We start from the raw sequence: 71746 nt of genomic DNA on the forward strand, positions 1-71746 counted from the left end.
TTGGCTCGGCACCACCGTCAGATGATTGCCCGAGCAGAAGATGCAGAGAAGCTCAACCGTAAGCTCCATGTGGATCTCACCTCAGCTCAAGCCCGTGTAGCTGCCTTGGAAAGTCGTGAAGTCATTGCTGTTGAAGCCCTGAAGCAAGCAAAGGATAAGCATGTCCAAAAGTTGATGGAGGCCTACTTGGTAACCCATAACCAATGTAGAGCCCTGCGGATCCAAGAGCCCGCTCCATCCAACCCAGTTCAACCAAGGAGAGCTGAAGACCCCCAAATTCTTGAAGGTCACCCGGTCTCTATCAGAGGAGAGAAGAAGGCTTGGGAACTACCGAAAGGAGCCATAGTCTTGGAAGGAATTCCAGTCTTCCCTCAGGCTATGAATAAGCAAGAGCACCCCGAGTCCTCCCAAGATCCCCCGCCGGAGTTGTTTGAGCCCCTTACCATGAAGAAGATTCCAGCACCATCCCTTGAAGTCAAGGAAGAAGCTGCAAGCACCCCGCCACCACCGCCGCCCTCTGAGGAACTACAAGAGCCAGTCCAGCTTGAAGAAGAGTTCGACCCCGTGCTACCATCTCAGTCTCCGCCAGAAGAAGTCATCAACATCAGCTCCCTCTTGACCCATCCAGGAGATGTCTCAGATTGAAGTTGTGTGCCAGCCTCGCCAGAAGAGAAGCTGCCTGGTCTGAAGTTAGTTATGCCCAGTCCTCTACATGCATTGGGTAGTGGAGTTTTTCTTCACTTTGGCTAGAACCCTGCATGTATGAAAGGTAATCGTGTAGACTCGTGTTTTGCAAAACTCTATTTGTGTGGCCCCTAGGGCATTTCAAAATGAATTTCGCTTGATGTTTTCCTCCCTTTTGATTGCATACGTGATGCTTTAACGTTAGTGATCATAAGTCGCATTTAGCATAGTTCTTAGTTCAGGAGCCGAGCAATAGTAGTTATGCTTAGCCCCCGAATTTGAGTAGTCCGTGCTTTGAAAAACTCTATTCTTCCCTTATTCAAAACATTTGATTTGTTTGTGCTTATCATTGCTGAGCTTGTGTGTTTTCTTCCCTTTTAAGAAAGATTTTCTCTAAAAACATAGATCACAAATTAGATCTAATCCTCACCTTATGCTTCCATTCTCATCTTAACCCATCTTAAGAGAAAGCACCTTACCCAAGAAGATACCGGGAAGCTTACCCTTGAAGCCTGGAATAAGCTACAGAAGCAACCAGTCCAGCCGCTCAGTCAAAAGGACCCACCGTGAGAATCAAAGCACTGCCCCTGAGTCAAAGTAAACAGAAAAAGAGGACAGAAGGAGTTATTACCATACAGAGAGGCAAAGATTCTTGGAACCAGAGACCACAAACATCAGGGTCATCGACCCCACCACTCACCCGTGCCCCCGCACGCATGCCCGCCTCCATGCGCACTACCACACCCCCTTTGCAGCGCACTACCGCCACCCCACGCCCCCCTTTTGCAGCGCACCCACCACCATTTCCGCCAGCAACACCATCCCCCACTCCATCGCACTTGTTGCCTTGTGGCACCTGCTCGATCACCATCACTCCACACCCCCCGAGCACCACCATCAGTGTTGCTCGCCTATAAACCCCCCCCCCCCCAGCTCCCTCAACTCCCATCTTGCTCAAAGCAAAGCACACTCCAGATAAATCCCCTCTGTCATAATCGCAAGCAACCCCATTTCCCACTCCCTCGCCCCTAAGATCACAATGCTTGGTGATTCTTGGGTTGAAGACTGTTGTACATGGTTCATAGTCTTTGGCTTCCTCCTCTGTATGATGGTAATACTCATCGAGAGAATCCTCCAGTGGGAAGAGCAAAGAGAAAGAAAGAGTCAGTGAAAAGAAGATAGTGAAGAGAAGATAAGAAGAAGGTTCTCCCAGAATCAACCCTGTGACAGTCATCTCTCTGCAGCCTGGTCAAGCAGCAACAGCAGAAGAAGGCCCCGTAACACCCTTGTTATGAGGTACTTCAAGGAGTTCAAATCCCCAAGATTCAAGAGTTCTACCCTCATTCCTTTTTAAGTGGGGTAGTGTTCTAGTAAGGTTTCAACTATAGAGAAAAAGAAGAAGGCCTATAGCAAGCTTGTGGAGGACCCGATCATCCAAGCATATAAGTTTCTGGATGAGAAGTGGTCACCCAAGTTCCGTTGATGAAGCACCAGAAGACCAATCAAGGAAGGAATCCATGTGGGAGTTCACAAGAAGAAGGTTTGCGTGTTGGCATCGATGCTTCCTCAATAAGCTAGCTGCCAAGCAAAACCTAGAAGCCTGAAGATGATCTTGGAGTAGCCAGAATCAGTGTTTGCAATCAGCAACCAGATGCCCCTCAAAGGCCAGATTTTGTTGAAGTTCCATCTCCTCGAAGAGTCTGCAAAGTGAAGATATGTAGCTGAAGTAAAGCTATACCCATAACCCTTCTAAGTCGAATCTCGAGGACGAGATTCCTTTTAAGTGGGGTAGATTTGTAGCATCCTAAAAATTCAAATCCTGAAATTTTATCAAACTCGCTCTAAATTCAAAATGAATTTCAAATTTCATTTCAAAATGTTCGTTTGCGAGTTGATATCAACAAATAAAGTATAGTGGTCTATATTCTCTCCAAAAATACTCCTCAAAATATCCTACAAATATTTCCCCAGTGATCACCCTCAAACTCTTTCAGAAATACTACCCAAATATTCCACCGATATATCTCCAAGTATTTTCTTCCTAAGAAATACCTTCAGAATCATTTTTCAAGTCCCTACAAATATTTTCTTCATAACTTTCCTCATGCCCATACGTATACGTATGCCTCCGGTGTCATACGGTGAGCTCTACAAGCTAATTACACTCATATAAGACAAATCCATGCTAATCTCTCACTAATCCTCTCATCCTCCCACTAATCCTCTCATCCCTCCCCCTAATCCCCCCACCATGGCTATAAATAGAGGGGCAAGGGCCTCCTCTCATCCCACCCCAAGCCATTTCATGGCAACTCTCTCCCCCCCACACACACCCACTCCATGTTCCACACAAGCACACACTAGCACAAGGATCGTTCGGTCATTCTTCGATCGTTCGTCCCCCTGTTCTTAGTTTGTTCGTTCGTTCGTCCGATCGTTCGATCGTTCGTCCGATCGTTCATGGTTCGTTCGTCCGTTCGTCCGATCGTTCGATCGTTCGTCCGTTCGTTCGTCCAAATAATCTTTTTTCTGTCGTTATGCTGCCGAAATTTCGATCGTTCGTTCGTTCGATCGTTTGATCGTTCGTCCGATCGTTCATGGTTCGTTCGTCCGATCGTTCGATCGTTCGTCCGTTCGTTCGTCCGTTCGTTCGTCCAAATAATCTTTTTCCTGCCGTTATGCTGCCGAAATTTCGATCGTTCGATCATTCGATCGTTCATCGTTCGTTCATATTTCCTATCCATCGTTCATCGTTCGTTCATACGAACTATTCACCATCACTATTTACTGTTACTATTTACCGTTACTTTTACCGTTACTATTTACCGTTACTATTTACCGATACTTTTTACCGTTACTTTTTACCGTTACTTTTTACCGTTACTATTTACCGTTACTTTTTACCGTTACTTTTTACTGTTACTATTTACCGTTACTTTTTACCGTTACTTTTTACCGTTACTTTTTACCGTTACTATTTACCGTTACTATTTACTGTTACTATTTACCGTTACTTTTTACTGTTACTATTTACCGTTACTATTCATCGATCATCCGATCACCCCAAATTTCAACTACTCATCCATCATGCTGTCCAGTCCACCTAAGACCAGCCAGACCCATATCCCAGTTATACAAACTCCGGTGACTGTGATTTTCCTTCCAGTGGGAACTTCCCATCTGGTCACCCATCCTAGGTTTCTCCAAGTTGAGCACGCTTAACTTGAGATTCCTTCGAACCAGGCTTCCAAACTCAGATTCCAATAATTCTCGTTTCTAAATTCTTATCAAACTATTCCCTATCCAACCATGTCATCCCTTAAGCATGGTTCATATTACAGAAAACTCTCAAAATACTCTCGTCCCATATTGTGCCTATAACTCTCATGTTCATACTAAGTCAGACAATTCATTCGTCACTATTCTCACCAACAGTGAACTTCACTGTGCTACACCACATACACCTAGCTATAAATACACCCAGCTACCCTCTCCCTCTCCACACACACTCAACACCCTCAGCCAAGGAAAACACCCCACCCACTTAGTTACTCCGCTCTGCCGGCTACACGCATAGCGTCGCTTCGCCTCCAGTCCACCCTCCTGTTATCGGAGCGTTCGTGTCGTCTCGTGGAGGCCAGATCTGCAAGTCTACGCCAGGCGGTGGAGCCAGAAGCCAGTTCCGCGAGCTCTGCTTCCCCCTTCGCCGGATAAGCACGGCAAGCTCACTGGATCCCTTTGATGCATAAATTACCTATGCTTTTACAACCACAACCCTCAGCCTGTTATTTTATGCATGATATGATTTTGAGACAAGTTATTATGGCCACCCAAGCCGCTTGCCGCAATCAATACTTGATATACTTGTTACAAATGATTTGAGAAAAGGTGTGAGTTTTCAAAAGAAAATGCTTTTCAAAATGTGTATGATGAAGGGTTTTCACCCTTATCACCTTGTGAGTGGGATAATCAGGGACTCCCTGGTTTAGGGGAGGGCCTAAGGTGAAGGCTCAGCTGGTTTAGGCGTGAGCAGAAGGATTGTCCCCTCATATAAGGACCGGTTTGTCATCTTTCACTACATGTACTCATGATAAGTACAACCACTCGAGACTGTGTGGGCAGTCAGTCAATCTGAACTCGTACGGTCCAACCCCAGGGTTATGAAGGCTGGGGAGCACCGGGAGGATAAGGAGGGGGAATGTTTTGTCCGGTTTGGACATGGTGGTGGCCTGACTCCTTCCGGTATAACCGTTAAGGTTAGGACGTGCGAGGAAAGAAAGAGATTCGGCATTCGGGTCTCACGACGGTGAGATCGCAGAAACCGGACTAGTGGGTAAAGTGTACACCTCTACGCAGAGTTTGAAAACCTATTCGAATAGTCCATGTCCACAGGAATGGACGAGTCTGGTATGGTATGACAATTAATGTTTGGTTTTCAAAAAGGGTGCGTTTGAGAAAAATGGTTTTTAAACGGTCCGACGGTTGAGCCGTGAGCTATGGTGGACGGGAAGTCCAGTAGCTGTTTTTGAAAAGGAAAACCAGTGGAAAACTGCTGAGATACCTGGATGGTTTAGTCCAGGGGATTTTATTATAATACTGAAAAACTTCCTGCTCCTTTTGGAGAGGATGCGCTTTGCAAAATACAAAATATTTTTCAAAACAACCCTGCATAAAATATTGTTGTTTCTACAAAATATCCAGAGTTCCACATATTCCATGCATTATATCTGATTTCCCCATTCCGCGGGTGAAGGTGGGCTGCTGAGTACGTTTGTACTCACCCTTGCTTATTTATTTTTTCAGAAAAAGGAGATCGGGTAAGAGTTACGACTGTTCCCAACCTTGCCTGTGGCTGTTGGACCGCTGATTTGCTTCACTGCGTATATCGGGCTGCTTCAGCCCCACTCTGATGATATGTCCCGAGTTGTGGACCAACTCTTAAAGTTGTTCGCCACCTTTATAGGTTTGTCATTTAAGCAGATCTGTAATCATCTGATGTATAAATGTGTTTACTAGCCTCCTAGGACTTGTAATTGTATCACATTTGAGTCCCAGAGGATTGGGGACGCTTCAGTGAGGTATCCGTATCTCGGAGGAGTAGGAATCCCTCGGCTCGACCGGCCTTACCGTTCAAGGTCTCTCTCGCTCGTCTTTAGGATTCCGTTATCGATGAAAGTCGTTTTGGTGGAAAACTTTTCTGAGGAAAATTTTGATGCAGAGGGGGTTCCCCCCTTCTAGCCCCCGAGGGAGGGTCAGTCTTTGTCGAGGCAAGGCTGATCCTTCCTTGATGGTTAGACTTTATTTATGCATGTAAAGAAAGCGAGATACACGAACGACTTGAAACATTTTAAGGGTAAAAGCGACGTAGCTGTTGGATGTTCCAAGCGTTGCTGTAGACCTCGCCTTGATCGTTGGCCAGCTTGTATGTCCCAGGCTTCAAAATCTTGGCGATGATGAACGGCCCTTCCCAGGGGGAGTAAGTTTGTGGTGCCCTCGGGCGTCTTGTCGCAGCCGAAGTACCAAGTCTCCCACTTGCAAGCCTCGGGGCCGAACCCTTCGGGCATGGTAGCGTCACAGAGACTGCTGATACCGCGCCGAGTGTAGTAAGGCTACGTCCCGAGCCTCTTCCAGCTGGTCCAACGAATCTTCTCAGCTGGTCTGGTTGCTTTGGTCGTCGTAAGCCTTTGTCCTCGGGGAATCGTATTCTTAGTCCGTGGGTAGGACGACCTCGGCCCCATAGACTAGAACGGCGAGAAACCCGTGGCCCGACTCGGCGTCGTCCTCAGACTCCAAACCACGGAGGGTAGTTCTTTTATCCACCGCTTGCCAAACTTGTTGAGGTCGTTGTAGATCCTTGGCTTTAGTCCTTGCAAAATCATGCTGTTGGCGCGCTCCACCTGCCCATTTTTCATCGGGTGAGCAACGGCCGCCCAGTCCACACGGATGTGGTGGTCTTCGCAGAAGTCCAGGAACTTTTTCCTAGTGAACTGCGTGCCATTGTCGGTGATGATGGAGTTTGGGACCCCCAAAGCGATGGATGATATTTGTAAAGAACGCTACTGCCTGCTCGGACCCGATGCTGGTTAAGGGTCGGACCTCGATCCACTTGGAGAATTTGTCGATGGCGACCAGCAGGTGCTTGAAGCCCCCGGGTTCCTTCTGCAAGGGACCAACGAGGTCCAAACCCCATACGGCAAACGACCAAGTGATATGTATTGTTTGCAGGGTCTAAGCGGGCAGGTGCGTCTGTCTCGCGTAGAACTGACACCCTCGGCAGGAGCGTACAATCCTAGTGGCGTTGGCCACCGCGATCGGCCAGTAGAAGCCTTGTCGGAAAGTGTTTCCCACGAGGGTCCGAGGTGCTGCATGGTGACCGCAAGCCCCCGAGTGTATTTCTTGTAACAGCTCTTGTCCTTAGGCGACGGATATGCATCGTTGGAGAATGCCTGAGGGGCTGCGGTGGTACAACTCTTTTTCATCACCCAGTAAAACGAACGACTTGGCGCGCCGAGCCAGTCGCCGAGCTTCGGCCTTGTCGAGGGGCAGCTCTCCTCGGAGGAGATATTCCAGGTACGGGGTCTGCCAGTTTTGGTTTGGCGTAACCCCATTCTGTTCTCCCTCGACGCGCAGGGCCTCACCCTCGGCGGCCGAGGGTACCTCGGGCTGGGCCGAGGTCCCCTCGGGTTCGGGCGTGTCGTCGATTTTGATGGATGGTTGATATATGTCCCTGGAGAAGACGTTCGGGGGAATCGTCGTTCGCCCCGAGGCTATTTTAGCCAGCTTATCCGTAGTCTCCTTGTACCGCCGGACAACATGGTTGAGTTCCAGCCCGTAGAACTTATCTTCCAAGTGCCGGACTTCGTCGCAATAGGCATCCATTTTTCGATCGCGGCAGTGGGAGTTCCTCATGACTTGGTCAATGACGAGTTGCGAGTCGCCCCGAGCGTCGAGGCGCCGAACCCCTAGCTCGACGGCGATGCGCAACCCATTAACCAAAGCCTCGTACTCGGCCACGTTGTTTGATGCTAGAAAATGGAGGCGAATCACATAGCACACATGTTTTCCGAGGGGTGAGATGAAGAGCAAGCCAGCACCTGCTCCGGTTTTCATCAACGACCCATCGAAGTACATGGTCCAAAGTTCGGCTTGGATTGGAGCTGTTGGTAATTGGGTGTCGACCCATTCAGCTAGGAAGTCTGCCAAGACTTGAGATTTTATGGCCTTCCGAGGAGCGAATGAAAGTGTTTCGCCCATGAGTTCCACTGCCCATTTCGCTATCCTACCCGAGGCCTCTCGGCACTGGATGATCTCTCCTAGGGTGAAGGATGACACCACAGTCACCAGATGAGACTCGAAATAGTGTCGCAACTTTCGCCGTGTCAGAATTACTGCGTACAGTAGCTTCTAGATTTGTGGGTAGCGGATCTTGGTCTCGGATAGCACCTCGCTGATGAAGTAGACCGGCCTCTGGATGAGCAGTGCATGTCCCTCTTCTCGTCTCTCGACTACGATCACGGCGCTGACCACCTGAGTGGTTGTGGCTACGTAAATCAAGAGGGCTTCTCCCGCAGCGGGAGGCACCAAGATGGGCGCATTAGTAAGGAGTGCCTTTAAGTTTCCGAGGGCTTCCTCGGCCTCGGGGGTCCAAGTGAAGCGCTCGGCCTTCCTTAAGAGGCGATACAAGGGTAATCCTTTCTCGCCAAGGCGCGAGATGAAGCGGCTTAGAGCCGCAAGGCATCCCATGACCCTTTGTACTCCTTTTAAATCTTTGATGGGTCCCATGTTGGTGATGGCTGCAATTTTCTCTAGGTTGGCCTCGATGCCTCGTTCGGACACGATGAACCCCAGGAGCATGCCTCGGGGGACTCCGAAGACACACTTCTCGGGATTGAGTTTTACGCCCTTTGCACGCAGGCACCCGAAAGTTACTTCGAGGAGAGGAGGTCGGAGGCTTTCCTTGTTTTGACGACGATGTCATCGACGTAAGCCTCGACCGTTCTGCCGATGTGTTCTCCGAACACGTGGTTCATGCACCTTTGGTAGGTTGCACCTGCATTCCTCAAGCCAAATGGCATGGTAGTATAACAATACATGCCAAAAGGTGTGATAAAAGAAGTCGCAAGCTGGTCGGACTCTTTCATCTTGATTTGGTGATAGCCTGAATAGGCGTCGAGGAAAGATAGGGTTTCGCACCCAGCAGTGGAGTCCACAATTTGATCGATGTGAGGCAGAGGGTAGGGAACCTTGGGACATGCTTTGTTTAAACCAGTGTAGTCTACGCACATCCTCCATTTCCCACCTTTTTTCTTTACAAGCATAGGGTTAGCTAGCCATTCTTGATGGAATACCTCTTTGATGAACCCTGCAACCATCAGCTTGTGGACCTCCTCGCCTATGGCCCTGCGCTTTTCTTCATCAAAATGGCGCAGGTGCTGCTTCACGGGTCGGGCACCGGCTCGGATGTCCAGCGAGTGCTCGGCGACATCCCTCGGTATGCCTGACATGTCCGAGGGACTTCACGCAAAAATTTGGCGTTTGCGCGGAGAAAGTCGATGAGCACTGCTTCCTATTTGGGGTCGAGCTCGGAGCCGATCCTGACTTTCTTGCCGGCGTCGTTGCTGGGATCGAGAGAGACGGATTTAACCGCCTCGGCTGGTTCGAAGTTGCCGGCGTGGCGCTTCGCATCAGGTGCCTCCTTGGAGAGGCAATCCAGGTCGGCGATGAGGGCCTCGGACTCGGTGATGGCCTCAGCGTACTCCACGCATTCCACGTCGCACTCGTAAGTGTGGCGGTACGTGGATCCGACGGTGATGATTCCGCTGGGGCCTGACATCTTGAGCTTGAGGTACGTGTAGTTGGGGACGACGATGAACTTGGCGTAGCACAGTCTTCCCAGCACCGCGTGATAGGCCCCTCGGAACCCGACCACCTCAAAAGTGAGGGTTTCCTTTTGGAAGTTGGAGGGAGTTCTGAAGCAGACGAGCAAATCAAGTTGCCCAAGGGACAGGAGGCGCTTACCGGGGACAATCCCGTGAAAAGGTGCTGCATCGGCCCGGATCATGGACAGATCTATCCCCAAGAGCCCTAGGGTCTCGGCGTAGATGATGTTGAGGCTGCTGCCTCCATCCATGAGGACCTTGGTGAGCCTAGCGTTGCCGATAATAGGATCGACAACGAGCGGGTACCTTCTCGGGCTCGGTACGCAGTCGGGGTGGTCGCCTTGGTCCAAGGTGATGGGCTTGTCAGACCAGTCTAGGTAGACCGGCACCGCTACCTTCACCGAGCAGACCTCCCGGTGCTCCTGCTTGCGGTGTCGAGCCGAAGCATTCGCCACTTGCCCACCGTAGATCATGAAGCAGTTGTGGACCTCCGGGAACTCCTCTTCCTTTTCGCCCCCTTCTTGTTGTTGCCTTGGTCCTTGCCACCTTCCGCCGAGGGTCCAGCCTTGTTGAAGTAACGCCGGAGCATGTCGCACTCCTCAAGGGTGTGCTTGACGGGACCCCTGTGATAGGGGCACGATTCCTTGAGCATCTTGTCGAACATGTTGGCCCCTCCGGGAGGTTTCCGAGGGTTCCTGTGCTCGGCAGCAGCGACGAGATCCGCGTCAAGGGCGTTGCGTTTCGCTTGTGTCTTCTTCCTGGCCTTCTTCTTCGTGCCACGCTGGACGGACGCCTCGGGGGCGTCTTCCTTCTGTCTTCCCTGAGGCTGCTTGTCCTTCCGGAAGATGGCTTCGACCGCCTCCTGACCAGAGGCGAACTTGGTGGCGATATCCATCAATTCGCTCGCCTTGGTGGGAGTCTTGCGCCCCAGTTTGCTCACCAGGTCTCGGCAAGTGGTGCCAGTGAGGAATGCCCCGATGACGTCCGAGTCGGTGATGTTAGGTAACTCGATGCGCTGCTTGGAAAACCGCCGGATGTACTCTCGCAGGGATTCCCCTAGCTGCTGGCGGCAGCTTCGGAGATCCCATGAGTTCCCAGGGCGCACGTACGTACCTTGGAAATTTCCAGCGAAAGCCTTGACCAAGTCGTCTCAGTCGGAGATCTGCGTAGGAGGCAGATGCTCCAACCATGCCCAGGCAGCGTCGGAGAGGAAGAGGGGGAGGTTGTGGATGATGAGGTTGTCGTCGTCAGTCCCTCCCAACTGGCATGCCAGCCGGTAATCCGCGAGCCACAACTCCGGCCTTGTCTCCCCTGAGTACTTGGTGATGGTGGTCGGGGCTCGGAACCGGGCCGGGAACGGCGCCCGTCGTATGGCTCGACTGAAGACTCACGGACCTGGCGGTTCGGGCGAGGGGCTCCGATCCTCTTCACTGTCGTAGCGTCCTCCGTGTCTGGGGTGGTAGCCTCGACGCACCCTTTCCTCGAGGCGGGCTCGACGGTCGCGGCGGTGTTGCTCGCTGCCGAGGCGGTCCCGGGCTGCAGGCGTCCCGTCCCGTGTGCGCTCGGTGTGGGCCGAGGCCTCCCGCATGCGTCGGGGGGGCATTGCACGATGCTCCGAGGGGCACCGTTGCCTTCGGGAGGCAGAGCTCTCGGCTCGTTGGACTATGGCATCTTCCAGGAGATCCTTGAGTTCGCCCTGGATACGCCGCCCCTCAGTGGTGGACGGCTCCGGCATCGTTCGAAGTAGCATCGCTGCTGCAGCAAGATTCTGGCCGACCCCGCTGAAGCCGGGGGGTAGCCCCGCCCTGGCATCGTCGACGATACGACGCTGGACGTCCCGGGCCCGATGATGCGCTCCTCCGGCGAGCGCCCGACCTGCCCATTCCTGCTCGATGTTTTGTTGGAGCTGCACAAGCCGCCCTGCTTCTTCATCGAGCTTGGCCTGCATCTCGCGGAGTTGCTCAAGCTGTGTGTCCTGACCCCCCGCAGGGACTAGGACCACAGCTAGCTCCCGCGGGATCTCAACGCGAGACGCAGGCACATGGGCGTTGTCATCCTCCGGCATGCCGAGGTGGTTGTCTTTGTTGTGATCCCCCTGATCGACGTGGAACACTCGTGGCTTGGGTCGTAACCCTCGTCGCCAAGGCTGTGGTCATCGTCAGAGCAGCCAGGGATGCAGTAGTCACATGCGGACATGAAGTCTCGCATGGCACTGGGATCACGAAGTCCGGAGAAATCCCAACCGAAGTCGGGGACATCTTCTTCCTCGGAACCCGCGGGTCCGGAGGTTGAGACGGTCGTCAGTCGGTCCCAAGATGACCACATATGGTACCCTGAAAGGTCAGGATATGCCCTCGCGAAAGCGCTCACCGAAGCGGGGTCGCTTGGTGGATCGAAGCTGAATCTAAAGGGAACAGGGTGGAAAACGGATGGTACCTTTTGGTTGATGGATGGTGGTGAAGTCGCGTCAGAGACGGACTGCACCGTTATCACAGGTACGAGGCTAACGCCCAGCAAGTCCTTTGCGAGGGTGCTGGCGTCATCAGTCCGCTTGGGGTTGGCATGTTGCGGGGAAGCGACACCCGTCGTTGTCTCAAGTGCGAGGACAACACCCGACATGTCCCCCGCAGGGGTGCCGGCGTCGTCGACTCGCTCTGGTCCGACAGCCGACGAGGTGCCGCCTTCTGCCTGGCCACGGTTGCCCCGTCTCCTCCTCCGGCGAGGAGGGTGGCGGGGCAAACCCGGGTGTTCCTCTTCTGCCACGAGGGGAAGTCATCGTCGAGTTTGCCGCCGCCGGGAAAGCCGACGACCGTCGTTGTTGTCGTGCTGCGAGGGGAGGAGTACCATGTCATAGCTGCCGTCGCGGGACATGAACTCGAGACTCCCGAAGCGGAGCACCGTCCCGGGCTGGAGAGGCTGCTGGAAGCTACCCATCTGGAACTCAACGGGAAAGTATTCGTTAACACGCAGCAGGCCCCTACCTGGCGCGCCAACTGTTGGTGTTTCGGACCCGCGAGGACCATCAACCGACCAGTGAATTTGTCGCTGTGTGTCCCTACCCAAATGGGTTGATTCAAGATGGAACACAAGAGGGAAAATGAGGCTTATGTTATCTTGCACCGGGGTGCTCGTAGTAGGGGTTACAAGCGTTGCGAGAGAGCAAGAGCGAGGGCGAGAGAGAGAGAGAGAGAGAGAGAGAGGATTTGGCCTTGAGGTGAGCTGTCTGAGCTAGTCTCTTCCGCGTCTCTCCTACTCTGCGTGCCTCTCTTCGCTCGCCCCGTCCCTGCGTGTGTTCGTCTGCCTCTCTTCGCGTGCCTTAGGAAGGCCCTGGACATCCCCTTTTATAGATACAAGGAGATGGCCCAGCTGTACAATGGAGGTGTAGCTATATGCTAACGTGGCTGGCGGAGAAGTGCCTTGAGCCCTGTACATGCGCTAACGTGGCCGTCGGAGAAGTGCCTTGAGCCCTGTAGAAGCGCAGCTGGCGGTGCGGCATGGACCCTGCTGACGTTTCCTTGCTTCCGTAAGGAGCTGAGAGCCATCGACGTCATGGTCGCACGCGGGGAACCATCATTACCTGCTATCAGAGTAGTTTGATGTGACTCCGGTCTTGTTCCTTCGTGGCGAAGGGTGGCTAGCTAGCGGTAGGGCAATGATGTATCCCCTGTAGCATAGTCGGTCCGAGGCCGGGGTCGGGCGAGGCGGAGACTTCCCCTGAGGCCGAGGTTGAGGTCGGGCGAGGAGCTGACTCCTCCCGAGGCCGAGGCCCGAGGCCGGGCGAGACGAGGACCTTCCCCCGAGGGCGAGGCCTAGGGTCATGCGAGACGGAGCTCCCTGTCGCGCCCGAGGCTGAACTCGGGAGAGGTCACAACTTACTGTTGTTAGTCTTGCCCTAGTGGTTGGCACAGTAGCCGGAGTGGGGTGAATAGCGCTGTTTTCCTGTCAGAACGGTCAGTGAAAGGGTGAAGTGACTGCAGTCACTTCGACCTTGCCGACTGAGACGCGCGTGTCAGGATAAGGTGTCAGGCGATCCCCACATTGAATGCGCATGCGATACGGTCGGTTGGTAAGGCGATTTGGCCAAGGTCGCTGCACGACAAAGTTCGCCCGAGCTTAGCCTCGGGTGAGACGGGGGTGCATCTGCCGCCTGAGGGGACCCTCGGGCGAGGCGTGAATCCATCCAGGACTACCGTCCTTGCCCGAGGCTGGGCTCGGATGAGGTCGCGTCCCTTGGTAGACGAGGCCTTGACTTAAACCGCGCTTTATCAGATGTTTATGGTTTGTTCTGAAGATGTTTTCCAGCCGTGTTTAGGAGCATTGGGGGTACCCTTAATTACGGTACCCAACAGTAATGGTGTCACGATTAATGATTTTTGGTGCCGCCGCGAAACTGAGAGCCCCTTGTGAATGTACACACAAGGTTATGCTGCTTGGCGCATGCTGGTATCGAGGTCTCTAGTTATGATCCATTATGGAACTACATTAATATATTATCTTTCGTGGACTTTTCCCTTGAAATGATTTTTGTGTTGTTTGCTGAAACAATCAAACAACATATGCCATCCCTGTTGGATCAAAAGAGTATATAACTCTGATGTATTCCTTAAGTAAAATTCTTACCAGTTCTGAAGTCTTCAAAAAAATCGAAACCTATCTGTATCTAACCGTGTGATAAAAAAATCACCCCTTTCTTGTGTGATCTCTTTTCTCTTGACTTTAGTGGTGAGTACACACATACAAGTTCCCTTTGCCTCCTTTGTGTAAAGGTGAAGTCTTGGAGCTTTTTAGTGTTGAGAGACACATGATTAGTTCTCAAATCGAGATTTCTTTCCTATGTTGCTAAGATGCAGGAGTTTGTTCATTCGCTCCTTTGTTGACCCATGCATTTTCAACCCTGTTGGTTTGTCATAAAGGAGATAAATGAACAACATGGTGGAATGGATCTCTATTCAAGTATTTGACCTCCTGCTAGCAAATGTGAACCCTCAACCCTTGACTTGCCGATGGGTACTAAGAGGACCTACTCAATGTCAAAAGTAGTTCAACAAGTTGGTTTTACTAACTTGAAGCTACATTGTGAACAAAGATTGAGTTTAGAGATCGTTTTATCGAGTTGTCTAAACTCACTTTAATTCAGCCTATCCTGAAGAAACCTTTATGAAGACCAAGTGAAGGTTATGAACATATGCGCAGATCTTGTGCCATATTGGATTAGATTATGAGCATATTCATCTTACCTCTACATTGTTGGACGAGGTACTTTGCCATCCTCAGCTAACTGGTAACAGCCTGACCATAGTTCTAGTCATGTCTCGATCGGCTCACATGTGATTTTCCAACATGTGTGATCAAGCCGAGTCATGCTAGTGCTTACTGAAGCTGGTCCATTGTGAAGTCGACATTTGTTGATCACCTTCACTAATGTATTCTTTAAATCTCTATCATATTTATTGATCTCGGAATCCCTGGATAACCACGGGTAACCTTGATGTTGTTTGACATCCACACTTATCCCGTGTGCCATGGATTTCCAATGCCGGTTTATCAACAAACCTCTTTCTGGGTGTTTTACCCAAGAGGTTGTAACTAATTCTCTTTGGGTAAAGTCACATATCTATCGCTCGCCCAACAGACTCAGATAGTACAGTGTCATCAGAAAAAGCAAACTGCACACATGGAACCTTATGTGTTCTTCTAGCAGATACTGTCTCTGATGGTTGACCTCTCTGCTTAGATGGAAAGTGATACATGCTATACCCACTAGAGAAACAACATCATGAGACACTCGCCTTTGCTTAGAACTACCTTATGCTATCGCTGATATGGACAGGAGTTACATGCTTCTCTACTCTTAAAAGTCTTTCGCTTCGAATCTCGGAACGAGATTCTTTTAGGGGGGGGGGGGGGTTGTAACACCCCAGGTGTTTATCGTCTGCTCGACCACGAGTGCGGACTTTAACACGTGATAACAGTAAATATAAAGGTCACTAAGTCCTAATTATTTTTGTCTATCACGATTTTGATATCGTATCTGTCTCCATAAATCTATACTACCAATAAAAAATCGTGAAATTCAGACTTTAGTTAATCTTCTGAATTATTGAGTCGTGTGTCAAATTAAAATTAATCGATTGAGCGAAGGCAGATTTAGAAGCCTAACTCGTCTTGTGGTTTTGGCCAAATAAATTTATTAGAATTCATCAGTTAAGCGAATACGAATTTGGAAATTTAGTTCAGTCTTCCGATTTAATCCCAAACAGATTGAATAGAACTCGACGACTAAAGTTTTTAGTGCCAAATAATTCAGTTCTCGCTCTTTCACAGAGAAATCACATTTAAGGATTTTAAATTGGATTGTTTCTTCAGCACGCTATTTTAACGACGAAATCGAGTGTCCATTAGTAGATAAGGTTTCGGCTAACTTCAGTCAAATCACGCAGAGTAAATCATCGAAGCCGAAATCAGTTTAATTCGGTCTGTTGGTTCTCGCTCAGATCTATAACTTCATATATAAATAACTTATTAAAATTCATCTGACTCCAGAATATTCACCAAAATTAAAACATTTTGTGAAGACTACCCGAAATTGTTTTGGTGCAGGTTCGTTTATATCTCATTAAGGCAAATTTAGGAACCAGATATATATGCATTCTCATGTTAAAAATAAAGAGACAAGAATGGAAAATATTAATCTTTCCTATCTCCACGCCACCTCTTTCTCTTTCTCTGGAAGCCGCTCAACTCCAGTTCCTTCCATCACCGTTCTCTTTTCCTTTATCTCCCAGCCACCGCTCCCACCTGGTTCTCATTGCCCAGCACCAGGAACGCATAGCCTCCTCTCCTCTTCAGCCATGGCAGTCGGCCTCCATGGGGCTGAGCTCCTCTCTTGCTCCTCCACGGCGCTGAGCTCCATCAGCCGCTGCTCCTGAACGTCGGCGCCAGCCCCATCTCTGCTCCTCTCTCCCGCATCTCTACAGCTCGCCCAGCCGAGCTCCCTCTCCCATGGCGCTCTCGCCTCCACGGCGTTGCCGTGGAGCTCGCGCGGTTTCGACCTTCGCGTAGCCCTTGACCCCCACTCGCCCATTCCTGTTCCGACGCCCGAGCTCTCCTCCGCTCTGTTGTGCCCCTGCGTTCGGCCTCCTACCTCCATCAGCGAACTTGCTCGGTCTCGCTCACCTCGCCAAGGCCCCGGCCACGACGTCATCCCCGGTGAGTCCCTTGCTGTGCACTCGCCGAGCTCGCCTCTCTCCGCTCGTCTTCAACCATTAGTGACCGAGCTGCTCCCCACACCGTGTGGTTCCCTTGCTCCCTGTTGTTTGATGCTGGTTGTCACTCTGTGCTATTGGATGTGGAGAGAAAATCCCCAGAATGTGTGGAGAAGTAAACGAATCCGGTGTGATGCTCTTCTTGTGTCCGGTGAAATGCCTCAATCGAAAATCATCGTGTCTCAGTGCTTGCCCCACGCCGGACGTCGAGATCCATGCCAGTGGCTCGATCTTCCTCAACGCTGGCTGCCTCTCCGATCTTGCTGTGGACCTGCTGCTCGCCGCCGCGTGTGCACTTTTTCCTCCGAGCAGCAGCCTCGAATCTGCGCAGCCCCGGCCTTATTGTCAACCTCAGTGAGCACCTGCTGCGCTTGCTGTTTTTGCGCTCCATGTGGTTGACAAAATAAAAGTCATGTGAATTAATTGTGTGCTTGATTATGAAGTATACTAGTTTATATATGTGATTAAGTAGGTGGTTTTAGCTATAATCAATGATACTGTGTTAAAGTTTTATAAGTATCAAGAACATGATAATGGGAGAAGCTAAATAGGAACTGAATTAGGCTTCTTGCTATTGGGACTGCATGTCCAATTTTATTACGTGGCTAGTTAAGTAAAGTAAACCGTGTTTTCTGTAAAAGTGTTATATATAAAACTTGTAAACAATCTTTTTATCTTGCTTGTGTAAAAATTTCATGACCATAGGTTCAGTAGTTTATGAGTTATGATTTTTCCAAGTCCAGTTTCAGAATCTGTCCAGATTCTGTACTGATTTCAAAAATGACCTTGTTTGTCCAAGTTAAACTGAGAATCAACTGTTAGTAATTATAGGAGAATTGTAGTACTTTTCTTAAGCTTTCCAACAAATTTTGGAGCACCCTTTTTGGTGGTCTAGAGACCAAGTTACAGCTGCTTGAACTATAGAGTTTGAATCTGTCAAAATCTGGACAGCAATGTTTGTTTGTATTAACTGACTTCGATACACATTGAATCACCCTGAGATGTTTATAAATAAATTGTAGACAATTCTACTAGCTTTCTAAAAAGTCTAGAATCACCTGATTCGGATGACTGAAACTCCAGTTATGGATTTTTAAAGTGAGTAGTCAAATTCTGTCCAAATCTGGATAGAATTTATGTTTAGTTCTGTTTGACCTTTCTACAGGTCGAATCATGTTGTGATGATAATACGAAAGTTATAGAGGACTTTATAAGCTTTCTAGAAAGTCTTAGGTCAATATTTTTGGATTAAGATCTTTTGAGTTATGAGCAAAACAATTGACTGCTGAGTGCTGTCCAAAAAAAAATCTGTAATTAGTTAGTTTTCGATTCTTGATTGATGTTGGTAAGATGAATTGTTATTTCCTACTATTGACTTGGCGAGTAAATTAAATAGATAAATTAGTGGTAGTGATTCTTTGTCCTTAGTAAATATGCTCTGGGATAACCTCTAGTCCATTGAGTTATACAGGGAAGGATTCTTTCCTCTCTTTTCATTGTAGATATTGTGGTGGTATTAAGTATTTATGGTGCTTATATTAGATGATCTTTGAACTGCCTCGCCATAAAGTGTTTGTTTAGTGGTCCCATTATTTATAATAATATGACAAACATTAGGTTCGAGGTGCAGAGTAGACTAAGAGTGTATTAATATTTTATAGGTCATGTGATTGTGTTGAGGAATACGTAAGATAGGTGTAGTGTTATTGTAAATAGATTAGTGAGTTGATTCTATCAGTATGCTTCTATTGTTTTTAATTGTATGCTGAATTTGATGCTTTCCTTTAGTACGTAGTGCTATTTTAGTGGTTGATTTTAGGATTAGTCAGTTATCGTCATGTGAAGGTTAGGTTTTGTCGGCGTTTCGAGACCGGGGGTCCCTAAGCCGACGAGTGAGTGTGCCGCGTGCCCCAGCCCAGATGGGTCGAGCGCGTGGGCGAGCGCGAAGGGGGGAAGGCGAGGTGGCCGGAGACGGGCGTGAGAGAGGTGGAAATCCCGCGGCCTTCGTGTTCGTCCCGCGCCCAGGTCGGGTGCGCTTGCAGTAGGGGGTTACAAGCGTCCACGCGGGTGAGGGAAGCGAGCGGCCCCAAGAGAGCGCCTGTCCCGTCCTCGCTCCCGCGCGGCCAACCTTCTCTAAGAAGGCCCTGGTCCTTCCTTTTATAGTCGTAAGGAGAGGATCCAGGTGTACATTGGGGGTGTAGCAGAGTGCTACGTGTCTAGCGGAGGGAGAGCTAGCGCCCTAAGTACATGCCAATGTGGCAGCCGGAGAGATCTTGGCACCCTGCTGGCGTGATGTCGTGGCTGTCGGAGGAGCAACGGAGCTTGGCGGAGGGACAGCTGTCGGAGCGGTCGAGTCTTTGCTGACGTCCCCCTGCTTCCGTAAGGGAGCTGAGAGCCGCCGTCGTCACAGGGCACGCGGGGCGCCATCATTGCCTATCTGGCGGAGCTAGCCAGATGGGACACCGGTCTTGTTCTCTGCGGCCCGAGTCGGCTCGGGGTAGAGTGATGATGGCGCTCCCTGTTGATGTGGCGGGCCTGTGCCCTAGGTCGGGCGACGTGGGGGCTCCTCCGAAGCTGGGGTCGAGTCTGTCTTCCATTGCCGAGGCCGAGCCCGAGCCCCTGGGTCGGGCGAGGCGGAGGTCGTTCGGCAGAGGCCAGGGCGGAGTCCGAGCCCTGGGGTCGGGCGAAGCGGAGTTCGTCGTCTTCCAGGTCTTAGCCCGAGTTCGAGCCCTGGGTCGGGCGGAGCGGAGTTCGCCGCCTTCCGGGTCTTAGCCCGAGTCCGAGCCCTGGGGTCGGGCGGAGCGGAGTTCGCCGTCTTCCGGGTCTTAGCCCGAGTCCGAGCCCTGGGGTCGGGCGGAGCGGAGTTCGCCGTCTTCCGGGTCTTAGCCCGAGTCCGAGCCCTGGGTCGGGCGGAGCGGAGTTCGTCGTCTTCCGGGTCTTAGCCCGAGTCCGAGCCTTGGGGTCGGGCTGAGCGGAGTTCGCCGTCTTCCGGGTCTTAGCCCGAGTCCGAGCCCTGGGGTCGGGCGGAGCGGAGTTCGCCGTCTTCCGGGTCTTAGCCCGAGTCCGAGCCCTGGGGTCGGGCGGAGCGGAGTTCGCCGTCTTCCGGGTCTTAGCCCGAGTCCGAGCCCTGGGTCGGGCGGAGCGGAGTTTCCTATGGCGCCTTTGGCAGGGCCTGACTGCCTGTCAGTCTCACTCTGTCAAGTGGCACTGCAGTCGGAGTGGCGCAGGCGGCGCTGTCCTTCTGTCAGACCGGTCAGTGGTGCGGCGAAGTGACGGCGGTCACTTCGGCTCTGCCGGGGGGGCGCGTGTCAGGATAAAGGTGTCAGGCCACCTTTGCGTTAAATGCTCCTGCGACTCGGTCGGTCGGTGCGGCGATTTAGTCAGGGTTGCTTCTTAGCGAAGGCAAGGCCTCGGGCGAGCCGGTGATGTGTCCGCCGTTAAAGGGGGGCCTCGGGCGAGACGGAAATCCCTCGGGGTCGGCTGCCCTTGTCCGAGGCTAGGCTCGGACGAGGCGTGATCGAGTCGCTCGTATGGACTGATCCCTGACTTAATCGCACCCATCAGGCCTCTGCAGCTTTATGCTGATGGGGGTTACCAGCTGAGAATTAGGCGTCTTGAGGGTACCCCTAATTATGGTCCCCGACAGTAGCCCCCGAGCCTCGAAGGGAGTGTTAGCACTCGCTTGGAGGCTTTCGTCGCACTTTTTTGCAAGGGGACCAGCCTTTCTCGGTTGCATTTTGTTCCGGTGGGTGCGCGCGAGCGCACCCGCCGGGTGTAGCCCCCGAGGACTCGGAGGAGTGGTTTCACTCCTTCGAGGTCTTAATGCCTTGCGTAATGCTTCGGTTGGTCTGGTTGTTCCCTCATGCGAACTGGCCGTAGCCCGGGTGCACGGTCGGGGCCCAAGCTCTCGGGCTGGTATGTTGACGTTGTCAACGGTTCGGCCGGAGCCGGGTTTGCGAGAGCAGCCCCCGAGCCTCCGCACAGGGCGAGAGGGCGATCAGGGACAGACTCGGCTTTTTTACATACGCCCCTACGTCGCCTTTCCGCAAGGAGGAGGGGGGAGTGCGCCATGTTACCCTCGATGGGCACCGAACATGGTGTCTCCGGTGAGCTGCAAGCGGGTAATTCGAGTGGACGTCCGTGCCCCGTTCGTTGGGGGTCGGCTAGGGGCCCAGAGGCACGCCCAAAAGTACCTGCGGGTGATCTGCCGGACCCGGTCCCCTGGCGACGGGGTCCGAGGGCTCGATGCCTCCCTCCGATGGGATTCCGTTACAAGATCGCTCCCGCTGGTCTCGGAAATGTCCTAGGGTACCTCGGGACCGCAGCCCGAGCCTTGGTTATGTATCGAACGTACCCCTAGTCATCCCTCGCTCGGCGTCTGGGGCGACTGTGAACCCTTCGGGGGCCAGCCTTCGAACCCCTGATCAGTAATGGGCGCGGAGCCCGAGTAGCCTGAGGCGGCCGTGAAGCCCTTCGGGGGGCCGGCCTTCGAACCTCTGACCAGTAGCGGGTGTAGGGCCCACGCGATCTGAGGCGGCTGTTGAACCCCTCGGAGGGCCAGCCTTCGAACCTCTGATCAGTAGGGGGGGCTCGGAGCCTGGTTCCTTCACAGGGAAGGATCCTTTTCGGGGTATCCCCTTTCCCGGTCTCTGTTGCAAGAGATAGAGAAAGAGGAAAAAAGGAAAAGGATATGAAATCGAACGACGTGGCGTACCTTTTTTGGCGCGGTTATTACGGCGAAGGCGAAGCGCCGCCCGCTTCTCCTGCCAGGAGCGCCGCCTGTCCCGCCGCGGAGTTAATGCGACGGGGCGAGTGGTTGGCGGGGCGGCCGTTGCGCGTGCGCGAGCCGTTCGAGGGACGGATCACGGGTGCGCCGTCTTCACGCCGTGAGAGGAGGCTCTCTTGCTGCCCCGGGATGGGACGTGAGCCTGGCTGACGACGTGACCGCTGCTCCCGCCCGCCTGCCACCGTCATTACTGCCGGCCCACTTTCGGCCGCGTTGACCGTCGCGCCAGGCTGGCGCCGCTGGGTCGCCTCGAGTCGCGTCATTGGTTCCGCAACCGAAGAGGCGCGATGGTGGCGCGAGTGGCGGTGCAGTTGCCTGCATGCAGCATCCGGCGCGCCGGTTGCGCGACGCGTGGGCCTGGGCCTCCATGCTGGCGTGTTGGGAGTCGGAGGAGCGTGTCCACTTGGCGCGGTTGCATGCCGCCTGCATGGCTGCCCACTCCTTCCGCCCGTTGGTCTGGGCAAAAGTGGGGGGTCGCTTGTAACCGCTGGGCGGTTGTGTGCACCACGCGCGGCGCTTTGGCTTCTTCTGCTCTGAGCCGGTTTGCATGACATGCGGGACCCAGCCCCCACGCCTCAGGGGAGGGCCTTGGAGCGTGTTGGAGAAGACTCAGCCCGTGGCGTTTGGGGGCGCACGTAGGGAAAGTTGCCTTTAAAAGGAGGGCGACCCCTTTCGGAAGGCAACCATGTCTTCTTCATCCCTTATGCGTCGCGTCTTTCCACCTTCCAAGCCCCCGGATGGGGGGCATCCGCCGTCTTTTCGCCTCATCGTTGGAGGAACGCAACTCCGCGGGAGTTGGTACCTTTCAGCCATCGTTCGGCTTCAAGGATTTTCATCATGCAGCCCGGCTGCACCCCTACACCGGCGGTCACCCAAGATGGTGACCTCCAGCTTGATGGTGGGGGAAAGCGAGCCGGGCTGCGGCCTCTGCCCCTCCGTCAGCCTCAAGGATTTTCATCACCAGGGCTGGGGAGGGGAGTGCGCCGAGTTGAGGTTGGCCCCCGCGTGGGCGGCGGCCCGCTCCTTCACTCAGTGATCGGAGGGAAGGGCGGTCGTCGTCCGTGGCGCTGGCAGCTGCACCGTGCCTGGCTCTCGGGCGCGAGTGGCTTCGGAGCCGCTCGCGGCACCGACGTCCGCCACGGCAGCTTGAAGAGGTTCTTCTGCCGGCGAGATTGCCAAGGCCGGCCACGGACCGACCTTCAACTCTACGGCCTTCTGCTCGTCCTTGCCTCACGAGTTTTGGCATGGGCGGGGGCCTCCTGGCAGCAGCATCCACCCTGAGGTCAGCGTTGCCGCTGTTCGGCCCCCCGGAGCAGAAGTCGTCGTCGTCGCCGCTGCTGGAGCAGGTGACGGCGCGCCGTTCGTCGGTCTTCCGTTGCTCCGCAGGCCTTCCCCCATGGAGTGGGGTTGTTCGTACCTGCGGAGGGGGAACCGGAGTCCCGTTTGTGATGGCACCTTGAATGCCAGTGTGTTTGTTCACTGTGGCTGTCGAGGCTTGAACATGTATGTAATTTCGGCACGGAGCCGCGTTTTTCCTCATTTTCGAGCACTAAGTCTTGCCTGTTGATTATCTGAACCGCTTCACCAAGCATGAGTCGCCCCGTGTCAAGGTGACGAGTGAGGTATCCGTATCCCGGAGGCGTAGGAGTCCCTCGGCTCGATCAGCCTTGTTGTCTGAGGCTCCTCTAGCTTAGTTAAAGAGACCCTTTGGCCGCTCTTCGATGAGCCGAGGCCAGGGGTAGCGATATCAGCACGAACAGAGGCGGAGTTGGCTCGAAAATGGGAGCCTAGTTGGCCGGAGCCTAGCCGGGTTGTCCGTCAGCGGGACCGACGCCGGAGTTGACCAGCCGAGGCCTCGGGTCGGGCTGGCGCCCTTGGAAGATGGTTGGCCGAGGCCCCTGAGGCTAGGGATGTAATATGGTTCAGAAAATATCCGTCCGGATCCGGATTCGAAGATGATGGACACTGGCTCTGATGGAATTTTCGGATATCCGGACTTTTTTTCGGATAACGGATACGAATACGGATATTTTGTTCGGATATCGAATTCGAATACAATATGTCTGATATCCGTCGGATATCGAATATCCGGATATTTTCTCGGATAAATCTTCTCGGATATCCGGATATCTTATCCGGATAGCTGTGTGCATTTTGTTGATTTTTTGTAGAAAAAAATTAATAATACACAAATAGCCTTAGAAATTCATGAAAATTTATGGAGGTATACCACATGTTCATATATAATCCTCCAAAATATTTGGACCATAAAATCCACAATATGATAGTGTTTCTTTCATTTCACTTTCACTTGTTGTGTGAATTACACGTGAAATCACTCTAAGTATCCAAGTTCACTTTATCATTTTTATGTGGAGACTTGAGGTTATATTCTTATAGAATGTTTATTAGTTTTGGTAACTTATTTGCATTTTGATGATTTTATGCAAAATAAATTAATAACACGCACATATGCTAAAAATTCATGAATTTTACAAAAAGCGTGACATATGTACACATATAATACAAAAAAATGCTTAGACTCAAGGAGTTGATACATGATTACAACCATGATATGTGTGGAATGATGTGTTACACGATATCCGACAAAAAATTCGTTACCGACAATATCCGTGTCCGACTAGTTCCGTATTCGACACATAGCTATTCGTATTTGTATCCGAGAACATCCGTATTCGTATTCGTATCCGAAGCTATCCGTATTCGAATTCGAATCCGAATAAAAATATGAAAACAAATATGGTTTCAGTGATATCCGTCCATATTCGATCCGATTACATCCCTACCTGAGGCAACCGGCCGAGCCGCCTGCTCGGGCCGGATTCCCGAAGAAGTCCCTGGACCGCGTCGCCGTCCGAGGCTGGGTCGGACCTCACTGAAGGTGTCGTCGATGCCGAGGGTGCTACAGCCCCCCTCCAGCGTGAAGACCCGAGCCTGCAGGATCAGATCGCCTTGTAGCGTGTGCCTTCTGCGGCCGCTGAGGCCAGAAAACACACCCTCGCTGCGTTGTAAAGCTGCGTCTCCTTTCCTCTTTTTTCGAGCATCTGGACTTTTTGTCGGTAACAGGGATGTTTGTGCGAGCGAGAGTTGCTTTTCGCGGAAGGTGATGAGTGAGGTATCCGTATCCCGGAGGCGTGGGAGTCCCTCTGCTCGGTCGGCCTTGCCGCTTACGCGTACTTTCACCCGTCCATGAGGCCCTGTCTCCGACTCAGTCGAGAAGGCTCGAAGGATCCGCTTCGGCAGAAGAGCTTCCGAACGTGAAGACTTGCCCGGTCCGCAGAATCACTTTATCCGAACGCGAGTTACTTATCGCAGAAGGTGATGAGTGAGGTATCCGTATCCCGGAGGCGTAGGAGTCCCTCGGCTCGGTCAGCCTTGGCTGCTTACGTGTACTCCGTCGTTTCCAGGATCCGCTTTTCGAAGTAGTCAAAAAGCACGAAAGAAATTCTGCTAAAAAGAGATCTTTTTTCGAGGAAAATTTCGACGCAGAGGGGGTCTCCCCCCTTTTAGCCCCCGAGGGAGGGTCGGGCTTTGCCGAGGCGAGGCCGACCCTTCCTTGATGACTAAACTTTTGCGTGGGTGCGAGGTATATGAACAACTTGAAAACATCTTAAGGGTAGAAGCGACGTAGCTGTTTGATGTCCCAAGCGTTGCCGTAGATCTCGCCTTGATTGTTGGCCAGCTTGTATGTTCCGGGCTTCAGAACTTTGGCGATGACGAATGGCCCCTCCCAGGGGGCGTGAGCTTGTGCCTCCCTCGGGCGTCTTGCCGCAGCCGAAGCACCAGGTCGCCCACCTGGAGGTCTCGGGACCGGACCCCTCGGGCGTGGTAGCGTCGCAGGGACTGCTGGTATCGCGCCGAGTGTAGTAAGGCCTTGTCCCGAGCCTCTTCCAGCTGGTCCAGTGAGTCTTCTCGGCTAGCTTGGTTGCTTTGATTGTTGTAGGCCCTCGTCCTCGGGGAGCCGTATTCCAGGTAAGTGGGCAAGATGGCCTCGGCCTCGTAGACCAGGAAGAACGGCGTGAAACCCGTGGCTCGGCTTGGCGTTGTCCTCAGGCTCCAGATCACCGAGGGGAGTTCCTTCATCCATCGCTTGCCGAACTTGTTGAGGTCGTTGTAAATCCGGGGCTTGAGCCCTTGTAGAATCATGCCGTTGGCACGCTCTACTTGCCCATTCGACATGGGATGAGCCACGGCGGCCCAGTCCACCCGGATGTGGCGATCCTCGCAAAAATCCAAGAATTTTTTGCCGGTGAACTGGGTACCGTTGTCAGTGATGATGGAGTTTGGGACCCCGAAGCGATGGATGATGTTGGTGAAGAACGCCACTGCCTGCTCGGACCTGATGCTGTTCAGGGGTCGGACCTCGATCCACTTGGAGAATTTGTCGATGGCGACCAGCAGGTGCGTGTAGCCCCCGGGCGCCTTCTGCAAGGGACCGACGAGGTCCAGACCCCATACAGCAAAGGGCCAGGTGATGGGTATCGTCTGCAGAGCCTGAGCGGGCAGGTGGGTCCGCTTCGCATAGAATTGGCACCCTTCGCAGGTGCGGACAATTCTAGTGGCGTCAGCCACCGCCGTTGGCCAGTAGAAGCCTTGCCGGAAAGCGTTCCCGACAAGGGCTCGAGGCGCTGCATGATGGCCGCAAGCCCCCGAGTGTATTTCTTGCAGGAGTTCCTGACCTTCGGCGATGGAGATGCATCGTTGGAGGATGCCCGAGGGGCTGCGGTGGTAGAGCTCCTCCTCATCGCCTAGCAAGACGAACGACTTGGCGCGTCGCCCTACCCGCCGAGCCTCGGCTTGGTCGAGGGGTAGCTCTCCTTGGCGGAGATATTGCAGGTACGGGGTTTGCCAATTTCGATCAGGCGTGGCCCCGCTCTGCTCCTCCTCGACGTCCAGTGCCTCGCCCTCGGGGGTCGAGGGTACCTCGGGCTGAACCGAGGACGCCTCGGGCTGAGCCGAGGGTGCCTCGGGCTGTGCCGAGGGTGCCTCGGGCTCGGGCGTGTCGTCGATCTTGACGGAGGGTTGATGCAGATCCCGGGAGAAGACGTCCGGGGGAACCGTTGTTTGCCCCGAGGCTATTTTAGCCAGCTCGTCCGCAGTCTCGTTGTAGCGCCGAGCGATGTGGTTAAGCTCGAGCCCGTAGAACTTGTCTTCCAGGCACCGAACCTCATCGCAGTAGGCCTCCATCTTCGGGTCGCGGCAGTGGGAGTTCTTCATGACTTGGTCGATGACGAGCTGCGAGTCACCGCGGGCGTCGAGGCGTCTGACCCCTAGCTCGATGGCGATCCGCAACCCGTTGACCAGAGCCTCGTACTCAGCCACATTGTTGGACGCCGGGAAATGGAGGCGTAGCACGTAGCGTAGGTGCTTCCCGAGGGGCGAGATGAAGAGCAGGCCCGCGCCGGCCCCCGTCTTCATCAGCGACCCGTCGAAAAACATGGTCCATAGCTCCGGTTGGATCGGAGCCGTCGGCAGCTGGGTGTCGACCCATTCGGCTACGAAGTCCGCCAACACCTGGGACTTGATGGCCTTCCGAGGGGCGAACGAGATCGTTTCGCCCATGATTTCCACCGCCCACTTTGCGATTCTGCCCGAGGCCTCTCGGCACTGGATGATCTCCCCCAGGGGGAAGGATGACACCACAGTTACCGGATGAGACTCGAAGTAATGTCGCAACTTTCGCCTCGTCAGGATCACTGCATACAACAGCTTCTGAACTTGTGGGTAGCGGATCTTGGTCTCGGACAGTACCTCGCTGACGAAGTAGACTGACCTCTGAACGGGCAATGCATGCCCTTCTTCTTGCCTCTCGACCACAATCGCGGCGCTAACCACCTGAGTGGTCGCGGCGACGTAGACCAAGAGGGCTTCTCCATCAGCTGGGGGCACCAAGATAGGCGCCTTTGTAAGGAGCGCCTTCAGGTTCCCGAGAGCTTCCTCGGCCTCAGGGGTCCAAGCGAAACACTCGGTCTTCCTTAAGAGGCGGTACAGAGGCAGACCTCTTTCGCCGAGGCGTGAGATGAAGCGGCTCAGGGCCGCGAGACATCCCATGACCCTCTGTACGCCTTTCAAGTCCTTGATGGGCCCCATGCTGGTGATGGCTGCGATCTTCTCCGGGTTGGCTTCGATGCCTCGCTCGGAGACGATGAACCCCAGGAGCATGCCCCGGGGCACCCCGAAGACACACTTCTCGGGATTGAGCTTGACTCCTTTCGCCTTGAGACATCGGAATATCACTTCAAGGTCGGAGAGGAGGTCGGAAGCCTTCCTTGTCTTGACTACGATGTCATCGACGTAGGCCTCGACTGTGCGACCGATGTGTTCGCCGAACACATGGTTCATGCACCGCTAGTACGTCGCGCCCGCATTCCTCAAACCGAACGGCATGGTGACGTAGCAGTACATGCCGAAGGGCGTGATAAAAGAAGCCGCGAGCTGGTCAGACTCTTTCATCCGGATTTGGTGATACCCTGAGTAGGCATCGAGGAAGGACAGGGTTTCGCACCCAGCAGTGGAATCCACAATTTGATCGATGCGAGGTAGAGGGTAGGGAACCTTCGGACATGCTTTGTTGAGACCAGTGTAGTCTACGCACATCCGCCATTTCCCCCCTTTCTTCCTCACAAGCACAGGGTTGGCAAGCCATTCAGGATGGAATACCTCTTTGATGAACCCTGCTGCCATTAGCTTGTGGATCTCCTCGCCTATCACTCTGCGCTTCTCCTCGTCGAATCGGCGCAGAGGCTGCCTGACGGGTCGGGCTCCGGCCCGAATATCCAGCGAGTGCTCGGCGACATCCCTCGGTATGCCGGGCATGTCCGAGGGACTCCACGCAAAGACGTCGGCGTTTGCGCGGAGAAAGTCGACGAGCACTGCTTCCTATTTGGGGTCGAGCCCGGATCCGATCCGGGTCTGCTTGGAGGTGTCGCCACTGGGGTCGAGAGGGACGGACTTAACCGTCTCCGCTGGCTCGAAGTTTCCGGCATGACGCTTCACGTCTGGCACCTCTTTGGAGAGGTTCTCCAGGTCGGCGATGAGGGCCTCGGACTCGGCGAGGGCCTCGGCGTACTCCACGCACTCCACGTCGCATTCGAACGCGTGTTTGTACGTGGGGCCGACGGTGATGACCCCGTTGGGGCCCAGCATCTTGAGCTTCAGGTAGGTGTAGTTGGGGACGGCCATGAACTTCGCGTAGCATGGCCTCCCCAGTACCTCGTGGTAGGTTCCTCAGAACCCGACCACCTCGAACGTCAAAGTCTCCCTTCAGAAGTTGGAGGGCGTTCCGAAGCAGACGGGAAGGTCGAGTCGTCCGAGGGGCTGGACGCGCTTCCCAGGGATGATCCCGTGGAAGGGCGCAGCGCCTGCTCGGACGGAGGACAGATCGACGCGCAGGAGCCTGAGGGTCTCGGCGTAGATGATGTTGAGGCAGCTGCCCCCGTCCATCAGGACCTTGGTGAGCCTGACGTTGCAGATGATGGGGTCGACGACGAGCGGGTATTTCCCCGGGCTCGGCACGTGGTCGGGGTGGTCAGCTCGGTCAAAGGTGATGGGCTTGTCGGACCAGTCTAGGTAGACTGGCGCCGCCACCTTTGCCAAGCAGACCTCCCGGCGCTCTTGCTTGCGATGCCGAGCCGAGGTATTCGCCGCATGCCCACCGTAGATCATGAAGCAGTCGCGGACCTCGGGGTACTCTCCTGCTTGGTGATCTTCCTTCTTGTCGTCGTCGCGGGCCCCGCCACCCTCTACGGGCGGCCCGGCCCTGTGGAAGTGGCGCCGAAGCATGACGCACTCCTCGAGGGTGTGCTTGACGGGCCCCTGATGGTAGGGGCACGGCTCCTTGAGCATCTTGTCGAAGAGGTTAGCACCTCCGGGGGGCTTTCGAGGGTTCTTATACTCGGCGGCGGCGACAAGGTCCGCGTCGGCGGCGTCGCGTTTCGATTGCGACTTCTTCTTGCCTTTCTTCTTGGCGCCGCGCGGGGTAGACGCCTCGGGAGCCTCTTCCGATGGGCGGCCCTAGGGCTGCTTGTCCTTTCGGAAGATAGCCTCGACCGCCTCCTGGCCAGAGGCGAACTTGGTGGCGATGTCCATCAGCTCGCTCGCCCTGGTGGGGGTCTTGCGACCCAACTTACTCACCAGGTCACGGCAGGTGGTGCCGGCAAGGAACGCGCCGATGACATCCGAGTCGGTGATGTTGGGCAGCTCGGTGCGCTGCTTCGAGAATCGCCGGATGTAGTCCCGGAGCGACTCTCCCGGCTGCTGCCGGCAACTTCGGAGGTCCCAGGAATTCCCGGGGCGCACGTACGTGCCCTGGAAATTGCCGGCGAAGGCTTGGACCAAATCATCCCAGTTGGAGATCTGCCCCGGAGGCAGGTGCTCCAACCAGGCGCGAGCGGTGTCGGAGAGGAACAGGGGGAGGTTACGGATGATGAGGTTGTCGTCGTCCGTTCCACCCAGCTGGCAGGCTAGGCGGTAGTCCACGAGCCACAGTTCCGGTCTCGTTTCCCCCGAGTACTTTGTGATAGTAGTCGGGAGTCGGAACCGGGTCGGGAACGGCGCTCGTCGGATGGCCCGACTGAAGGCCTGCGGACCGGGTGGTTCGGGCGAGGGACTTCGATCCTCCCCGCTGTCATAGCGTCCCCCACGCCTGGGGTGGTAGCCTCGGCGCACCCTTTCGTCGAGGTGGGCCCGACGGTCGCGGCGATGGTGCTCGTTGCTGAAGTGGCCCGGGGCCGCAGGCGCGGTGTTGCGCGTGCGCTCGGTGTAGACCGAGGCTTCCCGCATGAATCGGGAAGTCGCGGCGTGAGGTTCCGAGGGGTATCCCTGCCTTCGGGAGGCAGAGCTCTCGGCCCGTCGGGCCGCAGCGCCTTCGAGGAGATTCTTGAGCTCTCCCTGGATTCGCCGACCCTCGGTGGTTGATGGCTCCGGCATCGCGCGAAGGAGCATCGCTGCGGCCGCCAGGTTCTGACCGACCCCGCTGGATGCGGGCGGTGGCCTGACCCTGACGTCGTTGGCGACGCGGTGCTGGAAACCTTGGGGCAGGTGACGTATTTCTCCGGCCGGGGGTTGGCCCGCCCATACCTGCCCGACGTCCCGACGGATCGGCTCAAGCGCTCCTGCTCCCTCGTCGAGTCTGGCCTGCGCCCCGCGGACTTGCTTGAGCTGTGGGTCGTGACCCCCCGCCGGAACGGGGACCACAGCTAGCTCCCGCGGGATGTCAGCGCGAGGCACCGGCCTAGGAAGATCACCGTCCTCCGGCATGCCGAGATGGTTGCCTTCAGAGGGATCCCCTAGCTCGACGTGGAAACATTCGCGGCTTGGGCCGCAGTCCTCGTCGTCAAGGCTGCGGCTACCGTCGGAACAGTCGGAGAGGTAGTAGTCACATGCGGTCATAAAGTCCCGCATGGCACTGGGATTGCCAAATCCGGAGAAATCCCAACAGATGCTGGGATCGTCATCTTCCTCGGACCCAGAGGGCCCGTAGGTCGAGATGTCCGTCAATCGGTCCCAAGGCGACCGCATACGAAACCCCAGAGGGGTTGCACTTGCCTCAACGAGAGCGCCCGCCAAAGCAAGGTCGCTAGGCGGGTTGAGGCCGAGTCGAAATGACGTAAGATGGGAATCAGTCAGTACCTTTTGGTCGACGAGGAGCGACATAGTCACGTCGGGGATTGGTTGCACTGTCGTCTCAGGTTCGAGGGCGACGTCCTGCAAGCTTTCCGCGAGCGCGCTGGCGTCGTCTTCTTGCTTGGGATCGGTGTGTCGCGGGGGGACGGCGCTTGCCTTCGTCTCGAACGCGAGGTCGACGCCCGGCGTGCCTTCCGTTGGGGCGTCGGGGACGTCGATTCGCTCGACGGCCGACGAAGCGCGGCCTCCCGCTTGGCCTTTGTTGCCCCGCATCCTCCTCCGTTGGCGGGGGAGAGGACGGTGCGAGCTCGAATGTTGTTCTTCCACCACGCGGGGAAGATGTCGTCGGTTCCGCCGCCGGCGGGCGGGTTGTCGGCCGCCATTGTCGTTGTCGCGCGGCGGTGGAAGGAGTATCATGTCGTAGCTGCCGTCGAAGGACATGAACTCAAGACTCCCGAAACGGAGCACTGTCCCGGGCCGGAGAGGTTGCTGGAGACTGCCCATCTGGAGCTTGACGGGAAGCTGTTCGTCAGCACGCAGCAGGCCCCTACCTGGCGCGCCAACTGTCGGCGTTTCGAGACCGGGGGGTCCCTAAGCCGACGAGTGAGTGTGCCGTGTGCCCCAGCCCAGATGGGTCGAGCGCGTGGGCGAGCGCGAAGGGGGGAAGGCGAGGTGGCCGGAGACGGGCGTGAGAGAGGTGGAAATCCCGCGGCCTTCGTGTTCGTCCCGCGCCCAGGTCGGGTGCGCTTGCAGTAGGGGGTTACAAGCGTCCACGCGGGTGAGGGAAGCGAGCGGCCCCAAGAGAGCGCCTGTCCCGTCCTCGCTCCCGCGCGGCCAACCTTCTCTAAGAAGGCCCTGGTCCTTCCTTTTATAGTCATAAGGAGAGGATCCAGGTGTACATTGGGGGTGTAGCAGAGTGCTACGTGTCTAGCGGAGGGAGAGCTAGCGCCCTAAGTACATGCCAATGTGGCAGCCGGAGAGATCTTGGCACCCTGCTGGCGTGATGTCGTGGCTGTCGGAGGAGCAACGGAGCTTGGCGGAGGGACAGCTGTCGGAGCGGTCGAGTCTTTGCTGACGTCCCCCTGCTTCCGTAAGGGAGCTGAGAGCCGCCGTCGTCACAGGGCACGCGGGGCGCCATCATTGCCTATCTGGCAGAGCTAGCCAGATGGGACACCGGTCTTGTTCTCTGCGGCCCGAGTCGGCTCGGGGTAGAGTGATGATGGCGCTCCCTGTTGACGTGGCGGGCCTGTGCCCTAGGTCGGGCGACGTGGGGGCTCCTCCGAAGCTGGGGTCGAGTCTGTCTTCCATTGCCGAGGCCGAGCCCGAGCCCGAGCCCCTGGGTCGGGCGAGGCGGAGGTCGTTCGGCAGAGGCCAGGGCGGAGTCCGAGCCCTGGGGTCGGGCGAAGCGGAGTTCGTCGTCTTCCGGGTCTTAGCCCGAGTCCGAGCCCTGGGTCGGGCGGAGCAGAGTTCGCCATCTTCCGGGTCTTAGCCCGAGTCCGAGCCCTGGGGTCGGGCGGAGCGGAGTTCGCCGTCTTCCGGGTCTTAGCCCGAGTCCGAGCCCTGGGGTCGGGCGGAGCGGAGTTCGCCGTCTTCCTGGTCTTAGCCCGAGTCCGAGCCCTGGGTCGGGCGGAGCGGAGTTCGTCGTCTTCCGGGTCTTAGCCCGAGTCCGAGCCCTGGGGTCGGGCGGAGCGGAGTTCGCCGTCTTCCGGGTCTTAGCCCGAGTCCGAGCCCTGGGGTCGGGCGGAGCGGAGTTCGCCGTCTTCCGGGTCTTAGCCCGAGTCCGAGCCCTGGGTCGGGCGGAGCGGAGTTTCCTATGGCGCCTTTGGCAGGGCCTGACTGCCTGTCAGTCTCACTCTGTCAAGTGGCACTACAGTCGGAGTGGCGCAGGCGGCGCTGTCCTTCTGTCAGACCGGTCAGTGGTGCGGCGAAGTGACGGCGGTCACTTCGGCTCTGCCGGGGGGCGCGTGTCCGGATAAAGGTGTCAGACCACCTTTGCGTTAAATGCTCCTGCGACTCGGTCGGTCGGTGCGGCGATTTAGTCAGGGTTGCTTCTTAGCGAAGGCAAGGCCTCGGGCGAGCCGGTGATGTGTCCGCCGTTAAAGGGGGGCCTCGGGCGAGACGGAAATCCCTCGGGGTCGGCTGCCCTTGTCCGAGGCTAGGCTCGGACGAGGCGTGATCGAGTCGCTCGTATGGACTGATCCCTGACTTAATCGCACCCATCAGGCCTCTGCAGCTTTATGCTGATGGGGGTTACCAGCTGAGAATTAGGCGTCTTGAGGGTACCCCTAATTATGGTCCCCGACAGGTTTAGATGTTTATTATGCGATGAAAATATGGGTAAACCTAGGTGAAGTATAGTTGAGTTAGATCCGTTTAAGCTGGAAAAGTGTGCTTGTTGTACTTGGTGATATATCGATATCTAATATTTGCTTATGTGTGTTGTAATGCGCCTCACCGTTAAATAAGCAATTCTCTATTACGTAGCATTATCATAGTTTGTGTTATTTTCTATATGATTCATGCATGCACATTATGCATCTCATTAAGTATGCTAGCTGATCATGTGAGGCGGAGTTCAAGAGCCGAGTTGATCTCAAGATGATGAAATGATGAACAACACCGACAAACGATGTTGACGAATCGACCTAATGAGAGATGGACCTATCAAGTGCCGAGATGAATATGGTCACCAAGTGGTCGTCAATTAACAACACTAACGTAGTGTTTATCCCAGGCAAGCCCCGGTGCATTTGCCACCTCCTTATTGTTTTAAAACTTTTATCACTTATATGTTGCATTAGGTGATAGGAGTTGAGTGATGAAACAATTGATGCATTACCATTCCTTGGAATTTGATTATCCTCCTTGCTACCTGTTTTATAAATACCTGTTTTATAAAGAGAACTAATGAGGCTTAGCCCTGCCTAGAGAATTAAAACTTGTTTCTGTTTAAAAGAATGTTGTGTAACACTGGGTATGTGTTTGTTTTATGAAAAAAGACTTGTAATGGTGAGAGCATCATCTGCAGTGATGAATTCATCATTCAAGTATGGTACCTCTGTCAGGTACATGGTTTTGGGAAGGAAAATAATAAGATGAGACCAGATGTTGAGCAGGAAAGGTCGCCCGTCTGTGTCGATTAAGGACCGTTCCGATTGTTGGCCTGCTGATCTAGGACCCTTTAACTGGCCACATGCCTCATCATGGGTAAGCTTAGCCTCGGCCGGACCAATACCAGAACAGCTCGCATGCACTGGGAGTGGAGAGATGGCGAGAGTAACGTGTGCCCACCTGGCAAGTGGCTGGATGGTGGGGTGTTGTGCTCTCGGGTCGCGTGAACCCGTTCTGGTCTTGAGAAACCCGGTGGCGAGTTGACATATGCAAGGGTTAAGTGCTACATATGTCGTGTGGTTGGAGATCCCCAGCTGGGTATTAATCGATTCGGATCGCCGGACTTCTCGGATATGAAGACTGGATCTTCGACCCTCATCGTAGATAACAAGTGAAATTAAAGTTGATAAAATGAAGCTAGTCTAGGACAAGTGAATGCTCTAGACTAGGCAAATCTAGATTAAGGAAAAGTACTTAACTTGTGAAGTAAAATTTTGGCATAAGGATCCACTACTAGTAAGCTTTTCTGCAAAAACGAGTCTTTGAAATTTGATGAGCTTTACCTTGATTCCCAATAAACCAGCATACCCTTGAGAGTCTTTTCTTTAGTCGGGTAAGTCTTGCTGAGTAATTGTGTACTCAGGGTTTTATTCCCTGTTGTTTTTCAGGTTATAAGTTTGTTCTGTTGTGGATGGTGCTAAGTGCTGGTGGGCTCGGCCTTCTTGTATAAGTATATCCCTTCTATAGTTTCCTTATTGAGGATTGTCACTTAAGCTAGCATGTATTTTATAACTTATAAATGTTTTATACATTCAAATTGTAATCTTTTTTTTAATCAATTTCTTTTGTAATCAACTCCGATGATATATATTGTAATCCTGTCATATATTTTAAATGTTGTAACTTGTAACCATTTTGTAATAAAGAATTTCCGCTGCAAATGTTTGTATGTGGGTTGTGTTTGCTTAATCCTGCGATCTTGGCGGTAAGTCGTTTATCCGGGGTCCTTAGGGCACTCGGACAGATCCTGTTAAGTTGTTTGGTGCACATGCATAACCGTCTGAGGTCCTTGGGACGAGGACAGGTGCATGTGGGCCCGATAACTTGGGAGGTTCTGCGATAGATATCTCCCTTTTGCTGGTGGTCCCTCAGAAAGTGATGTCGGATGTCTATGTGCTTAGTGCGGCTGTGCTCAACAGGATTATCCGCCATGCAGATTGCACTCTCATTGTCACATAGGAGTGGGACTTTGCTCAGATTGTAGCCAAAGTTCCGGAGGGTTTGCCTCATCCAAAGTAGTTGCGTGCAACACTATCCTGCGGCAACATACTCGGCCTCAGCGGTGGATAGGGCATCAAATGTTTGTTTCTTAGAACTCCAGTACACTAGGGACCTTCCTAGAAATTGGCACGTCCCCGATGTGCTCTTCCTATCAACCTTGCACCCGACATAATCAGAGTCTGAGTATCCAATCAAGTCAAAGGTAGACCCCTTTAGATACCAGATCTCGAAGCAAGGCGTAGAAACTAAATATCTAAGAATTCGCTTAACGGCCACAAGGTGGCATTCCTTGGGATCGGATTGATATCTAGCACACATGCATACACTTAGCATAATGTCCGGTCTACTAGCACATAAATAAAGCAATGACCCTATCATAGACCGGTATGCCTTTTGATCAATGGACTTACCTCCTTTGTTGAGGTCGACATGCCCGTCGGTTCCCATCGGTGTCTTTGCGGGCTTGGCGTCCTTCATCCCAAACCTCTTGAGAAGATCTTGAGTGTACTTTGTTTGGGAGAGGAAGGTGTCGTCCTTGAGTTGCTTCACTTGAAACCCAAGGAAGTAGTTCAACTCACCCATCATCGACATCTCAAACTTTTGAGTCATCACCCTGCTAAACTCCTCACAAGACTTTTGGTTAGTAAAACCAAATATTATGTCATCGACATAAATTTGGCACACAAAAAGATCACCATCACAAGTCTTAGTAAAAAGAGTGGGATCGACTTTCCCAACCATGAAAGCATTAGCAATTAAGAAATCTCTAAGGCATTCATACCATGCTCTTGGGGCTTGCTTAAGTCTATAGAGCGCCTTAGAGAGCTTGAACACATGGTCGGGGTACCTGTCATCCTCAAAGCCAGGGGGTTGTTCCACGTATACCTCCTCCTTGATTGGTCCATTGAGGAAAGCTCTCTTTACGTCCATTTGAAACAACCTGAAAGAGTGGTGAGCGGCATAGGCTAATAAAACTTGAATAGACTCTAGCCTAGCCACAGGAGCAAAAGTCTCCTCGAAATCCAAACTTGCGACTTAGGCATAACCTTTTGCCACAAGTCGAGCCTTGTTTCTTGTCACCACCTCGTGCTCGTCTTGCTTGTTGCGGAACACCCACTTGGTTCCCACAACATTTTGCTTTGGACGTGGCACCAGGCTCCAAACTTCATTCCTCTTGAAGTTGTTGAGCTCTTCCTGCATGGCCAACACCCAGTCCGGATCCTGCAAGGCCTCTTCTACCCTGAAAGGCTCAATAGAAGAGACAAACGAGTAATGCTCACAAAAATTAGCTAAACGTGAGCGAGTTGTTACTCCCTTGCTTATGTCACCCAGAATCTGATCGATGGGGTGATTTCTTGGGATCGTCGCTCGGACTTGAGTTGGAGGGACCCGTGGTGCTTCTTCCTCCATAACTTGTACTTCTTGTGCTCCCCCTTGATCACGCTCCTCTTCTTGAGGTACCTGTTTGTCGGCGTTTCGACCCCGGGGGTCCCTAGACCGACGATTAAATTTGTCGCTGCGTGTCCCAGCCCAGATGGGTTGGCGCGAGATGGAACACAAGGGGGAAAACGCGGCTCGTGTTATCCTGCGCCAGGAGGATGCGCACGTAGTAGGGGTTACAAGCGTTCGCGAGAAAGAGAGAGTGAGCCTGTTTGTCAGCTCGTTCTCCCCCGTGACCCTCCCTCCTCCCCGCATGAAGGCCCTGGACCTCCCTTTTATAGATGCAAGGAGAGGGTCCAGGTGTACAATGAGGGGTGTAGCTATGCGCTAACGTGTCTGGCAGAGAGGTGCCTGAGCCCTGTGTACATGCCAACGTGGCTGTCGGAGAGGTGCTAGAGCCCTGTGTATGCGGTAACGTGGCCGTCGGAGAAGTGCCTGAGCCCTGTAGAAGCACAGCTGTCGGTGCTGCTAGGATCCTGCTGACGTCTGCTTGCTTCCGTAGGGGGCTGAGAACCACCATCGTCATGGGCGCACACGAGGAGCCATCATTACTTGTTACCGGGGCGAGCCAGATGGGACGTCGGTCTTGTTCCCACGTAGCCTGAGCTAGCTAGGGGTAGGGTAATTATGTATCCCCTGTGGCACGGCCGGTCCGAGCCCAAGGTCGGGCGAGGCGAAGACTTCTCCTGAGGCCGAGGCCGGGGTCGGGTGAGGACGCGATTCCTCCTGAGACCGAGGTTGAGGCTGTCGGTGTTTTGGGTCCGACCGCACACCCGGGGTTGCCCCTCAAGGTGTTTTTAGGAGTAGGACGGTGTCGACAACTGTAGCAAAATGGTTCGTGCCAGATGCACGAGGGACAGTGGACAATGTTTACAGGTTCGGGCCGCTTAGAGATGCGTAACACCCTACGCCCTGGTGAGTATGTTGGGTGAATAAGGTTACAAGAGAGCTCTCTGAGTTGAGAATGCAGAGAGTTGAAATGGGTGGCTAAGTAATAGGGTCGATCGATCTGAAGGGGTGCCCCCTAGGCCTTATATACTCGACCGTGGGGCAATACACGTGGATATGATAACAATGTGTAGCTAAAAGATAGTGAACTGTTTGAGTTTATCTCACTATAGTTCTGCTGACTTATCCTCGCATGGCTCCGTTGCATGGGGGCTCCAGCGCGGGAAAGTCGGATCTCTGTTGTGATCACTCGCTCGACGTTGTGGGCCGTCCGGGTTTGCATCAATCCGGCCCCATGTCGATCCGCTTTGCTGGTTGTTCCTCCCCAGGCCCACGAAAGAATGACCTTACGATTTATTGGGCCCTTGGGCCTTTCGTGAGGTCTTTTACTCTTTTAGTGGACCCGGGGGATATCTGTCCCCCACAAGCCCCCGATCTTTAGGTTAATTTAGAGGTAATCGGCCCAAAGATCCCAGGTCCATCTTGCAAGCGATTTGAAGAGAACGACTTTTTAATGTCTCTTCCTGCTTTGATCACTCGTAAACCAAAGCTTTGTTTGGTTCTTGAGCCTTAGAGGTCGGCATTTCGTTTGGTAGGACCCTGAACTTCATTGGGTGCACCGGAGGTGCACCTAATGGGTGTAGCCCCCGAGCTTCGAGTAGATTTTAGAAGATAATCTACTCGAAGGTCTTCACCAGAAATTATTTCCATTTTTACTCCTGCGTTTTGGTCGAAGGCCAGCCTTGTCTTTAATCTTGTCCCATGCCTTAGAAGTCGGCACTATCTTGGCTTGGAATGATGATCCATGGGGTGCACCGAAGGTGCACCCAATGGGTGTAGCCCCGACCTTCAAGTGGATTTTTGAGGACAATCCATTCGAAGGTCTTCCTTTTGTGTCTTTTTGCTGAAGATTATCCTTTCTGCTTGTAAAAATCGGCATGATGCCATCTGCATTATGCTTTGGAGGTCAGCATTATGTCACCAATATTATGCTTCAGAGGTCAGCATGTATTTTGTCTTTTGTAGCCGAGTTCGCAATCCATCCATATCTTGCTAGGTAGTGTAATTTATTTGCTCTGCGACTGATTGGACATTTGATGGACGTTCTCTGTCTAGTCTTCACGTCGCTTCTGTCGGCCATATTTTGTACTTCACTGGCTATATTTGGCTTTCCTCTGATCCTTATTGATATCTCATTTTTGTCTTGAGGTATTCACTGCGTGCCCTGCACAGATGTGACCGTTTTGAAAAATATACTGATAATTACTGGGCGTCCCCCCCAATGGGTGTGGGCAAGGGACGGCTTGGTACGCTGAGTGTTTTAGCCGGCTGCTTCTGAGTAGTAATGTGATGTGACAACGGGTGTAATCATATCCTCCGCGCTGTTGACTGGAGTCCCAATGGGTGTTGTGTTGCGTGAAACGGCGTCAGCCGCCTGACGTGTCTTCAGACGGGTTGAAGTGCTTATTGAATGCTTTGCGACTGTTCAGTGACCGCGGTTGGAGGTGAGCGGTTGCCTTCTCCTTCTATAAATAACGCCGTTGTTTCTCTGGCTTTTTCACATCTCTTGCTGTTCTCTGTTGCTTGCCTTTCTTCTCTCCCTTTCGCTTCCACCATGGGCAAGAACAACAAGCACAAGCGTGAGTCAACTCCTCCATCAGAGGATTTTGGTGACTCGGAGTACTCAGAGGAGGAGTTCTCCTCTGAGTCTGAGGGGTCTCTGGCTCCCATCCCCCTGCGTGAGTCGTCTGACGACTCAGACGACTCCCAGGGGCTCGCGGCGGAGGTCTGGACGTATATCCGGGCCGTCGAGCGCTCCGGGCTCGAGGGCTCGGATGAGTCGGAGTACTCCTCGGATGAGGAGGACTCGGACGGCGGCGGCGAGGACGAGGGCGGCGACGACGACGACGACGAAGGCGGTGGCGACGGTGACGGTGACGGCAGCGGCAGGGGCGGCGGCGGCAGCAAGGACGGTGACGGCGGCGGCAGCAGGGACGGTGACAGCGGCGGCAGCAGAGGCGGCAGCGGCGGCAGCGGCGGTGGCGGCAGCAGCAGGGGCAGCAACAGGGGCGGCAGCGGCGGCGGCAGCAACAGGGCCAGTGGCTAGATGCCACTGGTCCTTTAGATGTTAGTATAGTATAGTTAGAATAATGTAGTAGTATTTAGTAGTGTAGAGTAGTATAGTGTAGTGTAGTAGTAGTAGTAATGTAATGTAATGTAGCAGTAGTAATAGGGAAGTATCAACTTATAATGAGTTGATTTGTAAGTATGTTATCTTCCCTTTAATGAAGAAATAATGTTGGTATCTCTGTGATGATTGATCGTTGATATCATAACTCAGAGTTCTTGAATCATTCCTCTTCCCGCCTTTTTCGCGAAGTTAATTCCTTTGAAATAGTAAGTGAATAACTCGGGCGTCATACTGATGCTTTTAGAAGTAGCTGCCGAGCGACTTGTAGATGACGTCAGAGTTTTAGAGATAACTGCCGAGTAATTTGAAGACGACATCGGCGTCTTAAAGGTAACTGTCGAGCGACTGAACTCGATGTCGGAGTTTTAGAGCTAACTGCCGAGCGATTTGAAGACAACGTCGGCGTTTTAGAGGTAACGCCGAGCGACTGAACACGATGTTGGATTTTTAGAGTTAACTGCCGAGCGACTATGAGGGCGACGTCAGCATTTTAGAGGTAATGCCGAGCGACTTGAGGGCGACGTCAGCATTTTAGAGGTAATGCCGAGCGATAGCGGGCTGCGTGGGCCACTTTGAGGATGATAGCCGAGTGATGATGTGGCGCACCGGTGTTCTGGAATCAACTGTCGGGTGATCACGTGGCACGCTGGTGTTTTGGAAATAACCGCCGGGTGCTGACTGGGCACTTTTTGAAACGGTATCTGGCTCGGGAATATCCCATAAGTGCTGCGCTTTTAGCCGCCTCTGCTTTCCGTGCCCTAGTTCTTGCTTTCTCGCTTCCGAATCCTCTCTGCAATTCGCCTCCCACTCTGCTCGCCGGTAGAATCGAGATGGCGCCCAAGAGGAAAACCTCGAGTTCGTCTGCCGTGGTGATTCCTCCAATCGACCCCAACAGCCAGTTGCCTTTCGCAGGTAACCACATGTCCGTCATCTCTGAGCCCGAACTTCTCCACCTCGTGTCCATCGGGGTTCTTCCTCTGCGGGAACTCTGTTCTTGGCGGATTTGCCATGGGGTTACTGTCCCAACTGAGGATACCCATGTGTAACACCCTGAATTTGGGGGTATAAAATTTCTTTGCTCATATTCACAAATTCAGGTGTTACTTCCTTTTCTCATCCTTCCTAATTCTTTTCTCTCTCATTTCTATAGGAGCTAAGTACTTATTTTACTTGTAATTATAGTCTATTATGTTAAACCCTAGTGGAGTATGAATTGTTGCATCATGTTGAACCCTAGATTTCACTTTTGTTTGGTGCATAATTCTCAAAAGGTCTAATTTGAATTTGGGGCTCATTTGAGTTTGAATCAAATAGAATAAATAAAAAAAAGGGAGAAACAATTCAGAATAAAAGAAAAAGGTAAAGCAGCCCAACCCAGCCGCCCCCTCGGCCTTTCGGCCCAGCCGGCCCATCTCTCGCGCGCGCGCCTCCCTCCCCTCCTCTCTCTGCGCAGCGGGCCCCACCTGTCGGCGCTCCCGCCTTCCGCGCACCCGCCCCCTTCTCTCTCTGCTCGCCCGGTCCCACCTGTCGGCGCCCGCTTTCCTCGTGCGCGCTCGCTCCCTCGCTCTCTCTCTGCTCGCGGGCCCGGGGTGTCAGCCCCGTCTTCCTCGCGTAACCGCCGCCCGAGCTGCTCGCGCCCGCCTTCCCCGCGCCCACGTCGCGCGTGGAACTCGCCCCACCTCGCCCCTGGCCACTTGAGCCCCGAACCCCACTCGTCCTCACCCCTCTCCCCCATTTGCGCCCAGTAGACTCTCTCTCCCCCTCGCTGCGCGCACGCAGAGCGCCGCCGCCACTAACCATCGCCGCCCGAGCCGTTTCCTCGTCGCCGGTGGAGCTCCGCCGCGCCCTTAGCCCCGGTGAGCTCCGCTCTGGCGTCCGCAACCCGGAACGCGCCCCAATTCCCTCTCCCCCTCCCTATTTCTCTCTGCCCGCGCTCACCCGTCGTTCGCCGTGCAGCCGCCACCGTCGACCCGAGTCTCCGTCGCGTCCCCGTCGCCGCCGAGGAGTCCCCGGAGCCCGCCTTGAGGTAACGGACCTCTCCCGCCCCTATCGCCCCTTGTTTTGCCCTCTGTTGCGCTTGATTGCTCGCCGGAGTAGAATAACCCCGCCGCCGAGCCGCCCCGCCGTGAACCGCCCCCCCTCCGGTGCCTCTGCCCCGACCCAAACCCTACCGGAGAACTCCCCGCGCCCTCCCCGACCTCCCCGACCACTCGGATGGCCCCAGAGCCCCGCCAGTCGCCCGTGCCCCTCGTCTCCGGCGAGCCCTCCGCCGCGGGGACGAGCGCCGCCGCCCCAGCTAGCCGTAGGGGAAGCCCAGGCCGGCCACCCGATCCCCACCGTCCATCCCAGATCGGGCGGCCTCGTTTTAATTTGGCCAAGCCCAATCCTGGCCGTCCGCCGGAGATCCAGCGGCCCAGGCCCGCTTCCCCCTCACCCCGTCTCTCTGCCGTTTGGGCCCAGCCTGTCAGCCCGCCCGCGCGCTCGCTCTGTCCGCCCGGCCCCGCTTGTCAGTCGCCCGCGCGCCCGCGCTGTCTGCCCGGCCCCGCCTGTCAGCCGCTCCCGCCGCCACGCGCTCGCGCGCCCGCCCGCAGGATCTAATCCTGGCCGTTCGCTTTAGATCTGACGGCCGTAGGAACCCGATACCCCTTCGCCCGCGCGTTTTCTTAAAGAGCCCCCCTGTTTTCTGGAAATTGCGCCCGCCGTCCCTGGTTTCTCGCAGTTAAGTCACTGGCCCTTTTATTTAATTAAAAATAAGTCCTTAGGGCATAATTTTAACCCCTAAACTTGTAAAATTCATAACTTTGTCATATGAACTCCAAATTAGGTGCTTCAAATTGCAAAATGTTCATAATATTATTATCTATCTGTTTATGCAATGTTTCCCTGCTGTTTCCATGTATTAATTAATAGCTAATCACTAGGATAGGATTAAGACTATTGAAACCTTATTTAAGATAATTGGAAATGAGTAGTCTTTAATAATAGTTGGATTACTTATGTTTGTGGACTTAAACACTTAAGTTTAGAAACTCAAACCAGTTAATTATTTAATCCCACCACCAACTTAGGCCTGATTAGTGGTTAGTGAATCACTTTGTGTAACCCTCTACCCCCAGACCTAGGGAACTTTAGAGTGCCTATCCCTTTTCTGTTATGAACTTGTGACCCCTCTCTGCTGCATACGTTTGGTATATTGTTTTTGTTTGTTATTTTCCCAAGTGCATAGTGTGAATGATTGCTTTGCGTAGACACCGAGCAGTCTGTGTTTCCCGAGGCAGTTGCAGAGGAAGTCCCTGATCAGCAGTTTGGTGAAGGCAAGTGTCCTCTGTCCCATTATGTCCTATTCATTTATAACTTACTACCCCGCATTACTTACTTGAAACCTAAGGATTGACTAGCTTTGCACTTTACTTTATCCTTGATGACCTTATGGGCTATTATGGTTAGCACTTTGCTATTGCTTTAACATAATCAATGAACATGATGTGGCTATTTATGATACTGTTATCCTGTTGATGTTGATGATCTTGTGATACTCTAGGGGGCTCAGGCTGTTTCCTGAGTACCTCTCCGTAAGGACTGGTTCGTTGAGAGACCACCCGGGATAACAGTGCAACCATGAGGGTGAAATGGGATGCCCTTAGCTGATTAATTAGATGAACTAGAGGTGTAGTTGCTTAGCCGTCGTGCCGTCAATGGGGTCCAGGCACAGTGCTTGCTCTGCCGAGGCTGAGTGCCGAGGTTCTTTCGTTTTGCTCTTTGTTAGTCACTCTCCTGCGGGGAGGGGTACTGTGTTTATCAAACTGGAGAAACCTAACGGGCAGCTATGATCTCTAGGGAATCTTTGTAAAAGCTACGTAGTGATGCCCTGCCGGACCACCTAGGTAGTGGTCAATGGGGATTAGCTCTCCCCGGGTAGAAAGGGAATCATGACTCATGGGTAAAGTGTGCAACCTCTGCAGAGGGTAGTGAAACTGGTATATCAGCCGTGCTCACGGTTAAGAGCAGCCTTGGGATCCTCTTTGATTAGAGATACAGATGGTTCGAGATACAATGGTTATGATATAGTTTTGATTCGACTATGATGATGATGTTCCTCGATGAGGAAATGGCTTACGGATTGGTTAATGCTAAAATCTGGCTTCTACTAATGATAAATACTTGACCAACTAAAAGCAACTGCTGGAGCCTAACCCCACCTAAAGCTAGTCCACTTCAGCCAAACGGGACATTTGCTGAGTACGTTGATGTGTACTCATCCTTGCTTTACCACAAAACACCAGGTTGTCCGCATTGTAACCACTGCTCAGGAGAAGGCGAAGCCGTGGAAGGAGACTTCCAGGAGTTCCAAGACTACGATGAATTCTAGGTGTGGGTTGGCGGCAACCCCCCAGTCAGCTGCCTGTGAAGGCCTTATCTGTACTGCGTTTCGCTTAGCACTTTGATTTACCCGTTAAGTTGGTGACTATGTGGATGTCTCTGACTCTGTGATGTAATAAGTTAATACTCTTTTATGTTATTATTCGAGCACTGTGCGATGATGTTCATTTATGTAATCGCTGTGTACGTGAATTCTGATCCTGGCACGTACATAGTTCGCATTCGGTTTGCCTTCTGAAACCGGGTGTGACATAAGTGGTATCAAAGCCCATGCTGACTGTAGGACCGCTGACCTAGAGTAGCACTGGTCGTACTAAGGACTATTGACCCTCCCCCTCACCTTGACATCTGATGTTACTTCAAAAAAGTCGATCACCTCGACCAACCCTATATTTTACTATCTATCTATACAATACCTTGTTAAAATTTTTATCTTATTCTGTCTTTGGTTTATTCACTTGTCATATTAGTTCTGCTCTTACTCTTATGCTTACGGTGTCTTTTGTAGATGGCTCGTCTTAGACACACTGCACGTAAGTCGGTGATTCCTTTCCTGCCGTCTCGACTTGCGGAGCGTCCTCTGCACCGCACCGTGTCCGGACAGTCGAGTCACCTGGAGAGGCTGCACCACCGCCTGCGTGAGGAGCAGGAACGCCGGCGCCAGCACGGAGAGCAGCAGGGCTCTTCCTCCTCACCCCAGCAGGAGGTGGAGACCGTGAGGCCCCGTTCCTCTGTTGCCCAGCTGGAGGCGCCCCTTGTTCCACCGCGGGACGTCCCGGCTGTTGGAGGAGCTGTTGGAGGAGCTACTGGAGGAGACCCCGACGACGATGACTCAGACCACAGCACGGAGTCTTCTGAGCCGCAGGAGGCGGAAGGATGGGTCGCCCGACCCATCACCCGTGACGCCGCTCGCGGTTGTCACTTCCACGACGCGCTCGACACCTTGCTGCGCCAGGCTTTCGACCGGCACACCTGGTCGATCGAGTATCGTTGTGTGGTCTACCAGCACAGTCGCGGGAGGTACCCGGACCGCTGGGAGGCTACCTGCCTAGTTCGCCGTCCGGAGGATGACCTCCGGGGTGCGGAGGCCGTTTCGGAGCACTATTCCATCTCCGAGAGGGACACTGTAGAGGCGGCTATGCAGGATGCAGCACGACGTGCACTCTCTCAGTACTGTTCTTTGTTCGGTGGCGTGGCCGACGGTCTTAACCTTCGGTACTACCCCCGCCGCCCTACTGGCAGCACAGAGAGTGTGGTTGTTTCACCTGTTGGTGAGGCTAACCCTAGGTTGAGCAGCACAGTCAACCTAGTCGCGGTGCTTAACACGGAGCTGGATCACTCTCTGGACGAGCTAAGCAGGGCTCGAATGGAGATTGCGGAGTTGCGTGCTGAGTTGGCAGAGCGCCATCACCAGGAGGGTGGTTCTCCCGCTCCTGTTGGGACTCAGCACCCATACCGCTCGCCGCCACGTGGTCACCACACTTATGGTTCCCCTGTCTGTAAGACCAGGATAGATTTGGATCCTTAGGTCGTTAGCGTCGGAGTTTGTAATAATTCTAAGTCAGATGTCTCAGTCTTAGGTAGTCAGTTTATTTTGCTTATCAGTTGCTTCCATTTAGTTTAGTTTGCTTGTCAGTCGCTTGCATGCTTGTTATGATGAACTTGTGTTGGATTTGGATCTTTGTAATGACTGTAGCCAACATGTGGGTTTCCCCTGCAGTTTGGCTTAGCTAGTAATATTAATGAAGTCAGTTGTTTAGTTGGGAAGCCATTTACTCTTACTTTCCTTTCTTATCTGAGAAGCTGTGTTGAATCATGAATGAGGATCAGTGAGGCTCTTTTGTTCGCTCAGTGTCATGAAGAATTCTGTATTCTCTTTTCTTATGCTGAAGGGTTGTAAGATCAATGCTGATGTATGAATGTCTTCCACAGATGTCTGACAACAGACGCCGATGCAAGAGGCGTGCTCAGCAGGAGCAGCATGACCAGCAGGAGGAAAATCAGAGGCAGCCTCCCCCGCCACCCCCGATGTCAGTGGAGCAGATGTTCTTGATGCAAACCCAGGCAGTGCAGGCCATTGGACAGACTCTGGCAGCCATGCAGCAGGCTCAACAGCAGCCCCAACCCCAGTTGCAAGTGCAGATGCCCCAGATGCCACGAGATAAGCGTGGTGAGTTCATGAGAGGGCACCCTCCTACCTTCGCCCATTCTGCTGACCCCATGGATGCAGAAGACTGGTTGCGCGCAGTGGAAAGGGAGCTACGCACCGCCCAATGCGACGACAGGGAGAAGGTTCTGTATGGTCCCCGCCAGCTGAGGGGAGCAGCCCAGTCCTGGTGGGAGTCCTACCTCGCCACACATGCTGACCCTGAAGCTATCACTTGGGAGGAATTCAGCGAGAGTTTCCGTCGGTACCATGTGCCAGAGGGACTAATGATCGTGAAGAAGGAGGAGTTTCTGGCTCTGAAGCAGGGACCCCTGTCTGTTAGTGAGTACAGAGACAAGTTTCTGCAGCTGTCTCGTTATGCACCCGAGGATGTCAACACTGATGCCAAGAGGCAGTACAGGTTCATGAGAGGTTTGGTGGATCCCCTGCATTACCAGCTGATGAATCACACCTTCCCCACCTTCCAGCACCTGATCGATAGGGCAGTCATGACTGAGAAGAAGCGTAAGGATATGGAAGATCGGAAGCGCAAGATGAGTGGACCCCAGTCCGGAGGCATCAGCCGTCCACGTTTCTCAGGCAGTTCATCTCAGCAAGGCAGACCTGGTCACCCACAGGGATATCAGAATCAGAATCAGCGTCCGCATCAGCAGAAGTTTCAGAGGCAGTACCCGCAGCAGCAGCAGCAGTATCGTCAGCACAGCCAGCAGGGAGGTAATCAGTATCAGAAGCAGAACAACCAGGCACCTCGCCTTCCTGCCCCAGCAGCGAATCAGAGCAACCAAGCAGCCCCAGCACAAGGAGGAGGCAGAGGATGTTTCCACTGTGGAGATCAAGGCCACTGGGCGATGCAGTGCCCAAAGAAGATGGCTCAGCAGCAGACCAACCCCAATGCTCCCGCAAGGCAAGGTGTACTGCAGCCGGCAGCAGGCAATCGTAACCAAGCGTACAACCGTGGAAAGGTGAACCACTTGGAGGCCGAAGCGATCCAGGATGCACCAGATGTGGCAGTAGGTATGTTCTCAGTCGAATCTCATCCCGCGAAAGTGCTATTTGATACTGGTGCAACTCATTCTTTTGTCACTGCAACATGGGTAGAATTGCATAACATCTCAGTAGAGGCAATGGTGCCACCCATGAGGATTAATTCGGTTGGTGGCAAGGTGCAAACAGATAAAATATGTTCAAACATAATGGTGGAAATAAGGGGGATAGGATTCCCCAGTGACTTAATAGTAATAGGCACCCCTGGGATAGATGTCATTCTAGGGATGAACTGGTTGATGAAGTATGAAGCAAATGTTAGTTGTGACAAAAGGACCATAACATTGAAGTCCCCGTCAGGAGAAGAGGTAGTGGCCGAGCTAAGGATGCCTAAGTTAGAAGAAGGAGTCTGTCATCAGATTTCAGTTGATAGTAAGGAGCCCAACCCGCTCGAGGCTATCAAGGTTGTGTCGGACTTTCCGGATGTGTTTCCCGAGGAGCTAACGGGCATGCCACCCGAAAGGAAAGTCGAGTTTGCCATAGAGCTTATCCCTGGTACCGCCCCCATTTCAAAGAGAGCCTATCGAGTGTCTGGACCAGAATTGGTGGAACTCAAGAAGCAGATAGATGAGATGTTAGAGAAGGGTTACATCAGACCAAGTACCTCGCCTTGGGCCGCTCCAGTATTGTTTGTAGAGAAGAAAGATGGTACCAAAAGGATGTGCATAGACTACAGAGCCTTGAATGAAGTCACTGTCAAGAACAAGTACCCCCTGCCAAGGATAGAAGATTTGTTTGACCAGCTCAGAGGTGCCAGCGTATTCTCGAAGATAGATCTGAGATCTGGTTATCATCAACTCAGAATCCGACCCTCGGATATACCGAAGACGGCATTCATCACCAAGTACGGGTTATATGAGTTCACGGTTGTGTCCTTTGGTTTGACAAATGCGCCAGCCTTCTTTATGTACCTGATGAACAGTGTGTTCATGGACTATCTAGACAAGTTTGTGGTAGTGTTCATCGACGACATTCTCATATACTCTCAAAGTGAGGAAGATCATGTAGAGCATTTGAAGATGGTATTGCAAAGGCTTCGAGAGCATCAGTTGTATGCCAAGCTGGGCAAATGCGAGTTCTGGATTCATGAAGTCTTGTTTCTGGGTCACATCATAAACCAAGATGGGTTGGCAGTGGATCCAAAGAAAGTAGCAGATATCCTGAACTGGAAAGCACCGAAGGATGTTCGTGGGATCAAGAGCTTCATTGGAATGGCTGGATACTATAGGCGTTTCATTGAAGGCTTCTCAAAGATTGCTAGACCAATGACAGCGTTACTAGCGAAGAAAGTTGAGTTTAAGTGGACTCAAAAGTGTCAGGAAGCATTTGAAGAACTGAAGAATAGACTGACTACAGCTCCTGTGCTAGTCCTGCCTGATGTTCACAAGTCATTCTCAGTGTATTGCGACGCTTCGTACACCGGATTGGGATGCGTGCTAATGCAAGAAGGAAGAGTTGTAGCATACTCGTCTCGACAGCTGAAGATCCATGAGAAGAATTATCCCACACATGACCTGGAATTGGCAGCAGTGGTTCATGCTTTGAAGACCTGGAGACATTACCTGTACGGGCAGAAGTGCGACATCTACACAGATCATAAAAGTCTGAAGTACATATTCACCCAGTCAGAGTTAAACATGAGGCAGCGAAGATGGTTGGAACTGATCAAAGACTATGAGTTAGAGATACATTACCATCCGGGCAAAGCCAATGTTGTTGCAGATGCTCTGAGCAGGAAAAGTCAAGTCAATATGTTGGCCTCACACCCAATGGCATATGAGTTAGCCAAGGAATTTGACAGACTGAGTCTCGGTTTCCTGAATAGTACGCAAGGAGTGACAGTGGAATTAGAGCCCACCCTAGAGCGGGAGATCAAAGAAGGGCAGAAGGATGATGAAAACATCAACAAAATCCGGCAGCTGATCCTAGAAGGAAGAGGCAAAGACTTTCGAGAGGATGAAGAAGGGGTAATCTGGTTCAAGGACCGATTGTGTGTTCCCGACCTCAAACCTATTCGGGGACTGATCCTCAAGGAAGCTCATGAGACAGCCTACTCCATACACCCGGGAAGTGAGAAGATGTACCAGGATTTAAAAAGGAGGTTTTGGTGGTATGGTATGAAAAGGGAGATCGCAGAATATGTCGCCATCTGTGATAGCTGTCAGAGAACCAAAGCAGAGCATCAGAGGCCCACCGGACTGTTGCAGCCATTGCGGATTCCTCAGTGGAAGTGGGATGAGATCGGGATGGATTTCATAGTTGGCCTACCTCGTACCCGGGCCGGTTATGATTCCATCTGGGTGGTCGTGGACCGCTTAACAAAGGTGGCCCACTTCATACCTGTGAAGACGACATACACCGGAGCAACGTTAGCTGAGTTATACATGTCACGGATAGTCTGCCTTCATGGTGTGCCGAAGAAGATAGTGTCAGATCGAGGAACGCAGTTCACCTCTCATTTTTGGCAGCAGCTACAAGAAGCTTTGGGCACACATTTGAACTTCAGCTCAGCTTATCACCCGCAGACAAACGGTCAGACTGAAAGAACTAATCAGATCCTAGAAGATATGTTGACAGCCTGTGCGTTGCAAGACAAGTCAGGATGGGACAAAAGGTTACCTTATGCAGAATTCTCTTACAACAATAGTTACCAGGCCAGCTTGAAGATGTCACCGTTTCAGGCACTCTACGGACGGAGTTGTAGGACTCCGCTGCACTGGGACCAGCCTGGAGAGAGACAGGTGTTTGGCCCCGACATCTTGCTTGAAGCCGAAGAGAATATCAAAATGGTTCGGGAGAACCTGAAGACAGCCCAGTCAAGACAGCGAAGCTATGCTGACAGAAGGAGAAGGGAACTGAGTTTTGAAGTGGGAGACTACGTCTATCTGAAGGTGTCACCTATCAGGGGAGTCAGAAGGTTCGGAGTTAAAGGCAAGTTAGCACCCCGGTACGTCGGACCATATCAGATTCAAGCCAAGCGTGGAGAAGTGGCCTACCAGCTCGACCTACCAGAGAGTTTGTCAGCAGTGCACAACGTGTTCCATGTGTCGCAATTGAAGAAGTGTCTGCGAGTGCCAGAAGAACAGTTGCCAGTGGAGGGTTTGGAAGTCCAAGAAGATCTGACATACATAGAGAAGCCAACGCAGATTCTGGAGTTTGCAGACACAGTCACCCGGAGGAACACCATCAGAATGTGCAAAGTCAGATGGGGTCACCACTCGGAGGATGAAGCAACCTGGGAACGAGTAGATGACCTGAAGGCCAAATACCCTGAACTCTTTGCTGACCAACCTTGAATCTCGGGGCGAGATTCTTTTAAGGGGGATAGGTTTGTAACACCCTGAATTTGGGGGTATAAAATTTCTTTGCTCATATTCACAAATTCAGGTGTTACTTCCTTTTCTCATCCTTCCTAATTCTTTTCTCTCTCATTTCTATAGGAGCTAAGTACTTATTTTACTTGTAATTATAGTCTATTATGTTAAACCCTAGTGGAGTATGAATTGTTGCATCATGTTGAACCCTAGATTTCACTTTTGTTTGGTGCATAATTCTCAAAAGGTCTAATTTGAATTTGGGGCTCATTTGAGTTTGAATCAAATAGAATAAATAAAAGAAAAGGGAGAAACAATTCAGAATAAAAGAAAAAGGTAAAGCAGCCCAACCCAGCCGCCCCCTCGGCCTTTCGGCCCAGCCGGCCCATCTCTCGCGCGCGCGCCTCCCTCCCCTCCTCTCTCTGCGCAGCGGGCCCCACCTGTCGGCGCTCCCGCCTTCCGCGCACCCGCCCCCTTCTCTCTCTGCTCGCCCGGTCCCACCTGTCGGCGCCCGCTTTCCTCGTGCGCGCTCGCTCCCTCGCTCTCTCTCTGCTCGCGGGCCCGGGGTGTCAGCCCCGTCTTCCTCACGTAACCGCCGCCCGAGCTGCTCGCGCCCGCCTTCCCCGCGCCCACGTCGCGCGTGGAACTCGCCCCACCTCGCCCCTGGCCACTTGAGCCCCGAACCCCACTCGTCCTCACCCCTCTCCCCCATTTGCGCCCAGTAGACTCTCTCTCCCCCTCGCTGCGCGCACGCAGAGCGCCGCCGCCACTAACCATCGCCGCCCGAGTCGTTTCCTCGTCGCCGGTGGAGCTCCGCCGCGCCCTTAGCCCCGGTGAGCTCCGCTCTGGCGTCCGCAACCCGGAACGCGCCCCAATTCCCTCTCCCCCTCCCTATTTCTCTCTGCCCGCGCTCACCCGTCGTTCGCCGTGCAGCCGCCACCGTCGACCCGAGTCTCCGTCGCGTCCCCGTCGCCGCCGAGGAGTCCCCGGAGCCCGCCTTGAGGTAACGGACCTCTCCCGCCCCTATCGCCCCTTGTTTTGCCCTCTGTTGCGCTTGATTGCTCGCCGGAGTAGAATAACCCCGCCGCCGAGCCGCCCCGCCGTGAACCGCCCCCCCTCCGGTGCCTCTGCCCCGACCCAAACCCTACCGGAGAACTCCCCGCGCCCTCCCCGACCTCCCCGACCACTCGGATGGCCCCAGAGCCCCGCCAGTCGCCCGTGCCCCTCGTCTCCGGCGAGCCCTCCGCCGCGGGGACGAGCGCCGCCGCCCCAGCTAGCCGTAGGGGAAGCCCAGGCCGGCCACCCGATCCCCACCGTCCATCCCAGATCGGGCGGCCTCGTTTTAATTTGGCCAAGCCCAATCCTGGCCGTCCGCCGGAGATCCAGCGGCCCAGGCCCGCTTCCCCCTCACCCCGTCTCTCTGCCGTTTGGGCCCAGCCTGTCAGCCCGCCCGCACGCTCGCTCTGTCCGCCCGGCCCCGCTTGTCAGTCGCCCGCGCGCCCGCGCTGTCCGCCCGGCCCCGCCTGTCAGCCGCTCCCGCCGCCGCGCGCTCGCGCGCCCGCCCGCAGGATCTAATCCTGGCCGTTCGCTTTAGATCTGACGGCCGTAGGAACCCGATACCCCTTCGCCCGCGCGTTTTCTTAAAGCGCCCCCCTGTTTTCTGGAAATTGCGCCCGCCGTCCCTGGTTTCTCGCAGTTAAGTCCCTGACCCTTTTATTTAATTAAAAATAAGTCCTTAGGGCATAATTTTAACCCCTAAACTTGTAAAATTCATAACTTTGTCATATGAACTCCAAATTAGGTGCTTCAAATTGCAAAATGTTCATAATATTATTATCTATCTGTTTATGCAATGTTTCCCTGCTGTTTCCATGTATTAATTAATAGCTAATCACTAGGATAGGATTAAGACTATTGAAACCTTATTTAAGATAATTGGAAATGAGTAGTCTTTAATAATAGTTGGATTACTTATGTTTGTGGACTTAAACACTTAAGTTTAGAAACTCAAACCAGTTAATTATTTAATCCCACCACCAACTTAGGCCTGATTAGTGGTTAGTGAATCACTTTGTGTAACCCTCTACCCCCAGACCTAGGGAACTTTAGAGTGCCTATCCCTTTTCTGTTATGAACTTGTGACCCCTCTCTGCTGCATACGTTTGGTATATTGTTTTTGTTTGTTATTTTCCCAAGTGCATAGTGTGAATGATTGCTTTGCATAGACACCGAGTAGTCTGTGTTTCCCGAGGCAGTTGCAGAGGAAGTCCCTGATCAGCAGTTTGGTGAAGGCAAGTGTCCTCTGTCCCATTATGTCCTATTCATTTATAACTTACTACCCCGCATTACTTACTTGAAACCTAAGGATTGACTAGCTTTGCACTTTACTTTATCCTTGATGACCTTATGGGCTATTATGGTTAGCACTTTGCTATTGCTTTAACATAATCAATGAACATGATGTGGCTATTTATGATACTGTTATCCTGTTGATGTTGATGATCTTGTGATACTCTAGGGGGCTCAGGCTGTTTCCTGAGTACCTCTCCGTAAGGACTGGTTCGTTGAGAGACCACCCGGGATAACAGTGCAACCATGAGGGTGAAATGGGATGCCCTTAGCTGATTAATTAGATGAACTAGAGGTGTAGTTGCTTAGCCGTCGTGCCGTCAATGGGGTCCAGGCACAGTGCTTGCTCTGCCGAGGCTGAGTGCCGAGGTTCTTTCGTTTTGCTCTTTGTTAGTCACTCTCCTGCGGGGAGGGGTACTGTGTTTATCAAACTGGAGAAACCTAACGGGCAGCTATGATCTCTAGGGAATCTTTGTAAAAGCTACGTAGTGATGCCCTGCCGGACCACCTAGGTAGTGGTCAATGGGGATTAGCTCTCCCCGGGTAGAAAGGGAATCATGACTCATGGGTAAAGTGTGCAACCTCTGCAGAGGGTAGTGAAACTGGTATATCAGCCGTGCTCACGGTTAAGAGCAGCCTTGGGATCCTCTTTGATTAGAGATACAGATGGTTCGAGATACAATGGTTATGATATAGTTTTGATTCGACTATGATGATGATGTTCCTCGATGAGGAAATGGCTTACGGATTGGTTAATGCTAAAATCTGGCTTCTACTAATGATAAATACTTGACCAACTAAAAGCAACTGCTGGAGCCTAACCCCACCTAAAGCTAGTCCACTTCAGCCAAACGGGACATTTGCTGAGTACGTTGATGTGTACTCATCCTTGCTTTACCACAAAACACCAGGTTGTCCGCATTGTAACCACTGCTCAGGAGAAGGCGAAGCCGTGGAAGGAGACTTCCAGGAGTTCCAAGACTACGATGAATTCTAGGTGTGGGTTGGCGGCAACCCCCCAGTCAGCTGCCTGTGAAGGCCTTATCTGTACTGCGTTTCGCTTAGCACTTTGATTTACCCGTTAAGTTGGTGACTATGTGGATGTCTCTGACTCTGTGATGTAATAAGTTAATACTCTTTTATGTTATTATTCGAGCATTGTGCGATGATGTTCATTTATGTAATCGCTGTGTACGTGAATTCTGATCCTGGCACGTACATAGTTCGCATTCGGTTTGCCTTCTGAGTCCGTTGTTTATGCTCCTTTCCTTCTCCGCGGCCTTGGCCTTCCCATTTCTCCCTTTTTTCGCGGCCTCCTTGATTTCTTCCATCTTAACTTAACCCATCTGAATCCCAATTCTATCCTGCAAATCTCCATTTTCGTTCATTTGTGTGAAGCCTTTCTTGGTGTGCTGCCACATTTCGGGTTGTGGAAGTACTTGTATCACTGTCGCCCTGGGATGGCCGGGGGACAACATCAGTTGGTTGGGGGTGCCAGCTTGGAGATGCGCCGCGGGAGGAAGACTGAGTATCTCGAGATCCCTCTCAAAGACAGTATCAAGGGATGGCGCTTGGAGTGGTTCATAGTTGAGAATTATGGAAACTCTCTCCCCCTCGGTCGGGAAGGCAGCCAGATGTTCGCACCCCAAGCTGGACCGAGTCCCCCACATATCAGGAGGTAGCTGAGGCAGGTGCTTTGCTGGCTGAAGTTGGATTGCTGAAGGAGAGGGGTCTGACTGTTGAAGCTGTTGTTGTTGATTTTGTCTTCAAGAATATTCAGCCGCTGAAAGACAGGGCGCACCCGGCTTATTTGTATCGAGGCCTAGCCGACTCAACTCGGGTTACCAACAGAAGAATTCCCTCTGCGGACTTGGTGAGCCGACTTGAGATGATCCTTAGAGGCAAGGTGTCAAATGTTGGTACCCCAGTGGCATACTCGGCCTGGAACCTGCCTCCTCCCAAAGCCTTCACCCTTTTTGTGTCGAATCCACCTGTTACTGATGGCAGTTTGGGTCTTAGAGTGCGACCCTCTGCTGAAGAAGTTAGTGCCTTGGTTGCCTCGCTCGGGGAGATTCCTGATGATGAACGGCAGGTCCACTTTGAGGTGCCCCTGAATCCTAGCGATGCAGAGATAAGTGCTATGCTTGATTTGCTAGCTGAGGACTCTTCTGATGCTGCTCCTGCTGGGACATCGGTGGTGGCGCCCCTCCCAGAGGCTGATACAACTTTGGATATTCAGAAGCCTGCCAGTACTCGCCCGAGGCGCCCTTGCCGAGCCAATCAGCCTGATCCTTCTGCTGATGAGCAGAAAAAGAAGAGGAGACGCCTCCGGCGAGTATCCAGTTTGGATCGGGACGTTGGTACTTCGGTTCCTGCTGCTGAAGAAGTGCCTGTGACTGAATTTACTTACGCTAACCCCAATGGGTGTACCCAATCTGCTGCTGATCCCAATGGGTGTGCCCCTTCTGTTGCTGATCCCAATGTGGGTGCTCCATCTGTTGTTGATCCCAATGGGGGTGCTGCCTGTGTTGCTAACGTGGACGAGGAGGAGGAAGAAGATGAAGTTCCTTTGACTCGGAAAAACAGTCGGCAGTTCATTGCTAGTGGTGAAAGTAGTGGAGTCCCTTCTCCTGCTTTGTCTGCTCTCATTGGCCTGCAAGAACTGTCCCTAGCCAATTTTGATCAGACTCTTGAGGATATAGTTCCAGAGGATTTGTTATCGGATCCAGTGGATGATGGTGTGATGGAGGTATGTGCTGATGTGCTTGATGCTGGGTTGAGGTCATCCCGTGCCTCGTCGACCTTGGAGCGCGATCTCGAGGGTCGGGAGACTGAATTGGATCGTTCTGGTCCCATGGAAGTAACTGAGGGCCCATCAGCCTTAGAAGTGGCTACCGCAGAGAACCTGGACCCCCAGGGTGGTGTTGACACATGCCCAGTCCCCGAGGATGTCGCCGGGGATGACTTGGTTCGGGTGGGAAGTGTAAGCCACTGCCCAGCCCCCGAGGGTGCTGCCGGGGATGATCCGGCTCAAGTGGACAGTGCAAACTATGACGCAGCCCCCGAGGGTGTCCGAGCGGGGTCTCCCTCCTGTACTTCCATGGACGTTCATGCGGGATCGCCTCCTCACTCCGGCTGTATGGTGGTAGCCCAAACCTTGGACCAGGGAGTCGCTTTAGAGGGCAGCGTCCCTGCTGACCGAGTGTTGGGCTCTGTTGATGGCACTGAGCTGGTTCCTGCTGATTTGTTGCAAGCTGCTTCGGGTGGTGGCCTTACGCCTGGTTATCAATTGATCTCTCCCGATTTGGGATCCCTTCGTTCTTTTCCAACCTCTAGGTACTGTGATGTATTTTAGCTTGGTTTTTACATTGCACGAACTGCTGTCATTACACTCATCTATTCTCCTCATCAGGCTTTAGTGGACGGAATGGCTAGCCAGCTGCGGTTACAGGGTGCTTCTGTCCCAGAAGTAGCTTCATCTCTTGCATGTTGGAATCCAGTGTCACTTCAACGTCGTGTCTCTGAATTGGAGGCGACCAACGCTGGTTAGTGCTTTTTTGCTTCTCTTTGTCTTCACTGTGGACTGCTTTACATTCTGACCCCTTTTTGTTTGATTGTCTCCTGCTAGGAATGACTCGGCAGATTTCCACTCTTGAGGAAAAACATTCTCGAGATCAGGCTGAATTGGTCCAGCGGTGCACTGACTTTGAGGAAAAGTACTCTCAGAGCCAGACTGAACTGGGTCAGGTCTCCGCTGCTTTAGATGACGCCAATGCACTGAGTTCATCTCTTGACGCTCAGCTCAATTCTGAAAAGGTGATTTATGAAACTGTGCTTTGCCTTGTTGTGCTCCTATTACTTGCTTGGTTTTTGAGGGAGTTGACTTTTGTTTGCAGGAAGAAAAACGTATCCTTGCTGCTTCTCGCGACAGTCTTGACAGATTGTATCGTGATTTTAGCAACTCGCTAACTATCCTGGAGAGGAGTCATCGCTTCACCATGGAAGAGTTGGACAACCAACGCTGTAAGCTGCAGGAATCTTCGGATGAGGTGACTCGGCTCAAGCAGCTGATATCAGCGAAGGACGCTACCATTAAAGAACTCCGAGCTTCCAAGAAATCCATCGCCTAGGAGTTAGAAACTGCTCGACTGGCTGCCAAGGTCGCCGAAGAAACTTCTGTTACTCTCAGAGCCCAACACGATAGAGACATGGACAAGGCTATTCGGGCGGGGCGAATCTTGATGAGGAGACCCGGTGTGGTTGTTCCCGAAGATATAAGGGCTGACGTGAGTGCTGCCCCTGATTCTTCGAGTCGTCCTTCCTCATCGATTGCTCCTGAGAAAAATATCACAAAATAGAGAAACATTTTGCGTGCTTTGAGCGCGCGGTTAGCATGGTCAGACATTTGTTAGAGGACGTCATTTTCAGTACTTAAACGGCATTGTTATTCTCGTATTGTTTCAGAATTCATCAGTTCGTAAATTTGCAGTAGTAAAATGATGCGCGATGGTTATGAAATTTGTTTGCGGGATATAAAAGTCATCCTTATATGAGTAATTGTAATCACGTCAGATCGCCTTAAGTCGCTGCTGAGTTAAGTTGATTGCTTTTGTTAATAGGGCGTAGTGGTCACCCTGAATTGCGTAGGCGTGAGCATGTTGCACCGCCTTAAGTCGTTGCCGACTTAAGCTGATTGCTCCGTTAGCAGGGCATAGTGGTCACCCCGAGTTAAGTAAGCGTGAGCATGTTGCACCGCCTTAAGTCGTTGCCGACTTAAGCTGATTGCTCCGTTAGCAGGGCATAGTGGTCACCCCGAGTTAAGTAAGAATGCAAGTCAATCGTGAACAAACTGAGTATCTTTGAAACCCCTTTTTTATTGATGACATATTTCCACTTTACAAAGTACATCGTCGTCCCGATAGCTTTTGAAATACAGCTAGGGATAAAACTTCCTGAGGTGTTCTATGTTCCAGGAGTTCCTGACTTCTGTGCCATCCATCTGGGTGAGACGATATGATCCTGGCCGAGTGACTTCTGCTACTATGAAGGGTCCTTCCCATAAGGGCGATAACTTGTGCCGTCCCTCCCCCGTTAGAATTTGGCGGAGGACGAGATCTCCTACTGAGAAGGATCGCTGTCGCACAGCCTTATCGTGATAGCGCCTTAGAGTCTGCTGGTACCGTGCTGATTGGATTACCGCATTCAGCCGTTCTTCTTCAAGTATATCAATGTCCTCCAGCCTGGTGGCCTCGACTTCTGCTATGTTTTCGAAGATCAATCTTGGCGCCCCGATGTAATACCCAATTTGTGAGAAATAATATAAAAGAAAAAAAATTTATTTCCTTTATTTATATGTGTGTGTTGTATCTATTTATCATCACATGTGAACACCATATCTAAAATAAATATTTACATCGTAATGGAGTTTGATTGTGTATTTAAAATGGAATTGAAAAACAGAAAAAAAAAAGAAAAGACCTACCCGTGATGTCTACTCAGCCTAATCTCCATATAGCACCATAGCCCACGTTTTTTTTTGTATTTCTAGCCGAGCCGCAAAATCCCTTGCTCATGACCTGGGTTGTTGACAAGGGCCCACGTTCAGAATCTTCTACCTTGCATGGACGTAGCAACAGACCCTTCCTTTCCGGATTCTTCGCCGAGTTGTTGCAACTGCTCGAGCTTGTTTCGGCATGGGGAAAGCACTGGCCGTAGTTCGTTTTTTTCCACCCACGTGAACTCTCATGCACATGCCCTATTCTACCGGAGCCGGGGCATGCAGCGGACTTATCTTCTCCGCTGGACCCTCCTAGTTGCAGCCGTATAAGAATACGAATACCAGCCGCCTGTCCATATAGCTACCCCTGGGTCGCGTGGCGCTGTGCGAGAACCGAGTGCTGGAAGGACGTCGCACGCAGTGGGTGATTGAGTGGGAGCCAGCATTGAGATCAGGATTGGAGAGTTCGTCGTAGACGTCGTCTACCATTGACGTTGGAGTGTAGAGTGCACAAAGTACAAAGGGTTGTCGCGGGAGGCGCGCTGGAGGAAGTCGCGGCGCTGCTGCGTGCGTCGGACAAGCCTCGGGTGACAAATTGCTCGTCGGCATTCTCTGCGCCTCGCTAATCACCTCCCACCGCGGCCAATCCGCCTTTGCTGCTCCCAACCGTTGGTATGGCCTCGATCAGATTATATTTCTCCACACCTCTGCATAGATTCAATCGTATCTAGGTTTAGGACCCCGGGTGCTCTACTTGCCGGTGTGCGCCACCGTGTGGATCGCCGCTGTCGTTACTGGATTCTGGAGGTAGAAGACAACCTGGTGCCGTTAGATCTCCTTTTGATGGCCCGGATGTGATACTGTGTAGCGTTTCGGATAGGGGTAACAGGAACCGTCCGATCGGGATCGGATGTGAATCACTCGCTCTGGGCTTCATTAAAGCAGGGACGTAGGATTTGGATCCGAGAGACCGCGCTGCGTACCGGTTCACGGAGGGGTAAATCTAATCTGGACCGTCTGTTTTGATCTGACGGCTCAGATCAGGAGTTTCCCTCGACCGCGCTCATTTTATAAAAGAACCCTCGCGAATTCACCAAATCAACCCGCAGTACATCTCGGGTTAGCCTGTGTCTTAGTTATTTTTGTGCCGAGGCCCTGTCTTCTCTAATAATTGAGGCGCAGTCCGGGGGAATGGAAAATCGGAGAAAATGATTTATAAAATGAATTTCTTATATAAAAACAATTCCAGAATCTTATTTAATCCTTAGAAAATTCATATTAAGTCCAAATGAGTCTATTCCAATTTCTATAATTTTATAATATTATTGTTTATCATCTAATGCCACTGTTTTGACATAGAAGTCACATTAAAATTTATATCCTATTTAATCTTGTACAAAACACATAGAATCTCAAGAAATTCATAACTTAAAGTCGATAACTCCGATTTGATCTGTTTAAGTGGCGTTAGTCTTGTATAAATATCTACTATGCAATAACAATATTTATTATATCATGCCTCATTATTTTATAATTAGAGTTGTATCTAACTGATGTGGTTAGTCTGGTTAAACTGCTTACCATTATAGATTACTAGAATACGGTCTATGGTCAATTTATAACTTAGATTAAAGTTGAGAGAATTATTTATAGAATAACCTCTTATGTGATTTATATTAAACAATTTATAATATAGTTTAACATTTTAATCACATAAATCTTCTATAAAATCATAACTCCTTAATCGTAACTCCGATGTTAGTAGTTCTCGATTCCGCGATCTCGTAGCAGCGTGTAGAATATTCTTATTCAGTTTGTACTTATGTTTGGTGTGATGTTAATTTTGTCTATACCATGTTTGTTTGTATTGCTACGACTAGCAGTGAGGTTTCGAGGATCTGAAGAATCATCCTGGTACCTGGAATCTCAAGTCCCAGGCAAGTTGTGCCCTTGATCACTTCTTTTTACCCAGCCATGTTCTAATCAATCATAATGATCTGCATAGGTTAATTTTGATGGGACCCAATAGGTTACCCTAGTTTGATTATCTTTATACCTTGTTACCACTGAACTTTTTGGGTAGTACTTGCTAGTGCTTTATGTGGTTTTGGGTATGAAGGTACATTACTCATGATTATACTTTTGTTATCCGTTGTTATTTATCGTTCATGATAAGATCATTATGTTAATTGGAACATGGAGCGACCACCCGGGAAAACAGTGCTACCACAAGGGTATAATGGGACGCCCTTGGCTGATTAATTAGGAAAGCTAGTGGAGGACTACCTTACCCGAAAGGGGCAAGGGCAGTAGGGGAGTGGTCAGTGTAGGGAGACCCTCGGGAGGATTTTGCTGCGATGGCGGTCCTGCAAGGGAATTCCTGCATTGGAGCTTCCTATAAACTGTAGCGGGTTTTCTGAAGCTAGTAGAACTTTGTAAAGGCCTCGTAGTGTTACCCTGCCTCGCCTCCTCGGTAGAGGTGTATGGGAAGTCGCGATCCCTTGGCAGATGGGTAACATGACTTGTGGGTAAAGATGCGCCACCTCTGCAGAGTGTAAAACTGGTATACTAGCCGTGCTCACGGTCATGAGCAGCTCGGACCCTCACATGATTAAATTATGGAACTTAAACTCAATTTGTCATATGCATTGCATCGCAGGTGAAGTTGTTACTTTTGTTCTACTATTTAACTGGGTTGGTATTTACTTATACTTAGTAACTGCTAATAAAATTTTGACCAACTTTAAAAGCAATGCTCAGCTCTAACCATCTCCTTTGGTAAGCCTTACACTTCACGTGAGCTCCCACCTTTGGCGAGTTCATGCACATTATTCCCCACAACTTGTTGAGCGATGAACGTATGTGAGCTCACTCTTGCTGTCTCACACACCCCACAGGTCAAGAACAGGTACCACAGGATGAGGCGCTTGGAGGATGCTGCGATGTGTTCGTGAGTGGTCTAGGCCGTCGTCTCCCAGTCAACTTTGGGTTGTTGGACCGTTGTCTCCATATAATGTAATTATTTATTTTTGTATAGAACTCCTGTTATGTAGTAAAGTTGTGACATTCGATCCTGTGCCATGATTCATCATATGTGTGAGACTTGGTCCCAGCACACCTGGTGATTATGTTTACGCCCGGGCTTTGGTCCCCTAAAACCCGGGTGTTACAGAAGTGGTATCAGAGGAATGTTGACTGTAGGACGAAACCTAGATAGAACTGGACAACCAATACTTACTTACCCTTGCTACTCTTGTCCTTTCTAAACTCTTCTTAATCTTTTCTCATCTATTTCCGCTTCACTCTGATTATTCTTATCTTTTCTTTCTAAAGACAAATGTGGATTTCACACTTTGAAATCATGTACCTAAAGTGACCTTTAGGGATAGGAGACCCACTCTTAGGAACAAAATCAAAAGTATTTTTTTGTAGATATTTGTATGCTTGAATGTTTGTTCTTATGATAAATGTCTGATTTGGATCTTCGATTGAGTGTGATGAGTTGTGGAGTAATGTCCACAATTACATCTGCATATACATATAAAACATGCTTATAAAAATAACTAGGTAAACTAGATTATCCCTCGTTAAAGTATCTAGCCTAACAATATCCATCTCATCTTGAAAGATTCTATCTTACACTCATAGATCCATCTTATCTTAAAAGATACTCATCTTATCTTGAAAAGATCTTATGTCACCCTAATAGATCTAATTAATCTCAAAAGATTCTACCTTATCCTTATGGATCCATCTTGCCCTAATCAGCATATTTATTCCACTCTAGAATAACAACCATAAGCTAATCCAAAATTTATTTAGATCTTAACTAGTCTAATCTAGTCATATCCATCCTAATCAGATTTTATCTAATCTATTATGATATAATCTAGAGTAAGTTACTTAATGCTGGTACAAAAGATAAGGCCATACTCCAAAATTCACTTAAGCCTAAATTGGTGACCTAGATCAACTTGGCCATACCCAACAAATTGACCTACATAACGGATCTATCTTAGCCTCTTGTCCCAAACCTGGATGGAGACACCAAAGAGCAAGAGGGAGGAGATCAACCTCGACATGGAAGAATAGGAGTCAAATAAGATCTCGAGATGATTCAAGATTTACCACCTTGGATGGAGTCTTCCCTTACCAAGTTCTTCTTACCATCATCTAACCTCACTCTAACCATCTCTCTTCTCACCTAACTGTGTGTCTAAACTAGAAGATACCCATGCATTTCTAAGTACTTGCTAAATAGTATTTTTTTTAAAAAAGAAAGAGACTCTTAATTTTTGAATCAATTAGAAACTACAATCTCAATTACAAACCAATCTTGGTATAATCCTTTTTCTTACAAATCTCGAGGACGAGATTCTTGTTAAGGGGGGTAGGATTTGTAATACCCAATTTGTGAGAAATAATATAAAAGAAAAAAAATTTATTTCCTTTATTTATATGTGTGTGTTGTATCTATTTATCATCACATGTGAACACCATATCTAAAATAAATATTTACATCGTAATGGAGTTTGATTGTGTATTTAAAATGGAATTGAAAAACAGAAAAAAAAAAGAAAAGACCTACCCGTGATGTCTACTCAGCCTAATCTCCATATAGCACCATAGCCCACGTTTTTTTTGTATTTCTAGCCGAGCCGCAAAATCCCTTGCTCATGACCTGGGTTGTTGACAAGGGCCCACGTTCAGAATCTTCTACCTTGCATGGACGTAGCAACAGACCCTTCCTTTCCGGATTCTTCGCCGAGTTGTTGCAACTGCTCGAGCTTGTTTCGGCATGGGGAAAGCACTGGCCGTAGTTCGTTTTTTTTTCACCCACGTGAACTCTCATGCACATGCCCTATTCTACCGGAGCCGGGGCATGCAGCGGACTTATCTTCTTCGCTGGACCCTCCTAGTTGCAGCCGTATAAGAATACGAATACCAGCCGCCTGTCCATATAGCTACCCCTGGGTCGCGTGGCGCTGTGCGAGAACCGAGTGCTGGAAGGACGTCGCACGCAGTGGGTGATTGAGTGGGAGCCAGCATTGAGATCAGGATTGGAGAGTTCGTCGTAGACGTCGTCTACCATTGACGTTGGAGTGTAGAGTGCACAAAGTACAAAGGGTTGTCGCGGGAGGCGCGCTGGAGGAAGTCGCGGCGCCGCTGCGTGCGTCGGACAAGCCTCGGGTGACAAATTGCTCGTCGGCATTCTCTGCGCCTCGCTAATCACCTCCCACCGCGGCCAATCCGCCTTTGCTGCTCCCAACCGTTGGTATGGCCTCGATCAGATTATATTTCTCCACACCTCTGCATAGATTCAATCGTATCTAGGTTTAGGACCCCGGGTGCTCTACTTGCCGGTGTGCACCACCGTGTGGATCGCCGCTGTCGTTACTGGATTCTGGAGGTAGAAGACAACCTGGTGCCATTAGATCTCCTTTTGATGGCCCGGATGTGATACTGTGTAGCGTTTCGGATAGGGGTAACAGGAACCGTCCGATCGGGATCGGATGTGAATCACTCGCTCTGGGCTTCATTAAAGCAGGGACGTAGGATTTGGATCCGAGAGACCGCGCTGCGTACCGGTTCACGGAGGGGTAAATCTAATCTAGACCGTCTGTTTTGATCTGACGGCTCAGATCAGGAGTTTCCCTCGACCGCGCTCATTTTATAAAAGAACCCTCGCGAATTCACCAAATCAACCCGCAGTACATCTCGGGTTAGCCTGTGTCTTAGTTATTTTTGTGCCGAGGCCCCTGTCTTCTCTAATAATTGAGGCGCAGTCCGGGGGAATGGAAAATCGGAGAAAATGATTTATAAAATGAATTTCTTATATAAAAACAATTCCAGAATCTTATTTAATCCTTAGAAAATTCATATTAAGTCCAAATGAGTCTATTCCAATTTCTATAATTTTATAATATTATTGTTTATCATCTAATGCCACTGTTTTGACATAGAAGTCACATTAAAATTTATATCCTATTTAATCTTGTACAAAACACATAGAATCTCAAGAAATTCATAACTTAAAGTCGATAACTCCGATTTGATCTGTTTAAGTGGCGTTAGTCTTGTATAAATATCTACTATGCAATAACAATATTTATTATATCATGCCTCATTATTTTATAATTAGAGTTGTATCTAACTGATGTGGTTAGTCTGGTTAAACTGCTTACCATTATAGATTACTAGAATACGGTCTATGGTCAATTTATAACTTAGATTAAAGTTGAGAGAATTATTTATAGAATAACCTCTTATGTGATTTATATTAAACAATTTATAATATAGTTTAACATTTTAATCACATAAATCTTCTATAAAATCATAACTCCTTAATCGTAACTCCGATGTTAGTAGTTCTCGATTCCGCGATCTCGTAGCAGCGTGTAGAATATTCTTATTCAGTTTGTACTTATGTTTGGTGTGATGTTAATTTTGTCTATACCATGTTTGTTTGTATTGCTACGACTAGCAGTGAGGTTTCGAGGATCTGAAGAATCATCCTGGTACCTGGAATCTCAAGTCCCAGGCAAGTTGTGCCCTTGATCACTTCTTTTTACCCAGCCATGTTCTAATCAATCATAATGATCTGCATAGGTTAATTTTGATGGGACCCAATAGGTTACCCTAGTTTGATTATCTTTATACCTTGTTACCATTGAACTTTTTGGGTAGTACTTGCTAGTGCTTTATGTGGTTTTGGGTATGAAGGTACATTACTCATGATTATACTTTTGTTATCCGTTGTTATTTATCGTTCATGATAAGATCATTATGTTAATTGGAACATGGAGCGACCACCCGGGAAAACAGTGCTACCACAAGGGTATAATGGGACGCCCTTGGCTGATTAATTAGGAAAGCTAGTGGAGGACTACCTTACCCGAAAGGGGCAAGGGCAGTAGGGGAGTGGTCAGTGTAGGGAGACCCTCGGGAGGATTTTGCTGCGATGGCGGTCCTGCAAGGGAATTCCTGCATTGGAGCTTCCTATAAACTGTAGCGGGTTTTCTGAAGCTAGTAGAACTTTGTAAAGGCCTCGTAGTGTTACCCTGCCTCACCTCCTCGGTAGAGGTGTATGGGAAGTCGCGATCCCTTGGCAGATGGGTAACATGACTTGTGGGTAAAGATGCGCCACCTCTGCAGAGTGTAAAACTGGTATACTAGCCGTGCTCACGGTCATGAGCAGCTCGGACCCTCACATGATTAAATTATGGAACTTAAACTCAATTTGTCATATGCATTGCATCGCAGGTGAAGTTGTTACTTTTGTTCTACTATTTAACTGGGTTGGTATTTACTTATACTTAGTAACTGCTAATAAAATTTTGACCAACTTTAAAAGCAATGCTCAGCTCTAACCATCTCCTTTGGTAAGCCTTACACTTCACGTGAGCTCCCACCTTTGGCGAGTTCATGCACATTATTCCCCACAACTTGTTGAGCGATGAACGTATGTGAGCTCACTCTTGCTGTCTCACACACCCCACAGGTCAAGAACAGGTACCACAGGATGAGGCGCTTGGAGGATGCTGCGATGTGTTCGTGAGTGGTCTAGGCCGTCGTCTCCCAGTCAACTTTGGGTTGTTGGACCGTTGTCTCCATATAATGTAATTATTTATTTTTGTATAGAACTCCTGTTATGTAGTAAAGTTGTGACATTCGATCCTGTGCCATGATTCATCATATGTGTGAGACTTGGTCCCAGCACACCTGGTGATTATGTTTACGCCCGGGCTTTGGTCCCCTAAAACCCGGGTGTTACACCCGAACTTGAGATCGGCGGGTAGCACTGCCTCCGACCCATAGACCATGAAGAAAGGAGCGTTTCAATGCAGAGCTCGGCTAGGTTGGGTTCTTAGGCTCCAAACGACATAGGGCAATTTCCTTATCCACTTTCCTGCGAATTTCTCATTCTTATCGAAGACCTTTTTCCTGAGTGCCTCCAGTATCATCCCGTTGGCTCGCTCAACCTGCCCGTTGGCTCTTCGATGTGCTACAGATGCATACTTGATCTGAATGCTTTTTTGCTCGCAGAAGTCGAAGAACTCTGAACTTGTGAAGTTGGATCCTAGGTCAGTTATGATGCTGTTTGGTATCCCGAATCTGAATATTATGTCTTGTATGAACTCCACGGCCTTAGCCGAGGTTAAAGAAGCAATGGGCTTGAACTCTATCCATTTAGTGAATTTGTCGATTGCTACCAATACATGAGTGTATCCTCCTTGAGCTTTCTTGAAAGGTCCAATCATATCCAGTCCCCAGCATGCGAAAGGCCAAGTTACTGGTATGGTCTGTAGTTGCTGTGCTGGCAGATGTTGTTGTTTTGACAAGTATTGGCAAGCTTCGCACCTCTGAACTAACTCGGCTGTATCACTCTTCATTGTTGGCCAATAGAATCCTGACCTGAAGACCTTCCCGACTAGTGTTCTGGATGCTGCATGTATTCCACATTGCCCAGCATGGACCTCCTCCAGAAGTCGCTTCCCAGTAGATGAGAGAATGCACTTCATGAGGACGCCTGATGCGCCCCTTCTGTACAATGTCTCCCCAATGAGTGTGTAGTGAGCCGACTGTCTGACAATGCGCTCGGCTGAATTCTTGTCATCTGGTTCCTCTTCATTCTTTATATACTTGATGATTGGCCTTCTCCAGTCATCAGAGTCTGACTCGGGTTGATCTATAATATTACACTCTCCTGTTTGATCCATTGATATGCTCGGCTGTAGTATTTCTTGCACAAAGACTCCGGGTGGGACCTGAGTTCGACTGGATCTTAGCTTGGACAATATATCGGCTGTTGTGTTCCGATCTCTTTCTACATGATGAAATTCCAGACCCTCAAATTTATCTTCCAGCTTTCGGACGGCAGTACAGTATTTTCCCATTGAATCGCTTGAACAATCTCACTCTTTGTTTATCTGGCTAATGACTACCAGAGAGTCTCCGTACACCATCAATCTCTTGATGCCCAATGATATGGCGATGTTCAATCCATGGATCAGAGCTTCATACTCGGCTGCATTGTTGGAGGCCGGAAACAGCAACTGGAGGGCATATTTGAGGTGCTCGCCTCCAGGTGCGGTGAAGAGAATCCCTGCTCCTGCTCCCTGCAGCTTCAGCGAGCCATCAAAATACATTCGCCATACTTCCGCAGTCTCTGGGTTATCTGGTACTTGCTGTTCAGTCCACTCTGATACGAAATCAACCAATGCTTGAGTTTTGATGGCAGTGCGAGGTCGGAACTCGATGTCATGAGATCCCAGCTCACAAGCCCACTTGGCTATTCGGCCAATGTCTTCCTTGTTGTGAAGAATATCCCCTATCGGAAAACCAGTGACTACTATGACTTTGTGGTCATCAAAGTAGTGACGTAGCTTGCGGGCAGTTAGAAGTACTGCATATAATAGCTTCTGAACTTGAGGATACTTTTTCTTTGAGGGGCCTAGAACTTCACTGATAAAGTAAACAGGATGTTGCACTGGGTAGGCATGTCCTTCTTCCGCTCGCTCGACTACCAACGTGGTGCTTACCACGTGAGTCGTGCAAGAGATATACAGTAGCAGATCTTCAGCTGGTTGAGTTGACGTAGCTCGTCGGGGTGGCTTCAGTACTGGTGGTGTTGTCAAGAATTTCTTCAGTGCATCTAGAGCCTCCTGTGCCTCTGAAGTCCACTGAAACTTATCCACCTTCTTGAGTAGTTTGTAAAATGGTAAACCTTTTTCCCCCAGCCTGGATATAAATCTGCTCAGAGCTGCCATACATCCAGTAAGTCGCTGAACCTTCTTTTGCGATCGAGGTGCTTCCATCTTCATGATAGCTTCAATTTTATCCGGGTTAGCCTCAATTCCCCGGTGGCTGACAATAAACCCAAGTAACTTTCCTGTTGGTACCCCGAAAACACACTTTTCGGGATTAAGCTTCCATCTATACCGTCTCAGACTGTTGAAAACCAGCTGTAAGTCTTCGATCTCCGAGTTCTCTGTTTTGATTACCACATCATCTACGTAGGCCTCCACACGCTTGCCCCAGTGGTCGGGTAAGCATGTTTGAATGGCTCTCTGATAAGTCGCTTCAGCGTTTTTGAGGCCGAACGGCATGGAGGTATAACAGAAAGCACCAAACGGAGTAATGAACGCTGTTTTTTCTTCGTCTTCCTTTGCCAAACTAATCTGGTGGTATCCGGAATAGCAATCCAGGAAAGACAGCACAGAACATCCAGCGGTGGAGTCCACCACATGATCTATCCTCGGAAGCCCGAAGGGATCCTTCGGACAGTGTTTGTTGAGATTAGTATAGTCGACGCACATGCGCCAATCCACTTTATTCTTTTTTAGTACAAGAACAGGGTTGGCTAACCACTCGGGATGTAACACTTCTCTAATGAATCCAGCCGCGACCAAGCGGGCTAACTCGGCACGAATGGCCTCTCTCTTGTCGGGCGTGAAACGACGTAGTTTTTGCCGGATCGGCCTCGCCTGGGGATAGACCTTCAATTTGTGCTCGGCCAGTTCTCTTGGGACTCCCGGCATATCCGCAGGTTGCCATGCGAATACGTCTCGGTTATCTTGCAGAAACTGGACGAGCGCACTTTCCTATTTGTCGCCCAGGCTGGAGCTGATGATGGCGGTCTTGTGTTCATCAGCGAACCCCAGGTTGATCCTCTTAGTTTCTTCAGTCGGCCGCATAGAGGTCGCGGCCTGATCTTCATTTGCCGGTACTGCAAGGTCCTCCTCAGGCTTAGAGTTCGCCTGTGTTGAAGAAACCGTCGACGGCTTGGTGGTGAGGGCTGCTTGGATGGCCACTCGGAAACACTCTGCGGCGCCTTGGAAGTCGGTGCGCACAGTTATGATTCCTTGCGGTCCTGGCATCTTCAGTATCATGTACGTGTAATGTGGAATGGCCATGAATTTGGCCAATCCCGGCCTCCCGATGATGGCGTTGTACCCGCAGTCGAAGTTCGCCACTTCGAACCTCAGGAACTCGGTTCTGTAGTTCTCCGGAGTTCCGAAGGTGATAGGCATGTAGATGTGGCCCAGCGGGTATTCCCCTTCCGTCGGCACGATGCCGAAGAAAGGAGTGTCCGACTCATGGAGCTCTTTGAGTTGAACTCCCAAGCCTTGGAGTATCCGGGGGAAGGTGACGTTGATGCTGCTCCCCCCGTCCACTAGCACCTTCTTCACCCAGCTCTCTCGGATCACCGGATCGACGAGGAGCGGGTATTTGCCTGGATGGTCGAAGTTGAGCCATTGATCCTCCCGAGTGAAAGTGATCGGGTGCTCCGACCACCGGTATGGGGCGGGAGGACCGGTGGTCGCCACCAGTATCTGGCGGTCGTTGAGCTTTTGTTGTCTTTTGTTCTCCTGCGACCCGTGCCCGCCGAAGATGACGTTGACCTCCCTGTCAACGCGCGGGAAAGCTCCTCCTCCTCCCTCCTCCTGCTGATGGGGTTGTCGTGGTTCATTTGGTCCTCCCCTCGGCGGAGGAGGAGGTAGAGATTGGAAGGGTCGGCCGTGCCCGTTGGAGTGCTTGAAGTCCCGGCAGTTACGAAGAGTGTGGCGCATGTCCTTGTGGTACGGGCACTGTGCGTCGAGGATGTCGTCCAGCGTGCGCTCGCCTCCGCGAGGTCCTCCTCGGGCGCGAGAGGCAGGTGGCCCGGCGGCGTGCACTTCCTCGCGAGGCCTCTTCTCCCAGCGTTTGTCGGGTTGCTGGTTCGCGTCGCGTCGTGGTGCTGCCGGTGCGGGCTTTGCTCCTCCGATGAGGTATTGGGCCCGCTCGTCGGCGGTGATGTAGAGGTCGGCTTCCCGGAACAGCTCCTCGGAGGTAGTCGGCGCCTTCTGTAATATGGCTCGGACGAAAGCCGAGTCGTTGGATCCTCTGTAGAAGTCCTCGATCACGACCGCCTCCGTGACTTCGGGGATACGATTTCTCATGGTCTAGAACCTTTTGAGGTACGACCGGAGAGTTTCGTCCCCCGGCGCTTGATGGATTTGAGGTCCCATGGTTGCGCCGGTTTGTCGGAGAGGGACTGGAAATTGGCGGTGAAGCGTCGACTGAAGTCGCCCCAGTCGTCGATGCAGTGTCAGGGTAGATGTCGTAGCCATTGCAGCGCGTCTTACCTAAGGACAATGGGTAAGTACGCGGTCATCATGTCCTCGGACGCCCCGGCAGCTCGAGCAGCGGTGGTGTAGACGGCTAGCCAACCCCCTGGATCCTGCTTAGGTTCATATTTGTCGACATTGGATACCTTCAAGTTGGGAGGCCATTGGATGGCCCTAAGGCGTGGAGTAAGAGCAGACACTCCGCATGTGTCCTCCTGTCGTCGGGGATGATGTCTGTCCCGAGGAGGGGAGTAGTTGTTGTGGTTCCTCGACCGTCCCCGGGTAGTACCGCCAGTTGAGGCCGTTGCCAACTCAGTTCTGGTGGCCTGGCTCCGAGTTGGGATGCCATGATCCCTGTCGTATTCCTCCCGGCGGCGGATCTCGTTCTCATGTCGCCGTTCGCGCGAAGCATTGATGGAGCTTCGCGCGTCCCGGCGACTGTTGATGGCGTGTCGTAGATCATTCGGCGGGTGAGCAAGCGGTAGAAGATGGTTGGCCGCCTGGGTGAACAGTCGTCGGTAGCCCTCGGCGTCGGGAGTCCGAGGGAGTCCATCAGCTATCCGAGCTAGTACTCCTCCGACTTCGCTCGGCGTGTTCATGGCTCGGGCGAAGTCGGGGTTCAGGTTGCGCCCGAAGAATGGATTCTCCCGGCGTT

The sequence above is a fragment of the Zea mays genome, chromosome 5 (genome assembly GCF_902167145.1).
Source record: "Zea mays cultivar B73 chromosome 5, Zm-B73-REFERENCE-NAM-5.0, whole genome shotgun sequence".
Classification (NCBI taxonomy): Eukaryota; Viridiplantae; Streptophyta; class Magnoliopsida; order Poales; family Poaceae; genus Zea; species Zea mays.